General features: G+C 34.1%; 6 protein-coding genes across 14 annotated transcripts; 3 read left to right on the plus strand and 3 right to left on the minus strand.

Annotated features, from left to right (window-relative positions):
• The first annotated feature begins 5,225 nt into the window (after positions 1-5,225).
• Positions 5,226-12,970, plus strand: CLC-D (chloride channel D). Of its 4 annotated transcripts, none has more exons than XM_078299031.1 (23): positions 5,226-5,737; positions 6,060-6,132; positions 6,235-6,456; positions 6,546-6,592; positions 6,667-6,765; positions 7,360-7,434; positions 7,819-7,907; positions 8,332-8,472; positions 8,729-8,799; positions 9,120-9,199; positions 9,307-9,456; positions 9,758-9,817; positions 9,906-9,980; positions 10,329-10,480; positions 10,582-10,717; positions 10,786-10,917; positions 11,016-11,093; positions 11,405-11,460; positions 11,540-11,620; positions 11,704-11,860; positions 12,337-12,438; positions 12,520-12,561; positions 12,683-12,970. In XM_078299031.1, exons 1-23 carry the CDS (start codon positions 5,537-5,539, stop codon positions 12,695-12,697), a joined length of 2,334 nt encoding a protein of 777 aa, XP_078155157.1. In that variant the 5' UTR covers positions 5,226-5,536; the 3' UTR covers positions 12,698-12,970. The 4 variants fall into 4 exon arrangements, 2 of the variants coding, with proteins under 2 accessions (XP_078155157.1, XP_078155156.1); XM_078299030.1 differs by having other exon boundaries at positions 5,237-5,737; positions 12,520-12,566; XR_013510771.1 differs by lacking the exon at positions 11,704-11,860 and having other exon boundaries at positions 5,237-5,737; positions 12,520-12,566.
• Positions 12,971-14,579: 1,609 nt separating this feature from the next.
• Positions 14,580-15,818, plus strand: LOC144551819 (serine/threonine-protein phosphatase 7 long form homolog). Its single transcript, XM_078299927.1, has one exon. The coding sequence runs from the start codon at positions 14,580-14,582 to the stop codon at positions 15,816-15,818; it is 1,239 nt and encodes a 412-aa protein (XP_078156053.1).
• Positions 15,819-20,001: 4,183 nt separating this feature from the next.
• On the minus strand, positions 20,002-21,748 carry HAM4 (GRAS family transcription factor). The gene has a single exon (XM_078299035.1). The coding sequence runs from the start codon at positions 21,601-21,603 to the stop codon at positions 20,188-20,190; it is 1,416 nt and encodes a 471-aa protein (XP_078155161.1). The 5' UTR covers positions 21,604-21,748; the 3' UTR covers positions 20,002-20,187.
• Positions 21,749-24,313: 2,565 nt separating this feature from the next.
• LOC144551174 (deSI-like protein At4g17486) lies at positions 24,314-27,706 on the minus strand. 5 transcript variants are annotated; one of them, XR_013510774.1, is made up of 6 exons: positions 27,269-27,563; positions 26,180-26,397; positions 25,611-25,898; positions 25,280-25,477; positions 24,940-25,098; positions 24,314-24,808 (listed from the first exon to the last, which is right to left on the minus strand). XR_013510774.1 is itself a non-coding variant. In XM_078299039.1 (6 exons), coding segments are annotated over exons 1-5 (765 nt in total). In that variant the 5' UTR covers positions 27,271-27,706; the 3' UTR covers positions 24,314-24,808; position 25,036. The 5 variants fall into 5 exon arrangements, 3 of the variants coding, with proteins under 3 accessions (XP_078155165.1, XP_078155164.1, XP_078155163.1); XM_078299039.1 differs by having other exon boundaries at positions 25,036-25,098; positions 26,180-26,394; positions 27,269-27,706; XM_078299038.1 differs by having other exon boundaries at positions 25,036-25,098; positions 27,269-27,706.
• A 10,658-nt stretch (positions 27,707-38,364) lies between these two features.
• APP1 (aminopeptidase P1) lies at positions 38,365-43,937 on the plus strand. 2 transcript variants are annotated; one of them, XM_078299032.1, is made up of 16 exons: positions 38,365-38,629; positions 39,766-39,829; positions 40,069-40,208; positions 40,527-40,811; positions 41,061-41,183; positions 41,527-41,787; positions 41,874-41,960; positions 42,076-42,143; positions 42,232-42,295; positions 42,422-42,556; positions 42,640-42,720; positions 42,834-42,888; positions 42,974-43,078; positions 43,166-43,237; positions 43,315-43,439; positions 43,613-43,937. In XM_078299032.1, exons 1-16 carry the CDS (start codon positions 38,537-38,539, stop codon positions 43,778-43,780), a joined length of 1,926 nt encoding a protein of 641 aa, XP_078155158.1. In that variant the 5' UTR covers positions 38,365-38,536; the 3' UTR covers positions 43,781-43,937. The 2 variants fall into 2 exon arrangements, with proteins under 2 accessions (XP_078155158.1, XP_078155160.1); XM_078299034.1 differs by having other exon boundaries at positions 41,530-41,787.
• Positions 43,938-46,168: 2,231 nt separating this feature from the next.
• On the minus strand, positions 46,169-48,762 carry BEH2 (BES1/BZR1 homolog 2). Its single transcript, XM_078299021.1, has 2 exons — positions 48,297-48,762; positions 46,169-47,075 (listed from the first exon to the last, which is right to left on the minus strand). Exons 1-2 carry the CDS (start codon positions 48,555-48,557, stop codon positions 46,386-46,388), a joined length of 951 nt encoding a protein of 316 aa, XP_078155147.1. The 5' UTR covers positions 48,558-48,762; the 3' UTR covers positions 46,169-46,385.
• Positions 48,763-71,687: the final 22,925 nt, after the last annotated feature.

Consider the following 71,687-nt stretch of genomic DNA (forward strand, 5'->3'; position numbering starts at 1 on the left):
ACAAAAAAATCTACTACAAAACACAAAAATAACAAGAATCATGTTAATACATAAACCATATATTTCGTACCCATTAAAACTTTTTAAACGACAAAATAGAAAAATGACTATATAATACAACTAATAACATATCAACTCAGTGATTATTTCTTGAGCTTCTCCACGTGGTAAACATTTCATGAGCTAATGTGTCCCTCCAATTGGTCCATTCATCTGTTGATTAATATGTGTAATTCGCTCACCATCTAGCTCCTCTAGCAGTAGGTTGGCCTCTTGCATTCTGACATTGAATCAAAACAGTGCACTGCCCCATACTGTAATGCATTCTAAAATAGTTGTTCATCATGGTTAGAGTCCATAATAAAATCTGGTATTTGGTAGGCATAAATCACAGGTATTAATGGACTCATACAAACAAAGAATGTACAAATTCATGCAGCATATTAATTATAAAAAAATCAAAAAACAAAACAGCATGTTACAAAAAGAAAGAAAGGGCAATCTAGTCAAAGTAGCTAATTTTTATACTCAAGCTTAACAAAATTCATATGTGGAAATTCTATAAAAGTCGGAGATATTCGTAAATGTGACCCAGTAACTATGCCTCGTAAATTAGATTTAGTCTCTGTATCAATTTGTGAGAAAACATACTGAGAAAAGAAAAGAGACACACATTAAAAATGATTGACATTTATAAAAAGATTTATCGTTCATCAAGGAACATATCAATGAACACTGATCAGTCCATTTCTTAAAAAAATACCAGTATAGAGTAAGTTGGATTAGATAGCCTGAAAACTCTAACCTGGCCTTGCGGAGGAAGTCAAAGAACAGCTCAAGTTTTATTAGGATGAGAAGTCAGCCCTTATTGGAAATCTAAAATTTATTTCATTCAAATGCTCTTTGGTTAACAAGTCTATGAGTGCGTGGGTGTAGGGAAATAACAAATTGATGGACTGGTACTAATCAGACCTGGCACGCTGACATGAGGACACAACATACAAGACTGGTACAGCTGAACCTGGTACGCTGACATGATGGCAAAGCATACTGGTCAGACTTGGTACGCTGACACGAGGGCATAGCATACCTAACTGGTGCACTGGCATGAGGGCTTGACATATGGATCAGACCTGATATGCTGGTATTAAGGAATGGGATACCGGACTGGTACAGATGAGCACGGGCATGCGCTGAGCTAGATCAAATTTTATCAAAATGCACCAGTAGCACAAGGTCATAGTACCAGTCGGCATATGATAGCTACCATGTCACACTACCAGTAGAACTTATGATGCTGTTACCTAAGACAAGTGTTGTACTAGTAGAACTTATGGTCACGGTGGTGATGCAAGCGTAGTCCATCTCGAACTAAGCACTATACAGAGCACAGGTGGCAATGACCCAATTTTAGGGTAATTGCTATTATTCACTATTGTTATAAGTATATTTATTGGTGACCAATAAAAAAATGGTTACAACAAGGATTTCGAACTATTGCTATTATTCACCATTATTATCCATTTAAACATTAAATTCAAAATTTTAGATTTCGAACTGTAAAGCTTGCTTTGACAATTTGATTTGTAATAAATAGAGTAATAGACGACAAAATGAAGCGACACTCAGAAATTATATGTCTCTAACGATACTACTCCACTACCTAATCTGTTAACCCTTCCAACACAGAAAAATGCAATTTAGATAGAAAAAAACTTTAGATAAAAAAAAACTATAGGCATATCAGTATTGAGTAAATTTTGTATCGGTACACAAGCAACTCTTTGATAAGCCGAAATTGTATCTATTGAAACCTAGGATTAGGTATGTAAATTAAGCCAAGTTTTGATTAAATTAGGTCTAATTAGGTTAGAAATGTCCAAAAGTTCAAGTTACTGCCCTAGTTATGTTTATTTTATAGGTAATCAAGTGTTTGGAGCTTAACGAAGCAAAACGGGTGAGTCAACACGAAGATTGGAGCAACTGTCAACATTCATTGCGTCCTGCAACCAAACAAGTCAGAGCCTCTTCATTTCCTGCACTTTCATTGCGGCCCGCAACCAAATCCATTGCGGCCCGAAATGACTTTTACAGATTTTCTGCACTTTCATTGCGGCCCGCAACTAAATCCATTGCGGCCCGAAATGAGTTTACAGTTTTTTGCGCGACAAATTCTTAACTGCCTCCACTCATTGTGGCCCGTAATAGATGTTATTGCGGCCCGCAATAAGGCGGTTCAGAGCCCGAATTTGCTATTTTTAGGGATTTATTTCTAGGTTTCGCTAGGGGTATAAAAGGGGACCTGTAGAACATATTAAGGACGGTTTTTAGAGAGATAATTTCTGGTTTTGAACAAGGAAAAGCAAGGAAGAGAGAAGAAGGGAGAAGAGAACATCATTGATCAACCGGTTTTATTATTTTCTTTCCTTTGGAACTCTTTTACTCTTTTGATTTCATTTGTGCTTTAGCCATGACTGGCTAAAGGCTTTTCTAGGGTTAATTAAGGTTGTACTTGAAACTTTTGTTATGATTTAGTTGGTTTTATTTAATATATTCTTGTTCTTTGTTATGATCTATTCTTTATTTTAATTGATTGTGAAGACTTAATCGAAATCACATGAAATCTTAGGATTTGGTATTTGCAATTGAGAAATTGAATATTAGGTCCAGACCATAAGGAATAGGGTATTTGATAGGCTAAGTACCGAGAGGTGATGCTTGTCTTATACGGGCTTTACCTAATAGTTTAGAAAATTGTGCCAAGTACCGAGAGGTGAAATATAGTTTTCTAGATCAATTGGGACAGTAAGAACTTAATGACTTTAGATTAGAGTAGCCAAGTACCGAGATGTGACGTTTATTCTAATTTAAAGATGGTATTAATATAGAGATATCACTTTGTACCTATAACATCCAACTGTGCCTCCATAAATATAAGAACAAAATTTACAAACCAATTAGTCATAACACTAGTGGATAGGAACCCTAAGAGCATCTACATCCCTGAAACTCTTGGAGTTTCTAATCTGATGTGGCAGTTTCTAAACCAGTTTCAGGGATGCAGATGAGTTTCTTATTTAGCAACTTTGCTCCAAAGTTTCTTAATAAGAAACTGTTTATAAACTCTGACGTGGCCAAATAATTGGTTGAAATTCTTTTCTCTTGTAATTTATTTGTTGATGTGGCAATTAAGAAACTCTAATCTTAGTTTCAGGGATGTGGGAGTTTAGAAACTTTCAGAGACAAAATTTCTAAATATTAGTTAACAGTTATTTAGAAACTCCAAGAGTTTCACGGATGTAGATGCTCTAAGAAACCCTAATTTCTCATACTTGTTAAAAATCAGATTTTGCTTTAAAGACTTTAGTTTAATCGCAATCAAACCAACATTTGAACAAACAAAAACATTTTTACTTTCTTTTACTAAATTAAATTGTTAGGTTAGACTTTGATATTCCAACTTGTCCCTGTGGAGACGATCCCTAAGTACTACTCGACAAGATTGTACACTTGCAACCGAATTGAGCATAAATTAGAATTTATTGCTTATATTGCAAACAACACATCACTCTTACAGAGGGCACTTGTGTGATTGATGCATCACCAAGTTACTGGGTCCCAATATACAGATGGCAAATATTGTATAGGATGATTAATCTGTTAACCCTTCCAACACAGAAAAATGCAATTTAGATAGAAAAAAACTTTAGATATAAAAAAAATACTTTTTTGGCTGGCCTAATGAAGAAGGAATTAGAAACAACCAGTGAGAGAAGAGGAGAGAGGTGTTTGAGTCTTTGAGTTTTTCACTCCAAAAAATAGTGGGAATTCGGAATGTTAGTATAACAATCGTAGATAGACAGGGAAATCGGCGATGGAGGTTGAAGAGAAGTCTCTCGTGAAAATTATTAGAAAGAAGAAGACGAGCGTTAACCGAATAAAATAAGAAGTGCGCGCGCGCGGTTCGTCTGATTATGTCTATGGGGAATGAAAAAATTCCGTCTTTTTCTTGGCTTTCGCCATAGCCAGATCTGTGGTAATCGGAATAGCCAGGAATCACTGATTACCGGATCTATTCCCGTTCTAGTATTGCCAAACGCGAAAATCGTATTCCAGAACATCTAGATAGCAGTAAATCATCTCTAAAAAGCCTAAACCAAACGCCTATGTAATTTAGTAACACTATCATTCACTTTAATGATTTTATTATTAATTTTATTTAAATGATTTTATTTTAATGACGATGAAAGGAGTAAAGATAGCGTCCGAACACTTTTCATAAATTAATCCTCTACAGTGTTCGACTGTTTTCTACGTAACCGTTTATACATAAAATTTTGAACCTTCAGCATATCGATCTATATACTAATGGTAATACATTATACATTATACATTATACATTATACATATACATATATCGGATAACTGTGATTAATTAGCTTAAACTATGCTAATTATACATTATACATATATCGGATAACTGTAATTGTCAACTGATACTGTAATTTAATCATCTAATTAGAATCCGCATATCTCAAAAAATATTTGATGTTTTATTGGATACATGTGACCATTTGTGTTTTTCGAAAGATAATTTGTCTTACTTTTTTTTTTTTTTTTTTAAGTAAAGTTAGAGCTCTCTTAACTAAGTATTTAATATTTATAAAGAAATATTTCATCCGAATTTTGAATCTGCAACCTCCCACATAAAAATTATTTGACCTTAAATAAAAGCGGATTAAAATATCGCACGTCTTTCATGCTTTACTGTACCTCACATTTTTTATTTATGTTTTCAAAGTTACTGATTCAAATCGCGATCTCCATAATAAAATGTATTTGGAGACCATGCATTTTTATTTATTGTACTATTTTTAGATAAGTACAAAAATATTGTTTCTAAACCATGCATTCAAAGTCGGTCATTTTGTACCCATATTAAAAAATATATATATAAAATTAGTCTCCAATTATATTTTAATGAAAAAATTATGTTAAGCGGTTTGAATCAATTATTTGAACTTTGAAATAGAAATAAAGAATATGAGGCATAATGAGACATGAAAGACTCGGAGGTATTTGAACTCTCCTCTTTGAAATTCGTGCCAGATCAAAATGAACGACCCAGATCTCATTCTACACAGTGGTATTGCACTGGATCTGAAATTCTGAATTCACCTAGTTTGGCGAATATTCTGTAATGTGATGGACAGTTTTGCAAAATTGCCGGAGCATTGGCGCGGACCAGCACCTTCGGCTAGCTCGTCGTGTCGGACTCAAGAGGCTAGAGAGATTCCTTTCTGAGATCTCTGGGCCATCTCAAGTCGGAAACACCCCATTTGACCTCAACAACACAACAACACAACTCTCCAGTCTCCACCGTTCGTCCTTTCGTCTCTGCACTTCTCTCTCACTCCTAGACACTCTTGTCCCTCTTCTCTTTCTCTAGAGGATCGAATCGTGGATCTTGCCAGTCGCTAAGAAGCCTCCGACAAAGGAGGCACTAGGATCTCTGTATTTGGGTCCCACTGGAGAGATGCTCTCCAATCATCTCTCGGATGGGATCGGGATGACTCGGGTCCCGTGGTCCCAACTGCCAAACGCTGAGGAGCCTGAAGGTTTGTCCACCGTTGATGATGAACTAATGGTGGCTGCGAGGAATCTTGCTGGTCTTATTGCACCAGTTGAAAGCTTGGATTATGAGGTCATTGAGAATTATGCCTACAGAGAACAACAGGTTTTGGGTCATTCTTTTACTCAATTCACAATTGAATTTGACTGGCTATGAACCAAATATACCCTTCACAGCTTCATTGGATTTGTCCAATTGGATGTAATTACTTGTTTAGTGGTGAAATGGAACTTTTGAGTAACTTACCAGGGGAAAACTTGTGCGGATTGACATATTTTAGAATTTTCTAATGGGTTTTCTTATATTTTGCCTTTGGAAACTAAATGAAGCTATAATGCGTGAAGAGAGATGATATGCTGGTAAAAAATTGAGTTGTTTGCACCGTCCTTCCAATTGAAATGATGTCTTTCTTTTGTCAATCTGGCAGGCACAAAAAGGGAAGATATGGGTTACATACACTGTCATGGTCAAGTGGTTGTTTGCACTACTTATTGGTATTGGTATGTTATTTTAGCTTCTATATTTGCCATATTGTGATATCCTTGTCTATCAGAGCTTGATTGATAAATTTTTATTTGCCTATTGATTCATTTTCTCATCAGGGACTGGATTTGCTGCTGTTTTTATCAATCTAGCTGTTGAGAATTTTTCTGGCTGGAAGTACACTGCAACTTTCTCTATAATACAACATTCATACTTTGCGGGTTATTTGGTGTATGTACTTATTAATCTGGCATTAGTCTTTTCTTCGGTATTCATCGTGACGCATTTTGCACCTGCAGCTGCAGGATCTGGTATTCCAGAAATTAAAGGATACTTGAATGGTAAAAAAAAATTGTCCTATTTTTTTTTCTCTGGTATTTAGTGGCTGCTTAAAAAATTTCACCTTTAACAAAGTCAAAATCTCTTGTAGGAGTTGATACCCACGGGATTCTCCTTTTTAGAACATTGGTTGGAAAGGTGCTTCTTCTGTCCTCTTGTTTGATTGATATCTGGAGAATGTTTATGGTTTTAACTAGTATGTTTGGATACAGATATTTGGAAGCATCGGGTCGGTTGGAGGTGGACTGGCTCTAGGGAAAGAAGGACCTCTTGTTCACACTGGTGCTTGCATCGCTTCTTTAATCGGACAAGTATGCCCTTCGTCGCCAGTGGCATATCTCTTCATATTTTTTTTTCTGTTTGAAGCAATGTTGAGTATGCATCTCATGTGGGCTTTTGTGCCCTTTGGGATTATCAATACCCCCTTTTTTGTCTAATACTCGGTCTCTTGTTTTCGTTATCTGACCAAAATGTTCCAATAACCGTCCTACTCAGAAGCAACCTGATATATTCTAACAGTATTTGATATACCCTTGTGTAGTTGCCTTGTGGCCTTTTGAAATTGTTGTCTGGAAAATATCGGATTTGAAATGATTTACAAATTGTGCATGGTGGTTGATCTTCAGTATGGGTGCTGTTGTGTTTTTGGTTGCTTTTATGATACTGTGTGGTTGTTTGTGATGTTTATATGAAGTTTAGTTGTAAGTTTCTTTAAAAGCTAGACTTACCCTAATGGTGCTGGGTTGTGGTACCGACTTATTTCTAGTTTCTAATGGATGGAACTGGTTGCATGCAAGCAAAAAAAAAAAAAAACTGTTCAATGAATTTTGGAATGGTAGTACCCTAGAAAAATTAGTGCAAGGTTGCTTCACATTTTTAAATGAATTGTCTTATATCTATTGCAGGGAGGATCAGCAAAATACCACCTAAATTCCAAGTGGCTTCACATGTTTGAAAGTGATAGAGACCGTCGTGACCTTGTGAGATGCATCTCTTTTTATTTTGCTTCATTTTTGAATAATGATAATTGACACTTCACTTTCCATTGATCAAGTGAATCTGATGTTATATATTTATTTAGTCACCGTTGTTAAGTCTTGGTTTTTGTCTAGCAAGTAACATGAGACTGCAGCTAACTTGAGCTATGCCACAAGGATCAAACGACTTAGATTTAGCAATCAAGTTGGGGTTTCTCTATATTGCTAAATTTTGAAGTCTCGAAGACAATCATTAGTGACATTCAAGTACTGGATATGGACATATATGTCATTATTTGTAGCCCTGAGCTCTTGGCGTGTTATAAATTATGAAAAAAATAACTTTACTAATAATCCTGAAACTCTACGCACTAATGTTTCAAAAAGGTCACGTGTGGATGTGCAGCTGGAGTTGCAGCTGCATTTAGAGCCCCAGTTGGTGGAGTGCTTTTTGCCTTGGAGGAAGTTACCTCGTGGTAAGCAAATTGTTATCTATTTCATTTTTTCAGACTAATGCTATTGGTGGGAAAACGGTTGGTGTATGCATAAAAAGCATACAAGACTACTGTGTTGGGCTAAAACTCAATGTATAACTCTTGATCAGGTATTACTACCATCACAAAATTCCTGAAAGAATCATAAATTTGTCAGATCAATAGTATATCAGGCTGGTATTGAATCAGACTTTAAGATACCAAAATCTGGTGACTAAGATGCTTAGAAAGCCAATTTTGCCCATGCAGATAAAATGTAAATGCTGACTCAACACATGAAATAAGCTTAACTGTAGGAATATAACTTTGCTTTTTAGTATGATTTGAACTGGTTAGCAGTTTGGTAAATAATTCAACATTCTGCAACCTGATTTTGTTAGTTGATATGATTTGAATTTGTCTATAGGTGGCGAAGCCATCTCATGTGGAGAGTTTTCTTTACATCTGCTGTCGTTGCAGTTGTGGTACAATCTGCAATGAGCTGGTGCAAAAGTGGTAAATGTGGTCATTTTGGCTCTGGTGGTTTCATTATCTGGGACATATCTGAGTGAGTGCACCCTTTTATCGTGTTTTTATTTCTTGTTTATGTAATTTTGTAGTTTAACAGGTATCTTGAAGTGAGTATATTATGTCTTTCAATGAGCAACTTGAATATCATATTGACGTCTGGATGTTCATTTATTTTGGATTTTTTAATTCTTGGATATCATGTCTTCCTTGGTGGTTTCTTTAACCACCTTTGTTGTGAAGACTATGGTTAAGTTATTGAACTTTTTGATTTGATTTTTTTTATTATTTTGAAGTGGTCAAGAAGACTATTCTTTTCAGGAGCTATTTCCGATGGCTGTTATTGGGGTTATTGGTGGTGTTCTTGGTGAGTTTGACATAGCCTTTTCATTTAATTATTTTTTATACATTGCTTTACGTTCATATGAGCATTAAGATTCAACTTATTTATCAAGCACAAACTGCAAATTTTGGTTAAAGATAGCCAAATATGGTTTTCATGTGATCTTCATCTTTTAGAAATTGAGAAGGCAACACTTTCTGCGGTTTATTGAAAAGTTGTACAAGCCAAGGGAATTAAGTTTAAGCACCTTTTGCATTACATAATACTTCACTTATAGTACATAACTTTGTTCGTGTATTGGTATCTGTTCTCTGCTATTAAGCTATGTAATATTTACTTGTCAGGGGCCTTATTCAATCAATTAACTTTTTACATAACCAAATGGCGCCGCTCGTCCTTACATAAGAGAGGAAGCAGGGTCAAGGTAAATTAGTTCTCTCCTCTGCATCTGGCAGCCCAATTTAAAAGCCTATTAAGTTTTAAATGTTTTACTTCTGGTATACCTAAATCAATCTTGTTCCGTTCTTACAGATTTTCGAAGCATGCCTCATATCGGTGATAACTTCGACTATTTCCTTTGGCTTACCACTTCTAAGGAAATGCAGTCCCTGCCCGGACTCTGAAACGAATCCTGGAATTGATTGCCCCCGACCTCCTGGCATGGATGGAAATTTCGTAAATGTGGGTTTGCTTATAATAATTTTATAATGGCCGAGTTCATAAGAAGTCAAATTTGGCCTTTCAGGACATAAATATACCCTAATTGACCTAGACAGCCCCCTCCCAATGTAAGCACAGACCAATGAAAAAGTAAAAGAAGAAAAACTGAGAAGTACTGAAATAGTGATACCTTAGCCGGAATTTTGAGTGGACAGAGTCAAAACTGTTTTTTTTCGTTTTAATGTATATTGGATTTTTGGGAACATTTTCTTTGGCTTTTGCTGTGTTGTATAAAAAATAGAACTCTTTTTGTTAAATGCAGTTTTTCTGTTCTAATGATAAGGAATACAATGACTTGGCGACAATTTTCTTCAATACACAGGTTGGACCACACACTAAGTATTCTACTTTTCTGGACAGTTTACATGTTTAAGCTTTGTAAACCTAATTTTCTTTTTGGTATGCTGCAGGATGATGCGATTCGCAATCTATTCAGTGCGAAAACATTCCATGAATACAGTGCTCAGAGCCTTCTAACTTTTCTGGTATAGTTTTGCTCGTTTATTATAAATTAAGCCGGTATTGATATATCTATTGAAGTAATTGGTGGTCGCCGAACTTTGCATGCTGTCAGTACCTATTCATTTGAGCCATTGAACTTGTGATTTGTCACAATTAGGTTGCCATAGCAGAGTGCTGATGCCATTGTCCTCTTTAGAAAAAGTCAAAAGGTCATTTATCCAATCTAAGATGAAGGGCAATACCAGTAATCTGGTACATTAATTTGCTAGTACAATAGTTTGGTTCTAGTTCATAAAGTCTGCGATTCATTTTAAATGTGGAACTTTGATCTTAAAAGAACAAATCAAGATTTGCTATTGTTGCTATGTCAGGTTATGTTTTACTCTCTCGCTGTTGTGACATTTGGAACTGCTGTTCCAGCTGGACAGTTTGTTCCTGGAATAATGATTGGATCAACTTATGGGCGACTTGTTGGGATGCTTGTTGTCAAGTTCTACAAAAAACTGAATGTTGACGAGGGAACGTGAGTCATTTGTTTATTTAAATAATTATTGCTCTTTTTTCTTAATTTTGATATTGTCTGAACTGTTCCACTTCCATCTGATCAGGCTTTTTCTTTTCCAGGTATGCTCTTCTTGGTGCGGCTTCTTTTCTTGGTGGTTCTATGAGAATGACTGTTTCTTTATGTGTCATTATGGTTGAAATCACCAACAATTTGAAGCTCTTACCACTGATCATGCTTGTTCTTCTTGTTTCTAAGGTACACCTTGTATCTGAATTGCTTTTAGGTGATCTTACCAAATAAATCTCACTGTCGCATATATACAGGCTGTAGGTGACTTTTTCAATGAAGGATTATATGAGGTCCAAGCTCGACTGAGAGGCATACCTTTGCTTGAATCTAGGCCAAAGCAGTTCATGCGTAACATGACGGCAAAAGAGGCATGCAAGAACCAACAGGTACTTATTGCGGAAAGTCAGAATTTTTGATGATATGAATATTGGTATATATTTTTAACATGATTTTTCACTGATTACCCTATTTGTGGTTTGTGAAGGTTGTGTGCTTCCCTCGTGTTGTTAGAGTTGGAGAACTTGTGTCTATGTTGAGAAGCAACCAGCATAATGGTTTTCCTGTAAGTGAAACATAGTATGTAATATTTCTACACCAAGAATCATGTGCTTGAAAATGGTTAAATTGACACCGATTATATGGCTGTGAAATAAAACATCTGTTTAGCATTGATTTGTATTTGATTTTCTGTGCCTGAAGTACTTTCAACACTAAGAAGGCGTCAATCCTTCTTATTAGTTTCAACAAAAGCCTGACCTGAATTTAAAGAAGCCTTTTTCACTTTTAACCAGAGTCTTTAAATATTACTTTGCAATCTACTTCTGCATAATTTAATTTTTCTCCTCTTATTTTGTTGGTGTCATGTTAAATCAGGTTGTAGATCATGGACAAAATGGAGAGACAGCTGTTATTGGTCTCATACTTCGTAGGTATGACCTGTTTGTTGTCCCTCCCAGTCTCCAACCGTCCCTTTTATTTCAGGAACTTACTTTTGTTTTGTTTTGACAGTCACCTCATTGTACTCCTTCAGTCAAAGGTGGATTTTCAGAGCAGTCCATTTCCATGTGGCCCAAGAGGTGTTTTAAACAGGTAAGTACTCTTCCGTAATTCAATTTGATGACTCCAAAGGCTTATGCAATTAATCCAGGTTTTTTTTGCCTATCTTTTTCCAGTCACAAATTAAGTGATTTTGTTAAACCGGCATCAAGTAAAGGGAAGTCCATAGATGATATTCAAATCTCCGAGGATGAAATACAGTTGTATTTGGATCTTGCTCCCTTTCTAAATCCTTGCCCCTATGTAGTGCCAGAAGACATGTCTCTGGCAAAGGTAGTACAAATTAGTTTTGGCAAATGTTGACTCAACCCACCAAGTCTGATTTGACCTGGCCAATTAAAGGCTAACTCAAAGGGTTAATGAGTTGGGTCGGCTAAAGATTTTATGAACAATTAGAAGGTCTACCAATTTTGGTGCTTATTTTTTTTTATTGGTTAAAATGGTTCCTGTTGACCCAATATTTTTCATCAAGAGCTGATGAACAGAACAAAATTCAATATGTCAATATTTTTCATCAAGAAGTCCATGAAGAGATCATTATTCAATTTTTCCTGTACAATAACTCTGAGGATGCTGATCCATCAGCTCAATGCCATCCTGTCTGATATGTCAATAGGTCGGACCTGAGTGAATATTTGGCACTGGTGGGCAGGTTGCTGAACTGCTGATCTGATCACAACCTAGCCATTGCACCCAGTAATAGAAACAAACACTTCATATGACAGTAATGAGTTGTTATTTTGTGGCAGGTATATAATCTGTTCAGGCAATTAGGCCTGCGGCATATATTTGTTGTTCCTCGTCCTTCACAAGTTCTTGGGATGATAACTAGGAAGGATCTATTGCTCGAGGTACCAGATGCATTGATTACTGATGACTATTGGATGCCATTGTTGATTTATATATTAATACAATTATATTTTATGTTTCAGGAAAATGATAGTTCTGCTACTATGGAACTCCAATCTTCTAGTGTAAGGTCTCTATGCTTCTCATGTACATATTATTTGACTATCTAAAACATTCAAATCCTTGACTTGTATGTGTAGACCTCATATCTATTCTTATTTGGTTTTGTTTTTTCTTATTTGTCAGAGGTCAACAGTATAATGAAGGGATGATCAGGAGCCGCATACATCCAGATAGTCCTATACTTGATAGTCTTCTGATACAAAAGTAAATAGCAGTTGTTTTTTGCAAAGATATAAAGGTGCTGCAAATTGTCTGGAAAAAAAAATGTAGTATTTTTTTATACAGGTCCTAGCAAATATCACCTGTATTTTTTCCCATATTTGATTCAACATCATTGAATTTGCAAAGTAGTCTGTAAATGTTTTAGTATTTATTTTTGGGGGAAATGATTAAATTGCCTTCTTTTGAGCATATCTGCTTCTATGGACGCACTCAAGGAACTGTACAATAATCTGCGAGGGTAAAAGTGTTTAATAGTGTCGGTATCATTGCAGACCGAATTTTTTATTAATAGAAATAAAATAAAATAAATATTTAAAAAGAGCATTACTTTAATTTTTTTGCGAAAAGTAGGTAGATCGGGTCCTGTTAACCCGTCCCACCGGGCGGGATTACACAACCTGTCCCGGTTAATCATCGTTAAACCTTAATCACGGAAAAAAAAAAAAAAAATCCTGGACGGATTTAAGCGTCCCGTCCCGCTCCGTAAAAAAAAAAAAAAAAAATCCCTGGACGGGTCCTCTTAACCCGTCCCCCACTTCTTTTTTACTTTCCCTTCTTTCTTTTCTTTCTTCCGCCGCTTCTGGACCTTCTTCGCTCCGCTCCGTAGGCAGCACGGCGCATGGGACGGACTAACGCAACCCGTCCGGATCTTTTATAAAAATTCCTTCTGCACCACCTCTGTCATCTTAAACCGTCTCTGTCATCGATTATTTCAGGTTTGTTTTAAATATAATTAAATTAAATTAGTATAGAAATGTGTTAATTTCTAATTTGATTTGTTATCAAACTATTGATTATAGTAAACTTAATTAATTTGTTAATTGCATTTTAAAAGAATTCATTAGGAGTGTTCAAACGGTTCGGTTTTGGATCGAACCGAATTAGTTCGGTTATTTCGGTTTATTGGATCGGTTCGGTTATTTCAGTTTATTAGATCAATTCGGTTGGTTTTTCAAAATCGAATTATAACTTCGGTTCGGTTCGGTTTGAAAAAAATTTAAAACCGAAATAACTGGTTTATTTCTAAATATCTTAGTTTATTTCTTAATAGTCCGGTTTATAGTCAACTGTTTTAATTAAAAAATTAATATATTTCGGTTTGAACCGAACAAACCGAGCAAACCGAAATAAAACTTTGGTTCGGTTCGGTTGCAATGCTAATTTGGGTCGGTTCGGTTCTATTTTTAAAACTGAATGATAACTTTGGTTTGCCAAGTTCGGTTCGGTTTCACGAATATCATGCATGCAGAATGTCATTAATTTTTATTAGTGGTTAGTAATTTTAGTAATTTATTTAATAATATTCTTAATTTTTATTAGTGGTTTGCCAAGTTCGGTTCGGTTCGGTTCTATTCTTAATTTAGTAATTTATTTAATAATATTAGTGGTTAGTAAATTTAGATTGTTATTAATTTTTTTTAAAATATCATGCATGCAGAATGTCAAGCAGTCGTGATTCGGGTGGCCCTTCACATGTTGCAGCTGCACATGATGATTTTGGTTTTGAATCAGCATGGTCAGCAAATAATTTTAGTAATTTATTATGGATGCCGCATGACCAACATAAGATCTCACGAATCCATGATGATGTAAGTTACTCCATGAATCATATAATTTTATTTTTTTGTAAAATGATATAACTATTTGAATTACAATATTTTACTTTAATTAAATTTTATAACATTGACAGGATTACAGAAATGTAGGAGTGGACCCTCGAGGTATCTGGACTGGGATTAAGTACAACGACCTTTGCAAACCATTCTTGCTTAGACTCGGTTTGTATCAGGTTTCTCAAATGGCTCACATAAAAATTGACCCAGCACTCTTCGCTGGTCTCGTGGAGCGATGGAGACCAGAGACCCACAGTTTTCATCTTCCCGTGGGAGAGATGACAATTACGCTACAGGATGTTTCTTGTCTCTGGGCGCTGCCGATCGTAGGGTTACCGGTGACAGGTCCTTCAGACCGTACTTGGTCTATCTTAGTGGATCAACTTCTTGGAAATGGGACCGCAAGTGCGGTGCTTAAAAAGAAAAAGAGATCGGGGTCAAACGAAACGCAAGAGGTTCGAACAACTTCTGGGTATGCTATAAGTTTGAAGGAGTTGCGTATTCGATTTGCTGCAATGCCAAATACGGAACCCGGTGAGCCGACAGATGAGCAGATACGCCATTACACAAGGGCGTATGTACTCGATTTGTTCGGGTCTATGTTTTTTGCTGATTCGTCTGGAGATTCGGTTCCGGCAATGTATTTACAATTTCTAGAAAATCTTGATTCCCCGGAACAGTACAACTGGGGTGGGGCTGTTCTAGCTTATCTCTACAGAAGCCTTTGTGTTACGGTTCAGCGGAAAACAAAGCTCATGTCAGGGCCAACTGTGCTTCTACAACATTGGTGTTGGTCTCGTTTACCGACCGGTTGTCCTCGTCCCTTAAATGATTGGAGTCCAAATTGGGGCAGTCCAAATGAAGAAGAGTGTCCAGCATTCGGAGATAAGTGGTGTTGTCTCCATGATTATCGCCAAGGTCACAATCGGAGTGGAGTTAGTTACTTCCGCAACGAACTGCAGAAGCTCGAAGATTACATGATAAATCGGGAGCCCTACAACGCATTGTTAAATCAGATACCATGTAAGCTGCCATCACGGGTTAATGACGAAAGGGGTGTATGGCTAGCTTGTGTGCCACTTGTGCACTTTTGGATAATTGAGCACTATTATCCAGATCGTGTGATGAGGCAATTTGGGTATGCACAGCCGCTCCCGCCACCACTGCCGCTTCCCGAGGATGAGGTACGCCGGTTACATAAATTTGTTCACAGTGCCAATGTGGGACTAGTAAATTGGTCTAATGTGCACCAGAATTACGTACTCGCCACCATCCTCGTACCAACCACCGTATCTATCGGTGAATACTTTCTTGATCCCCATGTGCCGATCAGAAACAACGCACATGAACTTATTACCAATTACCTCCAGACGCAACCACCTCATGAACCATCCCCATGTCTGGAAACTCTCTTCCCCGACTAATGCAAAAGCCAGAGGAAGCAACTGGTTCTCAGCATCGTAACCGCACGCTATCAGCAATCTCCCTTGATACCTACCAGAAAGGAAGCATGCATCAATACTAATGATTGGCCTGAGATGAGGCACTGCATCAATGCACGGACCGTAAGCCCACGTAGCTGCCTTAAACAACCTTTCTGTTGGATCTCCTGTGGGTTTGTGCGCAACTCCGAATTTTGTTCCTGGATTGTCTTTTTTAATTGCTTCCAACAATGGAGTGAGAAGGTCGTAAGATTTTTCCCAACTACCGAATAGTTGTGCGATTGCCAGCTCTCGACCACGCCACAACTTGTTTTATTTGGGAATGATTCCCTTGTATTTTTTACGGATTAGCATTTTAACGCTTTTAATGGTTAAGGCAACATTTTCCCTAATATCTTCTCGTATAACATCGGCGACCGTTTTTGCAGTTAATTGTGCATGATCGGTACGAGAAGCATCGGCATGGCATGTATGTGGTCCTGAAACTGTTCTAATTTCTCACTTAGATGAAAATAATCCAGACTTAGCATACAAACGCCACGCACATCTGGTGTCCTTGCAATTGACTACCATGCTAGTTCTATTGCTCCCCGTAATTTTTACTTCAATATTCTTTTTGATGTGATAACTATTTATTTTCAATTGTAGGGCCTCTTTTGAAGAAAACTCATTACCTACAACAAGTGTATCATGAACATGTTTCGGCCTACTGAAGAAGTTGACATCTGCGGGTTGAAATGCTGAGGTGTCATTGAAGCTTGCCACAGGGTGACTTACACCGCGGTCACTTATGGGAAAATGTTCAGCCTGAACGCGTGGTGTTTGGTGTGATTGTGTTGAGGTATCATCCCGGACATCCCCTTCTGAATCAGCTTCATTATCCCAGTCGGCGTCATCCTCACATGAGTCAGCGTCAACTTCATCATCACTTTGCGGCACATCATCAAAATCAGTATTAGGATCAGCTGCCTCCGGTGGATCGATCCATGGGCTATTCTGATTATTGTATTCTGTCTGAACAGACGGTGACAACTCGTTCATATTGGGATAAGGATGCAGATAAAGGTCTCGCCTCGGTGTTTGTTGTGTCGGATAGGGTTCAAAGAAACTGGGACCCCCATAGTTACCACTATATTGGGTCTGTTGAGGGTCTTGCCTCGGTGTTTGTTGTGTGTGATAGGGTTTGAAGAAACTGGGACCCGCATAGTTATCACTATATTGGGTCCTTCGAGGTTCTGGATTTGGTTCTGGTACCATACTATTAACGAATAACTGCGGTTGTATTTCACCGATGATTGGAACCAACTCAATGTATAAATCAAGAAAAGTATACTGGGTTTGGGCACGCATACTTTGGATATAAATACCTCTCCAACTCTGATCGCACACGATTTCAATTTTCTCATAATAACGTCGGGTTGTTGTACCAACATTAACCCGTGCATGTACTTTTAGGTTATACTCATTCTCGGAATATCCAAGTTGGCGATAAATTTCACCTTTCACATCATACCAACCATGTTCATCAGTCACACTCAATGAGAATTGAGGACTAATACTATACTCTACTCCTTTACGACCCTGTCGTATTTCACCACCAAAATAAATCCTCCGCATCAACATGATTAATTATTTTTATAAATTAACCTGCACAATAATGAATAAATCACATATTATTATTATTATAATAATAAAAACTAATATTAATTAAATTATTCTACAAGAGTTACTAAATGACATAGCATAAAATAACAAAATCATTTAATTGAACAAATATAAAGTTCAATAATTACGTAAAAACAAATTAAATTTGATAACATTTTAGTGATACCTTACAAAATTTACCTGTTAAAATATATTCGTAACTAATATTAATTAAATAAAAATTACATATTATTAACTTACACAATAATGAATAAATTACATATTATTATTATTACATTAATAAAAAATAATATTAATTAAATTATTTTATAAAAATTACTGAATGATATAGCATAAAATATAATTAAGGAGTTACCTATTTAAAATTTGATTTCGCTATCAACAGCAATTACTTCTCTCTGTCTGAGTGTGATGAGCTTCTGTCTCTGTCTGAACGCCTTCTGCTGTCTAAGTGACCGATAATTGAAAATGATCAAGCATTTTGCGTGGGTATTAAAGTGTAGCTGGACGGTGTAAAACAACCTGTCCTTTTTCTTTTTTTTTCCGCCGGGACGGGTTTAACAAAACCGTCCAGATATATATATATATATATATTTTTTTTTTAGTTCGGGACGGGTTCTGTAAACCCTTCCGGATTTTTTTTTTTTTTTATGATGTAACCGGGACGGGTTATCAAAACCCGTTCTACCTACTTTTCGCAAAAAAATAAAAGTTATGCTCTTTTTAAATATTTTTTTATTTTATTTCTGTTTATAAAAAATTCGGTCATTGCAGATACTCCAGTCGGTAATTATGATTCTCTCGGAAATAACAATTTTTGTCATCTCACTCTATATAGATATAGTGACAGATTCTTGTACGTATGTAGCCACTGTTTGTTATAGAAATTATATGATGATGTTAGGCCAAGCTGTAACCGTGCATGTTATCTATTGATTGATTTTGTAAAAGGAGCCGAGATGAACATCAGGTAGGATAATTCGGTGCCAGACTATTGTTATTTATGTAACTGTTAGTTGGAAAATCCTTGTATATATTATATAGAGAAATGTTATGGTCTCCCGAGTCATCATATCCGAACGTGTCCTTCAAGTAATTTAACATGATAAACTTTCTAATATTGTCTAATTTTCATTTTCAGCGTTATTATTCAAACATTTAAGGCTATGTTTATAACATTTTAAAATGTTATTCGCAAGCATGTAAATCTGTCTAAATGCATTTCTAGATGGTTTTAACTATCAACTACTTTTGTCTTCAAGTCAAAAAAAAAAAAAAAAATTTCACCTACTCTTTTTTATTTTTTCTCTGATCATTCTAATTTATTTTTCCGACGATCCGTGATGAATTTTATGAATTTAAAAATACGAATATTTTCTATTCGAGTTTATCTTTCAAATAAGATCTATGAAAAAATACTTTTGAGTAATTTTAAAATTATTTATTTTTTTTCTTTTAAGTAAAACTTATGAGCACTTTAAATTTTCAAGTTTTTAAATCTCAGTCTATAACTATTAAAATTTTCAAGACTTTGTACATGAAGTTTATATGCTTTATACATGAGCTTTGTAAATGCAGTGTTATTGTTAAGGTTTAAATTCTTTGTATTTGAGGTTTATACGTTTTATTATAGAGATTTAAAGTGTTATTAATGAGGTTTATATGCTTGTACATGAGGTTTATACGAAAGATTTGAAGGTTGTAAACATAGGTTTAAATTATTTTGAAGCAAAATAAAAAAAATAAAAAAATCACAGCGATTTAAAGTGGTAAAAAAAATTACGATACAAATATAACTCGAAAATTATTCTTCATGGATCTCATTTGAAAGGTAAAATCGGATAAAAAACGTTCGTATTTTTAGATTCGCAAAATTTATCACGGATCGTCGGAAAAATTGATGAGAATGATCAGAGAAAAAATAAAATAAAAAATTGGGTGAAAGAAATTTTTCCATTTTTTGCTTGAAAACAAAAGTAGTTAGAAGTTAAAACTATACAGATTTAAAATTTTAATACTTGCATACAGAGATTTAAATGCTTACGAGTAACAATATAAAATGTTATAAACAGAGCTTTAAATGTTTGGATATTAGCGTTGGAAATGAAAGTTAGACAACATTGGAAGTTTTTTTTGTTAAACTACTTGGGGGACACTTGGAGATTTTGTTTGGATACAATTATCAGACCTTTGAAGAGCTTGATAAATAATAAATTAATAATAGAATCATTGATAGCTCCATTATATTACTTCTTTTTTCTCTCTATGAAGAATATAAACAGATTTAGAAAGTATTTTAAAAGATAGACATTAAAAAATTTACTATTTAAGGGAGTAAAAAGAAGTAATTGCTTAACAAAGGGTAATTTTGTCCATCAGATAAAAAAATTTGAATTGCATTGTATCAGTAACAAATTTTATAGTGTTAATATCAGCTCCCTTATAGGAGCCTCACCTTGATTGATTTCTCTGTAAGTTATCAGAATATGAGAAAAACTTATTTGGGATTAACATATAAAGCATTAGTCTGCTTTGATGATAAAGAGTTCTATCCTCGCTAATATATAAAACGAACAAAAATGAAAATAAATCCCCAAAAGTAAAAAAAGAAAAAGAAGGACGCCAATACAAAAACTAGCAAGCACACTATAGACAATTGCACTGGTGATATTAACACAGCGCAAACTCAGCTCCGCCATGCTGACGTAACAACCAGATCCTTCCCATGCCAACTCAGCACCAAGGATGCATCTCTTCTTGCCACGTGGTATCCATCTACAGAAGCGCCACGAACGAGCCATTCTGCTTGTGCCATGACATTCTGACTGAATCCAACTGGTGTCAACCTTGCCCGAGTGAGCATTTCCTGAAAAGGTTCCAACTGGCCACTCCAAGACCCAACCACATCAGAAATCTTTGGTCGAAAAATACCCCATTCAATCCTTCTTACTGCCTCATCGCCCATACCGGTAGATGCAGCTGCAGCCTCAGTCGACTCGATTAAAGTTCCATAGAACTCAAGTCCCGACGCAACACTCTGCGATAGTGATGTATGGGTGAAGCAGTCAGTATCAACAGACACAACAACTCGAGGCACGGCACATTGAAGAAAGTGCTGAAGCAGCTTATAAGGTTCAGTGGCACTGCTTTTAAGGCATATCTTAGTTGGTGAAAGGACTACTGCAACGGGCTCTCCTGGTACAAGGTGAATCCGTCCAAGTGCATGAAAGCCAATACCAGCAACACATACAATGTCAACTGAAAAGTGGAGCCCAAGGCTTTGGCCAAAATCACAGAGGTTCTCTGCAGCCAGCGTAGTCTCAGGAGTTCTATTTTGCACGACAGCTGTGAGACGGATTGCGGGGGGTAGCATCCGTGCTAAGCAGCTCCTCGCAGCAACTGCCTGCGAGAAGGATGACCACTGTCCACCCAAGCCGAGGTCGAAGTCAATGACATGGATAGAAGGAGGTGGTTGTCCGTTGGTGTCAAGCGCCTCGAGGATGCTTTGGTTTGCCGTGAAGCTAGTGAACCGAGGGATAGGTGAGAGGTCAGAAAAGAGCCTCTGAGCATTGATACGGCAGACCACCTCAACTGCTGAAAGTGGCGTCTGATCAGTTGATCGGTTATGTAAGGCGAGGGCTGACAAAAGAGCCTCTTTGAAGTAAAAAGCAGCACGGTGTATCGGCACGCCAGAAGGTGTAGGGAGATACTGGTTAAGCCGTGTCAGTAACTGGTGTCCTGACTGAACGTCTCCAGTCTGGATAAGATGCGATGCTTGGACTAGTACTTCCAGATGGTTGTATTCGTGTGGGAATGATGTGATCTGAGGCTGGAAAGGATCCAACAAATCCTCCGGGAAGTTGAGCTGGTAAGTTTTCAGCGGAGGCGAAAGGTTGTCTTTTTCATACAGGAGCCAAGAAAGGGTGTCTGATTCGTCGAGAGGATTTGAAGGTGGGATGATGTTGCACTGGTCACCGGTGGCGGCTGATAGTGCAGAGGCTGGGCTGGATGTGGCACGAGGGTCAAGGACAGACGTCGGCTCGTAACTGAGAGGGGTTGGGAAGGGAGTATTGTTATTGTTAGTTGTTTTGGTTGACTTCATGTGCTTCTAATTAAGTTGATTTCTTCTTTCTACACACTATCTCTGTCGTCTGATTCAATTTGCTTGTGATAGTATGCGTAGCGAAAAGAGAAGAGGGAAGGGTAGAGGTGCGGTTGTAGCTGTCCTGGTAATTATATAGTGGTAAGACAAGCGATGGATGCATAGCATCATATCATATGATCCTATGGCCATATGTAAAGCAAGATGATACCATGGAAGGCATGAGTCAAAAGGTCCTTTTTTAGCAAATTTGGCTTCAAGAAGAAGCCTTCATTCCAGACCTTTTACAAAGGTTTTGGATAGTGGAGTTGGATACAAATAAATAAATAATGTCTGATTCTCTATCTCGTGTGGTTTTACATAAATTGTGTTTTTCGTGTCGACTTCACCCATTTTAGATGGATGATATATATTCTCAGTCTGAATTTGGCAGACCAGTATGTGCCTATACCAAATACCATTCAATCGTATGATATACTTGAATTTGCCATACCAGTATGTGCCTATTCTCAGTCTGAATTTGCCAGACCAGTCTGAATTTCCGTTTTATTTCTTTTTTGTTCAGTCGAGTGTGTTTCAGCATTCTATGGCTGTGAACTATAAGTGTCTTATTTTCTTTTTCACTTGTATTAGAAGGAATTTACTTAAAATTTGTACTGATCCCTTAATTATGTTTATTGTCGTTCATCTATGGAAATTAATTAATAATATGTTCTTTGTACACAACTTTTAGTAATTGTGTGGTAGTATAATGGTATAAATTAAGTATATATATGAGTTCTTCCCAACAATATTAGCAGAATGTACCCGAAGTTATCCAAATATGCTAATGCAAGTAGAAAGTTAAATTAACCCTTAGCTAAGATTCGTCACGAAATTAAGAGCGGATGAAAATCCTTCAAAGCTAAACCGCATATGCAGCGGATCTGAACCATCATTGCAGTACTATTCTTACTAGCTAGCCTGACCCCACAAGGTTTCTTCCTAGTAGTCTCTGAGTCACCTTTATTTTTTCAACACAATGTATATATATTATGCAATATCACTAACGAGTTAGGCTAATATGACACTAGTGTTATATCAAACTAAATAACACCACATCTTAAACCCTTAGATCTGCTTTAAGATTCGTACAAAATGAAGTGCTTGAACAGTAAAAGCGGATAGTACGAATCTTAAAGCAAATCTAAGGGTTTAAGATGTGGTGTTATTTAGTTTGATATAACACTAGTGTCATATTAGCCTAACTCATCACTAAGTTAGTTTGCTTTGCATAATTATATATGGTCCCTTTCTATGAGCTCTCGGCAATTCGAATCTGATCAGGCTTCACTTTAGTGAACCAGAAGCTTGTCTTCCTGCTCTAACAACCGTGTATGCGTGTAATAACCGTGTCTGAAAACCCAATGGTTTTTATCTGTGCATAAAGATATACTTAGAATATAAGCAATGACTGATTGAGGTGGAAAGAAAATAGGATGAGAATATTTATGGGCACATGTCATTGCTCTATGATTATTATTGGCGATCGCTGTTGCAAAAGATGGTTGTTTTTTTGTTGTGTGGAAGCTTTTTAAATTGTTGATGAGCTATAAAATTAATTGAAGAATCAATCCTTGGGCTTTTGCTGACAGATATCCTAATCACTTTTCTTAGTCATCCTGCTTTACTTCAGGTAGATCTATTGAGGTACTTGGCTTCAACATGAAGCTCTTTAGAGAACTTTTGCTATTGTTGGTTCTGCAATGCAAAAATTGCTGGTAATATTAATCTAATCATGTGTTTGTTATTCATCAAGTAAATAGCACAGAAGAATGCATGCTTAGCTTCTAATTCACAGGCCTAAGTACTATTATTTTGCATATATTACTAAAATGAATTGAATTAGTAATCTGCTACAGTTGAGAAGATCTACTTATTCCAAGGGTTTTGACTTTCAAGCAGACGACGCATTTGACAACAACTTGTTATCTTAATTTAATTAAAACGCTTCAATCTGTGTCGAATAAGGATGGAATTTGTTGCTTAAGAGACTGTATAAAGTTGATAACCATAGAAAAGCAACGTTCTCAAAATAAAAAGGATATGTTTGCTTAAGTACACAAGTTATAGTTTCTTAATTTTTCTTTTCTGACTGAAAGCATATTTATTTGCTCTAATTATGAAGTTTTCAACATCAGGGTTTTGGGCATTTAATGCTGACGTATAAAAGACCAGCACGGAAATATGATACCGTGAATTAGCAGGGATTGAACGGACAGAAATTTATATATAAAAGAAGTTTTTAGAGGAGAGCAGGGGAATATATTCCCTTAAAGCTACAGCCGTCAGTGTGTTGTACAAGCTGAAAGGAATCGCTCAAGTGCATGCTTTCTTTCACCTCTATGATTGATTAGTATAATGCATCCATCATGCATGGATAAATGGTGTACCTCTACAGTGGCCGACAAGATCGACTTATGTGGACCATGTATTAGTGATCCATGGAGTGCCACGTGGCGAGGTCGACCAAACACCAATAAGAATCTATGCTTTTATCAACTCAAAATATATTTCTTTGGTTGTCATTTTTTATAATATACTTGTTTCAATTAGACCAAGGCTTGGATTTTTTTTTTTATGATTGTAATTTAGCAACAGATTAATGTAACTGATATGTATAAACTTAAAATTTTAATTTTCTTAATACATGTACCAAACAAAAGCAGAGTTAACAGAAAATCATCATAAATTTAAGAAAACCATAAAAAAGAAATCTTGTTCAATCCAAGTTACGAAAACCAGCCCATAGCCGACATGGCCCAAAAACATCAGAATACGATCAAGTTAGCAGAAAAAAATGAATTACAATTGATAACATCACCACAATAATGAATACTTCTCAAATTACTAATCAGACACTAGAAATCTTAAACTAAGCACTGCGAATTCATACTATTTGTACATGAACCTAACATTTCTTTGCAACTGGGTGTTACAAGAGAACTAAAAAGTACATTTGGCCCACAACCCTTTACAAATTTTGTCTACAATTATGAACCAACCAGTCAAATCCAGCTCTGGAGTGTCTCTAAAAATAACAGTGAATTTCAGAAAGGCTGCCAAAAATAATTCTAACGTTGGACATTACCGCCTGAGCTCTTGAGTTTTTGTATTCAGATTGCCTTCATTTTAATATTTCAATCAGTCAAATCCAGCCCTAATTCTGTTAAAAAAAAGGTCAAAGAAGTTGATACAAGAAGTCAAGGAGATCTCAGTATCCCTAAAAATAACATGGCCGAAGTTAGAAGTACAGTGCCAAAAGTGGCTCATAAAAATAAAAAAGTTCACCCGCACCTCTAATTTATGAAATACCAGACCACTAGCTCACAGCTATCACCAACCATAGAACACAAAAGTAGGGAAAAGAGATGAAAGGTCAAAATTTTATACATCAGCTGTCCTTTAAGCAAGCAGAGCTCGATCTTGTCAAATCCCATGAAGGGGCTGCCGGACCTAGTAAGAAATACAAATAAGAAAATTAACCTTCTGTCCATCTCCATGCACTAATTTAAATTAAGCATTATGATGCAAATACATGCTCGTGTGGCCGAGTTAAGAACAAATGAAGTATAGCAATAAATTAATACTCTGTATCAGATTTGATCATTTAAGAGCAATTGATTGATTAATAAACCTTTGGAAGGGGAGCGCATGAAGAGAGAAGGAGAGGAGGACAGCTGGCGTGGACACAGGGAAATGGAGGAGAAGCAGCTGAGAGCACCTGTCAACCTTCGTTTTTCATTGTCTTCTTCTTCGTCAGTTTGGCAGATGGGGTCCTGATGCACTGCAGCTATCTTTAGCGACTCAGGAAGTACACAGTTGCAAACTTGACCTGCATATTGCAAATCACAAGTGCATCTTAGTATAAAAAAAATATTACTCAGGTTCGGTTTCTGGAAGCTGATTTCAGATTTGAAATTAGGACCATACCATATTATGGAACAATAAACTGAAAAATGACGTACCTATTCTTGCAAGCCGATTTACCCACTTTGGAATTGGTTTTCCAGTCAGCTTAAAACAGATATCTTCACAAAAGTGGTTGCAATTCTTGATGATTAAATGATAACTATCACCATTGTAGTTCGTTGATTGATGCTCCATAAATTCTCTAACCTGAAGAGGGTCCAGGCTGGTATTTCCCACAAATATTGATTTTCTAAATCTGAACCCAGGGCATTGACGGGGTTCAACTTCAAATACACCACTTATGGGATAGTCATGTGCTCCAAATGCATATTCTACTCCATGTACTGATTAGAAAAAGAGAATTCATGTTTAAAAATGTTTCGAGACAATATAGTGAAATACAACTTCCACAGACTTTAGTAAAATTAAGGAAACAAAAAATAGTAATGAAAAGTTCACCAGCAGACTCAGTGGCTCTGTGCCATACAGGACATATTGTCACTACCACGTTAGTGTCATTCCATGACCCGTGTGGGATGCATGTTGCCATAATCTGGTGGTAACTCCTTCAATGAGGCATGCAATGCATGTGACCTATACGCGACAATGAGGAAATAAGTAATACCTTCAACCCCGGAATGAAAAATCCCAAGGCCTGCCCAATAAATGTAGCCATTCATCGGTGTTAGATCGTACACATTTAGATAGACTGGTGAAGTTCCTGACATTTGGACATCTGACCGCACCTTGGAAAACATACAAAAACGAGATGCCGATTTCGTCCGTAGATTGAGGGGCATTAAGAAACTGCTTTCCTTCTTTGACTTCAAAGTCATTTTCCTACTACCACGAAATTAAAGAAAAAAGTAAAACTAACAATCTAAAATTATGAAAGAAACAATAAATAAACAGAGTCTATGAAATTGTGAAGTTCTGATATACATTTGAGCTACTGCACAAGTAAAGCAACAAAGCACTATAAATATACTTAAGTTCAACTGGAAAACCCCAAAATAGATATAACGTGATTCACTGCACGGGGGCAATTAATTACACCTCTATTGGTCGATCCTGGTCGGGCATTGTTAATGGAAATTGAAAACCAATATGGGATACCTAATTATCAAATTAACTCATGCCAATCAATCCTGCTATTGACCTTACTCTATTTCAAGTTAAAGTAATAACCAGCAACTACCCTTTGACTATAAGTTCAACTGTTCAAATAATTGGAGTTACCTTTCCTTTCTAGTCGACAACCAAGTTTAAAGAAACAAAAGAAAAAAAGAGACCTTCACAGTATTTTAAACCCCGTTATTAGGTTTCTCAAAAAAGGTGAATAAGTAAAACCTACAACAAGGTAGCGTAGCAGCTCAATTATAATATCTGAGAGGCTTTCAAGATTATGCAAAAAATTACAAAACCTTCCGATCTGATGATATCGTACTTAAAAAGAAGCTCAGTACAATTCTTAAGTTTAATTAAAAAAGACGAAATTTTGGATCCAGTACGCCGCTGGGAGGATTTAAACGCATGTAACAACCGAAAAAAAAAAATACAAGCTAAAAATGCGCGTAGTTCCTCACTCAATCACTAAAAGAACCCAACTTTATAGCCCAAATTAAGCTAAATTTAGCAGATCCAGGACAAACAGACTCTCCAAGCTCAAAAAAAAAAAAACTTTTACAAAGAAAAGGGTGAAATTAAGGCTTACATTACGATAAAGTGCTCCAAACTAATTCAGCAACGAAGAAAGCCTCCTCCGAACAAGTGGGAAAACACCATTGCTGGATGAGGTATAGGTAATAAGCTATTCCAAGGAAGAAAACAGTAGAGAGAAAGAGAGATTTGAAAAGCTGAAAAGCAAGTGGGTACGAGATTTGAAGCAAGAAAACAAAATCTTCAAGAAACCCCACGGGAAGGGGAAAGGGTTTCAAATCACCTCTCCGGAGACTCTCTCTCTCTCTTTCTTCTCTCTCGTGAGAAAGAGATAGAGTGATTGGTTCTTTGCGTTGTCTTTTCTTTAATTCTTTTCTTAAATCCTTTCTTTTCCCTGTCTGTAGGCCAGCCACTGTATTTCTGGAATTCGTATCATCTGATTATTTGATCCTCTGCACAAATAAGAATGGAAAATATGTCCTTACCTCACTTGCATCGTTGAGCCAAAGAATGAAGTAAACTTTAGCAGTCTGATCTCAATCAGACGGGCAGAATGGACTGGAGGACCAGTACAGCTTCGGTATTCATTGAAGATGATCCATTCGGCTATAACTTTGTTTGTAATAATTAAGCTTCAACAGTTCAACTTCAATCCTGTCCGTTTGATTCCTTTTTTAAACATATTGGAAGTTACAACGGGTTCATGTTATCAACTACACTCATCTGAAAGGGTCAATCCAGGAGGTGTATTGATCATTTGATTGTTTAATTATATTAGGAAGAAAAGTTCAAAGAGAAATTAAGAAAATCAATGAAATTTATGATTATTCGATGATTCAATTTATGCCAGTCTGACAAAACTGTATAGAAAATAAATAACAATTAAAAAGATTATTATAATTTTATATTTTGTTATTTTGGTTTAAATTTAACTTCAGACAAATCCATCCGATATTTTTTTGTTCTTTCTTGTGGTCCTCCTCCTCGTCTATCTTTTGTTTTTTGTTTTTTTTACATCGTCTTTTTTTCCTCGTGAGCTTGTTTTTCACGCGACTCTGAATTTACTTCTTGCTTTACAGAATTAGAAAACAACAACAACTCAGCGAAAATAAATAGTTAAATAAGGACGACAAAATCTTATAGAAAATTAAAAGCTGTCTGAATCTTATATAATAGTAAAGCTAGGCAAACGAACGAACTTCTCGAATGATTTGCATGTGGAGGTGAGAGATTGGTTGTTGTACATTACATACACTTTTTAATGAGATGAAATAAATTATTTAAAGAATTGGGTTAGTAGGAAACTGGGGACAGTACAGGTGGATTGCTGTGAATGGGTACAGACTGTCCAGGGAATCAGAATGTAAATAAATTTAGGTGGAATTCAAGTATTCCTCAAAAAAATTGAAATTAAGTATTCTTTTTCTTCTAAAATTCATAAAATCATATTCACCCTACTAAAATTTAAAAATTCACAACTTTATCTAAATGATTGTTTTAGTACTAATACTAACTTTAATTTATAAAGTATTCATTTTATTCTTTATTAAAGAAAAAGTGTCACTTGTGTATAAGTCCTAATTGACCCGTTTATGAGGACAAACGGTTTCATTTCTCTACTACGAAGGGGCAGACTTAAGAACAAAAAATGGATAATTGATCCCCATATTTTTTTGAAAAAAAAATTGTATATATGTATGTTTTTCTATATAATTTAGAGTAAAATGTTATGATACTTCAAAATTGATCCTCATTCTTTATAGGTTTTATGTGATTGATTCTCATAGTTCGAAAGTCTAGCCCTAATCCTATTACTATGCATATACAATGACATTTAAGTATATACTTGTTTGTGCATAGGGGTGCAAACGAACTGGATATTATCCGTATGTATCCAGATCCATATCCAAATATGTATCCGAAAATTAAATAAAGATATCTGATATTCAAATATCCATGTGCATACAGATACACATATGGTTTTAAATTTTCATTATTCGCATATAAATAGTAGATATGTACCATATAGTTTAATATGTATTATGAAAAAAAAATTATGTGTATATTTGTTAATATCCGATCAATATCCTAAAAATTCAAACTGATACGAATGTGGTTTTATCTAGGGCTGTAAACGAGCTGGGCCTTGGCTCAGCTTGTTAATTCTGGCCCGAGCCTGGACCTAGGGGTCCCGAGCCAAAAGTCTTGGCTCAGCTTGTGACAAGCCAGCCCGAGCTAGCTCGCGAGCTGACGAGGTGGCTCGCTGGGCTTTATTGGGCTGCTATTATACAAATTCAAAAATAAAAAAATAAAAAAGCCCATTCAAAAAATTTAAGAAATCGTCCAGCAGGCACATCTTCAAGCAACTAAAGCCCATATCCTTTTTTCCCAAACCGAAAATACATCAATTTTGCATAATTGCGCCTTTGAAAATGAGACTGGACTTAAAATTATACGGGACTAAACCCTAAATCCACTGTAGCTTAACGAGCCGAGCTGGCCCGGTCTGAGCTGACCCCTGGCTCAGCTCGTTTATTTTGGCCCAAGCCTGAGCCGAGCTGGCTCGTTAACAGCTCGGTCCACTAGCGAGCGAGTTAGAGACGAGCCACGAGCTGCGAGCTTTTTTAACAGCCCTAGTTTTATCACTATCCAATCTGTTTGCAACCCTATGTGTGCGTAAATTAGAAGATTGTTCATTCTTATTCTTGCTACATATTTCTTTTTCAATAAAGAGTAAAATAAGAACTTCATAAATTAAAACGAGTTTAATAGAAAAGGTAATAAATTGGATAATTTTGAAAAGATAAACATAATTAATAATATGAACTTTAGAAGGAAAATTTTATAATTTCTAAGTTTTCCAGGAATATACATAAAATATTCCCCAATAAATGAAAGCCGGCCTAGTAAAAATTCTTCATTAAGTCAAAATCGTGGTGAACACGATTCCGTGATAAACTAATAATCATTGAGAAATGTCTCCTGATTAGTGTGTGCTCTTCCCTTCCTATCTCTTTCTTGAAATGGTCATATTTTGAGTTTTAACATTCATTTTTGGTGGGCCCCGTAGAATGTACCTTGTGTACAGTCAATCAAGCTGGATAACATTCATTTTGAAGATATTGAGGTGTTTTCTTTTCATGGTTTTTTTGTAGTGTATCCTTGGCTCTTAATAAAAAACCACTTGGAATGAATTTTTCCAAGATGTGAATGACTTTGGTGGTGAAAGTGTATTAGATATGGTATGAATCATAAGTCATAATTGAGAGCAGAACTAGAGTGTTCTTAAGTTCACTAATTCTCTTGATGAACTCGAGTATAAAACCCATCAAATCGGCTTTAAATGAGAAATTCGAACAGTTGAAACCCGCCTACTTTACGAGTGATGCGTCTACATGTGAAAATTTATTTTTTTAATTAATTTAGTATAAAGTCAAGTGGTAAAAAAACGTTCAAAAAATGAATGCATTAAAATTAATTTATTAACATTCTAATTTTGACCGATTGACTTTATACAAAATTAATTCGAATATTTAAAAATTTTACATGTAGACACATCACTCGTAAGGTAGGCAAGTTTCAACGATTCAGATTCATCATTTGAAGCCGATTTTACGGGTTTAGACTTGAATTCACCAAGCCTGAGTTTACTAAGAGACTTGGTGAACTTAAGAACACCCTAGTTCTACTCCATAATTGAAGCAATTAAAAAAAAATTACATGTCAGTGTAATATATTATAGAACAAAGGCAGAAAAATAAAATATTATAAAATTAATTATAATAAATTTTATAATATTAAGTTCGAGAAATTCAATAAAATAGTATTATGTGTGGGCTTAAGGATGGAACTAGTGTTATCTCCATTCTTATATTATGTACATAGTTGTTCTGATCCGCCAACGGTTGAGATTGAAAGATAAATTTTTAAATTGAATATCAGGTCTTCAATCACATAATATGTCTTCTTTTGGTTAAATACATTTGTTTTATGTGTAGAAGTCTAAATTTAGTTAAAAACAAACTCGCAACAAGAACTGCTACATAGTTTGTCACTATTAAAATTGAAGAATCCTTAGCGATTCGTTTCCTTATTTCTCTTTACAACTATCTCAAATTCCTGCAATTAAATTATTTCCTTATTTTTCTGCTTCCTCCATTTCATTTCTCCAATTCCTCTATAATTTCGACAATGAAAATGAAAACTATCATAAATTTTTGAATTTTATTTAGGGCTACTGTATCTTTGTTAATAGATGAATAGCAGATCTTGTACTGACGGAAACAATCATATCTTTTTGATCGGAATACATATGCAGAGAAAATCTTTATTTAAATTATTTAATCATATATTTTCTAATTTTGTTTATTTACATATTAATTATCCTCTAAATCATTTAATAACATGTCTTGCTTATGGAGAAAATTAGATATTAAATCGCAATGATACTTCGAGAATTTTTTTCATATTATATTTGATCTGTTTGTTTTCATTTGTTGTTTTTTATAATTTGGATATCTATTTTTTCTCATTTGTCTTTTATTTTCATTTAGATATATTTTTTCTTAATTTTGTGTGAACGTCAAACAAAAAGGTCTCTTTGTATTCTATTCAATTTTATAATATGTTCCCGTTGCAACGCACAGACACGATACTAGTAAAATGTATAACATGTGGTTGTGGAGTTTGAACTCCAAGTCTCCATAATCATCATGTGAAATTCTATTAGCACATAAATAACATTTTATGAGGAACACTAATACAAACGAATTCAGAATTTATGTCATAGTGGAACATGAATTGAGTTCAAATTCATTAACTAATTAGTCTCCTGCATGATAAAAATAACAAAAGTATTCTTTTACATAATAAAAAACAACAAAATAGTGTTCTTCTACATATTTAACAGAAGGACAAAATTAATTTTCATGAGACAAATTAATATAAACCTATAAAATCAAATTATTTTTCAAAATCTAAGGAGGATAGTTGCCTCTCTCCCCCGGCCGCCGCAGTATACATTGGATCCGGTTATGGATGCTTGATTATATGAGAACTCGAAATAAATTATAATTAAAATTTTAATATACATCAACAACAACAACAATCAAGCCTTTAGTCTCAAACAAGTTAAAGTAGGCTAGAAATGAAACTCAATCACAATTATAAAATAAAGATAAGTAGTGGTAAAGTAGTAATAAAAATAAAAGTGATAGTGATAGTAATAATACTAATATTAACTATATTCTACCTAAATTATCAATCATATGGGTAAAAGTTCTAAGCTTACATCATTGACTCCAAATTTCTAGTTCTATGACTTAAGACCATACTACCTCTAAATAATCTCTAACTACTACTTAGTACGTGAATCGCTAGCTTCCTCGCGCTTCTGTCTGAAACTCACTCCTTCAAGTCCCTTTAATATACATGATTAAATTTTAAATTTTAATATACATGATTAAAAGAAATTAAATTACCAAGGTGATGAAGCATCTCTAATTAATTCGGCCTTTGTTCAGGACTACTGTATTTTTGTGAATAGATAAATAGCAGATCTTGTGTTGACAGAAACAATCATATATTTTCAATCTGGAGAGAAAATAAATAATATCTAGAACTTACGTTTAGAGAAATGATATGTAGATAAATTTTCATTGTGAAAATAGTTTTCATCAAGAATATATATGAAGAGAAAATTCTTATTTGAATCATTTAATCATATCTTTTTCAGTTTTATTTTTTTACAGATCATTTCTCTTTTAAATTGTTTAATGACATGTCTTGCTTGTGAAAAAAATTATATATTAAATCGCAATGATACTTCAAGATTTTTTTTCATGTTGTATTTGACCCCTTTTTTTCATTTGTTGTTGTTTCTTATATTGTTATTTATTATTTGGATTTTCATTTTTTTTTGTCTTTTATTCTCATTTAAATATTTATTTTTATTTTGTGTGAATGTTAAATAAAAAAGTCTATTGATATTTTATTCTATTTTATAATGTTCTGTTGCAACGCACAGTCACGATATTAGTGATATATTATGATTGTTGGTTATGATCGGACTAAATTCGGACTAAATGTATACTAATGTTTTAGAATGTGTTGTTTTTTCAGATTAATGATAGTTAATAATTGGCCCAAATTTTTTAACATAAAAGATAAAATTAAGTCTTTCAACTTTAAGTATCTGTAAAAAGTCTATACTCAGAAATTTCTAATTGCCTCAAACTTTTTTAATTTAAATAAAATCAATTTTTTAGTGGATGTCACCACCATTCTCTTTGTTGAATATTGAATATTATTAAAATGTTGATATCTTGTGGTTCTTAATTTTTTTAGTGAAGTAGAGTTTAAGGTTTTTTTTTTCATAGATCTAAAATAATGTTTTAGATTTTTTTATGCTCTGTTTTGTTTATATTTTTAAGAGATAGCAGCCGGCCATTTTTATTAATACCCCAGAAAATAAACAAAATTTTAAAAATAACCTTCAATACAGTTTTTTTTTAAAATAACCCAACTACCTCGGCCTGGGGCGGCCCAAAAATCAAACGGACCGCCCGCCACAGAGGCGGGCCAAACCACAAGCGGACCACCCTGTGAGGAGCGGGCCATACCCTGAATAATAGAACAGTAATGACTACTAAATAATAATTAAAAGAAACTAAAAAAAAAAATTGTTGCTACAGTAAAATCGCCTAAAAAATTGCTGCTCCCAAACAGTAAAATCTCGCAACAGGCTCTGACTGAAGGTTTACAGATAATGGAGACAGGAGAGAAAAAAAACGTTTAAATACACCTCTAGTGGACCGCCCGGCTGTGGGGCGGTTCGGTTAGGGCATGGCCCGCCCGCCTAAGGGGCGGTCTGGTTAGGGAATGGCCCGCCCGCCTATGGGGCGGTCTGCTCTTCATTTTTGGGCCGCCCCAAGCCCAGGCGGTTGGATTATTTAAAAAAAAAAGCTGTATTGAAGGTTATTTTTAAAATTTTGTTTATTTTCTGGGGTATTAATAAAAATGGCCGGATAGCAATCATTAGGTAAGTCTTATAATTTTAAAAGTTTTAATCATGTGTATTGAAATTTAATTAATTTATTTTTCAAAAGTTTTTATATAGTTCAGTTTCTCTCATAAATTATTAAAGAAAGCTAATAACAGTACCTGCACTGTATCCGTAGGGGGACCACCGAAAATTAAATGTGAAAAAATAATTTTTTTGTGGGATCGCCAAAACTCCACAATTTTGAATTTTTTTTCCTAGAGTATTAATATCTATGCACGGAAGTATTTATATCTATGAGGTGAACAATTATTTATTGTGCGGGTACTATAGCACGAAGATAACAGTACCCGCGGGGGATCACCAAAAATTAAATACAGAAAGATAACTTTCTGCATGGACTGCAAAATCTCTACAATTTTAAAAAAGAATTCATATTATTAATATCTACGTAATTTTTTCTTTCCATAATAAAGTTTTATAGGAAATGTAGGATGAAATAATGGAGGATTTTGAATATTGCTCTCTTTATACCCTTTTCAACGGCAATGAAGTTGAGGAAAAATCAATTAATTTAATGTTTCTTAATAAAATTGAGAGAAATTTAGTTTTTCTTCTTCAAAATTTTAGCCTAACACCGTTACACGTCGTTATGCTATGGAACGGATCAAACACATTTTTTCCAAAACCGAACAAACCAACGGGCCTTAATATTTTGGACTTGTTTGTCAAATTATTATTGGTAAAACTAGTATTATTAATGATAAAAATAGAATAGCGGGTAAATAGTTATATTCTAATTATGCTTAGAATAATGTTATTGTATGCTATTTAAATATTTAATATGCTACTTGATAAAATATTAATTAAAATAGAACGGCGAATTTATTTGTAATTGAACTCGAGCCTTGTGCCTACGGGCTTCCTCTCGAAAACGAAAAACGAGCATACTACCTAGCTATTGCACGTGTGAATTAATTTAAGAAAGCGTGACAAAATTTGAATTTGTATCTTCTGCATTAACTCAAGGGGGAATCTTTTGAGTTAATGCATCCGGCTTTAAAATTTGTGCAGATTAGATCCGCACTAATATTAAAGAGTTGCTGTGTTAAAATCAAACAGACGGATTAGTTTCATTTAAAATCTGACAACCAAGAGGCATTAACTCAAAAAATTCTCTTTTGAGTTAATGCAGAGGATACGTGTTCACAAAATTTATTTCTCTTTCTTTTTGGGTTGAAGTCTTTAACAGGTTCATACGCTGGATATAATTTAATTTTACCTTCGATCTTATCTTTCAAAACTTTTTATGTATATCGATCGGATAGAGACCGTTGTTCTTTTTTATTCTATCTTTCTAATTCCTATGGCTGATGGATGAGATGGCTCAGACTCGGAGGGGAATTTTGAAGACCAAACTGCAATATATTAAGATATATCATATTCAAAATTGGAAAATCACTACACTATAAAAATTAGTTACATTGAAATATTCAGTCATTTCATACTTAAAATTAAACTGCAGTATTATTTTGATAATTGGGTTTGTGTATCGAGTTTCATGCAATTTTACAGTTATCTAATATCTCATCAACTGCTATTAAATATGAGGAGGGTTCAAATGCCTCCATATTTTTGTGCCTCCATCATGCCTCCATCTCTCTCCATCATTTTCAAAGTTCAAAGAGTCGATACGAACCGCTCAACTTAACATCCATACTAAAATATGTTTGGAGACCAAATTTTATATTTTTATGAATTTTTTACTATTTTTTTAGATAGGTACAAAATCAGTAAATCTGAACCATCTAAAAACAGTATTTTTGTACCTATCTAAAAAAATAGTAAAAAAATTCCTAAAAATATAAAATTTGGTCTCCAAACATATTTTAGTATGGAGGTTAAGTTGAGCGGTTCGGATCGACTGTTTGAACTTTGAAAATGATGGAGTGAGATGGAGGCATGATGGAGGCACAAAAACATGGAGGCATTTGAACCCTCCTCATTAAATATATACCGTTGCAAGTTTTAAGTCGCTCTGCGAAAGGTAATGTGCATTAAATTTTATCATTTTCATACGCATCATACAAGCATAATATAAATCACAATGTAAAATGTCAGATTTCAAAATTATAAATTATTTCAAGAGAGCCTACAATATCTTGCAAAGTGCATATCAATTTGTGCTATGAATCTAATGTGTTTTTATAATACAAACAATTAATCTCAACAGTTCAAGAGAATCAGCCTTTGGTCTAGTAATAAAGACGCACGGCTTCTATGTGGAAAATCATGAGTTTCAAACCGACAAAATAGAGAATCTTCTGTAATATAAAATTTTGAAGAAATCTAATAGTGATTCTCTATCTATCTAAAACATAGTAAAAAATAGTGATTCTCTACCTATCTAAAACATAGTAAAAAAAATCTTTTAAAAAAAGTTAAATTTTGGTCTTCAATTATATTTTCATACGAAGATCGTGTTGAGCGGTTCAAATTTGACTGTTTGGATTTTAAAAACGAAATTATGAATATGTAGCATATATCAATCTACATTTTGCAAAATATTGTAGCCTCTCTCAATTATTATTTTTTATTATTAATTATTAAGTTAATATATTGGTAATAAATTATCATATGTTTGAATTTTGAAAAAAAAATATAAATATATAGCAGGGATCGATTTACGGTTCGCAAAATATCGTAACCTGACTCATTTATTTTTTATTTTACTAAAATTATAGAGTTAATATATCGTTAAGAAATCCTCATTTGACTAATTTCAATCAGTGTTGTAAATAACGATATGCGGTTGTCGGACGGACAGGATACCGCCAAATAATTAATTGAGAATAATTGATCATAATCGAAAATAATCGACTAATAAGTTAAAAAAATTTATAACAGTTGATCACCGCCAACAACTAATCGGACTTTTTTGTAACACTGATTTCAACAATGAGAACACCAATATGAAAAAAAAAATAATAATTCAGGCGCAACCACGGTTCAACAGTGCTTTCTCAGCCCACTTCATTGCTGTTTACTATGCAATTTCTTGGGCCCAAATGCCCAATCACCCATCGGTCCGGACGATATAGTACATGCATTCATCCAGACAGTATGATGTCAAGATCCGAAAATCTCTGCTCTGTTGCCCCAGCCCCCAGGGCTTTCAAATAATAATAATAATAATAAAATCTCTGCTCTGCTGGCACTGAGTCCGGATCATCTGAAGCAACTCATTTTTTTAGTTTGAATCCATACCTTCAGACTGATTGAGAATTTTTTTTTATAAAAATAATAATTAAAATATCATAAAACAAATTAATTGTTTTCTTTTCTAAAAAAAACAATAAGGACATATATTTAGTTCGGTACACCGGATACCGGAAATTTAGTTATGTACACATTTTGTCACAACATCACTAGTGGTTGCATAACATATTCGAAAAAAAAATATGACCGAACCAAATATATTGATGGACCGGAAATTAGATATGGTACACCTCTTTTTTCTTTTAGTTTCTTTTTTTGTTTATTAGGTTTAATATATATTTTTTTAAAAGAGAGGTACCAAATCAAATTTTTGGTCCATAGAGATATCAGAAATTTGATTCAAGGTGAAATAGGCATAAATGATGTAATTGTTTGCGTGATGTGTAATATTGTGACAGGTGTGTATCAGATTAAATTTGTGATAACTCTGTATCGAAAATTTAATCATAATTTAGTTTCTTTTTTTGTTTATTAGGTTTAATATATATTTTTTTAAAAGAGAGGTACCAAATCAAATTTTTGGTCCATAGAGATATCAGAAATTTGATTCAAGGTGAAATAGGCATAAATGATGTAATTGTTTGCGTGATGTGTAATATTGTGACAGGTGTGTATCAGATTAAATTTTTGATAACTCTGTATCGAAAATTTAATCATAATGTTACTATTTTCGGAGAAAAAACTATCAATCTATTTTTGACAAATTAAATATTTTTTTTATATAAATAAAAATATCTCAATCCGATTGGAAGTGAAAATGCATGGACTACTTTAATTATTGTGCTAAAACAGATCGGACAGTCCAGATCTAAACTCAAGTTTGAGGTAGTGATATGAAATCTGCCTGGCACTGGGCACTGGCATAAGATTCCATACATCTTGGGAGTTGAGACTTGGAATGAAAGTCTGAAACCGGTTGCGTTATAAACGATCTCTCTCATTCTTTCACTGAGTCAGATCACGCTATTCAAGGCAAGTTTATCTATTTTTGTTGCCTCACCGCTCCAATCACAGTAGAGAAAACGAAAGAGAAGGAAACCAGCCATGGCCGACCCGCTAGACGCTCTCCGATCGCTAATGGCTGCGCACTCACCTCCGCTCCACGCTCTCGTCGTCCCTTCCGAGGACAACCACCAGGTTCTCTTCTCTCTCTACGGTTTTAGGAACCCGAATACATGGGGCAATTAGCGTCACGATTCACCTAGCCGATCCGACATTAATTTTGTGCGTGCGTTCGTGCGTGAGTGTTTGATGATATGTAATATGAAAGCGATGATTAGTTCTGAAGTTGTGGCTTTTTTTCCTTTTTTCCGCTGAAATGCAGAAGGCTAAAGTCCTACATTAGTTATGCTATTGAAGATTTTGAATTACATACATCGTATACTTCAAAAACTTAAAAAAGAAAAGGAATCAATGACATCTAATCTTTTATTGCAAGTGCCTCGCCGCACTGGCAATTGGGCATTGGCTATGTTGGAGATTTTTTTGCTGTCTACGTATGTGCTTTGGTTTCATGTCGTAATCTTTTTTTTTAATTTAAAAAAATGAAAGTGGTTCGAAAGGCTTGATAATGGATATTGTAGGATAAGAATTAGCTATTTTCTTTTTTTTTTTTAAAAAGAAAAAAAGATAACTGATCAGATTGTTTGATATTTTGAGCAGGTCCCTTGGGTGTCAATTTCATATTTAAATAGTCTTCCAAACTGGGAATCTTAGCATTTTGAAAATTTTAAAATTAATAATCAGAACTATGGAGTCCCATTCTTTAAGTAAGCAAACTTGATCACATTATTTTTTTCTTCGAAAGTACCAAATCTAATATAATTAATGAATATGCTTACAAATTTATTTATAAGTTCAACTTAAACATACTTTATTTTCTCAAAATTTTATAAAAATGATATCCTAACTTTTCCTCGCCAGAGAGAGGATTGTTCTCCACATTCTGGTTACTGTTGAACAAACTTATATGTTAGGTATTCCTAGTCAATAATTTCATTAAAAAAAAATTCCTGGTTAATAATAACAGTGCAATAGTGATTAAGTATAAATTATTTTTGTTTGGGTTTTTTTGGTATATCCTTTCTGTTTCTTTCTCAAATAGTTTGAACATAGGATAAAATTTCTGGTACATGCACATGGGCAATTTTGAGGGTATGAAAAATGGTAGAAGTATAGTAAAACCTTTGTGTATGCATGTGTTGCTGCATCTAATGGACGTCCATATTTAATGATTTACTTGTTTTGATAGATAAATTTATGCTTCTTTGCAGAGTGAATATGTCTCTGAGAGGGATAAAAGGAGGCAGTTCGTGTCAGGATTTACAGGAAGTGCCGGTGAGAATATACTGGCCCTCTTTACTTTTCCTACCTTGTATGCATGCTTCCATATATAAAGCTTTTGTTGTAAAGAAATGCCAAATTTTACTCGAATGGACCCCCAAGTTTTGTTGAAGGAGAAATTTGCTCAATTGATGAGCTGATCCAACTTGACTCAGACCAAACTGCAGAACTTTTAACTGCATTATTGTGTTGTTAAGTTTGTTGAGTATCCTAACAAAAGGTTTTGTCAATAGGTTTGGCTCTTGTAACAATGAACGAGGCACTGCTATGGACAGATGGGCGTTACTTCCTACAAGCTACTCAACAACTGAGCGACCGATGGAATCTGATGCGCATCGGGGAAGATCCAACTGTTGAGACTTGGATAGCTGACGTAAGCAATTATCCTCATTTTGTGTTCTTATGTTTGCTTGCATATGAGATGTTTCGAAAAAATCTGTCAGAACAATAGAAGAGAGAAAAAAACTTGGTTTCAGTCATGCCTATCTAGTTGAAGAAACACAGACAATATAAATAAAACTGTGTAATAGTTATCAACGCCAGACCACACTGATTCATACGACTACTTGATTGCATATCCTCCCCATCCTGTACGGCATTTAGTTACTTCTGTATTATTGAACTTAGACAACAACACAAGCACCATTTTGTAATATAATCTTATTCTGTATAATATGTCATCCTTTTGCAGAATCTACCAAGTGAAGCAGTTGTTGGGATTGATCCGTGGTGTGTGTCTGTAGAAACTGCTCAGAGATATGAAAAGGCTTTTTCAGGGAAGAAACAACAATTGTTCCAGCTCTCCTCTAACTTAATAGATGAGGTTTGGAAGGACCGACCTGTGGCTGAAGCCTCGCCTGTGATGGTGCAGCCGTTGGAATTTGCGGGATGCAGTGTTCAAGATAAGTTGAAAGATCTGAGAGAAAAGCTGCTGAAGGAGAATGCCTATGGGATAATCTTCTCTTCTCTTGATGAGGTTTTGGACACTTTTATCTTTTTAAATTGTCGTCTTAAGTTGATACCTCAATTGAAATTTTGAATTTGGTCAAGTTAGAAATAATTGGGAAGCTATGTTCCTCTCATTTATCTATAGTACATCAAAGCATTCCAAGAGAGTGGTCTGCGTCAACAGCATGCCGTTTTGTTATGAATCTTCTAGGACTTCCAATGGGAGCGTGATGAACTGATGATCATGTGATACTTTTGTGATTTTCTTTCTGATTAGGTTGCTTGGCTTTATAACATACGGGGAAATGATGTTGCATACTGTCCAGTGGTTCATTCTTATGCCATAGTTACCATGGACTCTGCTTTCTTCTATGTGGATAAGCGAAAGATCTCTTCTGAGGTCAGTACTTCTTTCAATTAAATTTAAGTTCAGTCTGTTGTACAGGACTTGATTTTTGACTATGGAGATAAATTATTCAGTTTACCTTTATAGAAGTCAGATATTGAATAACAGGTACCATTTGGCATGAAATGGCCATGATACTTATGGTCCATTGCTTTGGTGCTTGTAAAATATACTTGAGATAAGATACAAACAATAAATTTGCCTAACTATACGATATAACCCCTAGTAATGTACAAACCTACAAATTAAACAAATTGCAAAAAAAATCATTTGTGAAAAGTCATTCTAATCCTTTTAAAAACAAACTAATCTCCTTACATTTATCTTGTGTTCAAAGCAGGTTCAGACTTACTTCAGTGAAAATGGGATTGAAATTGGAGACTACAACATGGTCGATTCTGATGTAAGTCTGCTTGCATCTGGTCAGCTAAATGCTAAAAACAAAGCCAAGGTAGATACAGAAAAATCATCTGATGAGATGAAGAGTGTAAAAATATGGATTGATCCAAGTTCGTGCTGTCTGGCACTGTCTGCGAAGCTATCTGCTGATCAGGTGTTCTCGTATCAATCACCTTTAGCTCTTGCCAAGGCCCTTAAGGTAATTTGTCCTTATTGTTTTTCTTCTTCTATTTTATGTGATGTCCTCAGTCTTCTTATACTTTTTTATAATTGAATGTGGTGAAGAACCCGGCAGAGCTGGATGGCTTAAGAAAAGCACACATCAGGGATGGTGCTGCTGTTGTGCATTATCTGGTTTGGTTGGACAATAAGGTTAGCTAAACTTTCTTCCCTTTTCAATGGAAATATTTTTGATTGGTAATTCAATTGTAAAAGAATGCTGAGTCATTTCTTTCTATTTTGCTTGTTCTGTTGGTTTTGGTTGCAGATGCAGGAACTATACGGAGCTTCTGGTTACTTCAACGAGCCACAAGGAGAGCAAGAGATAAAATCTCCGTTAGTTGCAGTTTTATTATTAACTTGTCACCTAGGTGTTTATCTGTGTGCCAGTTTATGTTACCTCACATTTGTTAATATTATGCAGAGACGAGAAACTCACTGAGGTATCCGTTAGTGATAAGTTAGAGGGTTTTCGTGCAAAGCAGGAGGTAAACATTTAAAAGCCATCTAACCTTAAAAAAAAACATAACCTCTTGAATATTATGTTACTAATTCTGACCATCAAGATATTTTTCCCAATTTTTTTTTTCTAATTTGTTATCATGTTATTGCAGCACTTCAAAGGGCTGAGTTTTCCTACCATCTCATCTGTTGGCTCAAATGCGGCAATAATTCACTATGGACCAGAGCCAAACACATGTGCTGAACTTGATCCTGATAAGATCTATCTATTTGATTCTGGGGCACAGGTTTAAGTTATTCCTCTATATTTTCCGATTTAACCAATTTTACACCCTTGTTATCGCCCTTAAAAGATACTGTGCTATTACAGTATTTGGATGGAACGACAGATATAACAAGGACTGTGCATTTTGGGAAGCCTTCTCAACACGAGAAGTCTTGCTATACTGCTGTAAGTGGGTTATAAGGAATATTTGGATCTAATAGGAATTTGTCCTCTTCTTCTTCTTCTTTTCTTTGTCAGCTTGTTGAAATGTAGTAACTCTTTATTGCCTTACAAAATAGGTTCTCAAAGGCCACATTGCATTGGATAGCGCTACATTTCCTAATGGGACTACAGGTAAATTACAGTTACACAAGTTGAATGTGCATATTCTATCCTAAATTTACGATCAATAGATGAACATGCTTTTGATCTTAAATAGGCAATGCTCTTGACGTTCTTGCCCGTACCCCACTATGGAAGAGTGGCCTTGATTATCGACATGGCACAGGCCATGGAATAGGAGCATATTTGAATGTCCACGAAGGTATGACTTTTTTCTCCTTGTCTTTTTCTGTCACATAATTCATATGGTATGATATAACTTCTTTCTTTATTCTCTTTTGTTTTTCAGGTCCTCATCAAATCAGTTTTAGACCTCATGCTCGCAACGTCCCACTTCAATCATCAATGACCGTGACAGATGGTTTGTACTTAATAATTTATTTATTTAATTGTAATTATTGCTTACCTCTTAATGATCTATCTTGTCTTTCCTTCTAGAACCGGGTTATTACGAAGATGGGAACTTTGGAATAAGGTTGGAGAATGTTCTTGTAGTAAAAGATGCTGATACTAAGTTCAATTTTGGCGGCAAGGGTTATTTAGTCTTTGAGCATATTACTTGGGTAAGTCGAGAATACATAAACACAGAATACCATTCTTTTTCCCTCTTTTCTTTTGTTCATTTTACTATTCACATCCTTGTAATTTGATTAAACAATTCAAGAGATACTATTTGATCATGAATCCATGTGTTTGACACTTTATATGTAGATAATAATTTTTATACCATATGCAGGCACCGTATCAGACAAAGCTGATGGATTTGAACTTGTTGAGCCCAGAAGAAATTCAGTGGGTCAACTCATACCACTCTGATTGCAGGAGGATTTTGGCTCCATATATGAATGAAAAGGAAATGGAATGGCTTAACAAAGCGACTGAGCCAATTAGTACCAGTGCTTGACTGTATTAATGTAACTTATTTCGAATTGTATGAATTATTTCTATATTGCCCATTGCTTACAATATACTCTCTATTTGATAAGCATGGCAACATAGAATGGTATATTTATTGTGTGCACGCTGATGCATGCGCTGCCATGCCAAATTCTCATTCGTTTTAACTGGCAACGTTTGTGTGGGTGGTGTGTGTGGGTGTGTGTGTGTGTGGGGGGGGGGGGGGGGGGGACGAGTTCATATGGAAAAATCAATAGTAAGATATCCATATCTGATTAGAAATCCATTGGACTAGGATATGAATCTGCATTTTCGTTTTCTCGATTCTTGATGAAATTGGATTCTTGAAATTTTTTTGCATATACACAGACTAATTGCTAGGTGGAAGGGATTTAAAAAAGTCCAAATTTTTATTTTTGGATTTTTGAAAATGCTACAAATAAAAAATTTCGGCCAAAATGAACACCCCAAAAAATTGCAGGACTTTTCGAATTGTATTATTGAATAAGTAAACAAATAAGAGAATTATATTATAAACGGACGAGATTCATTTTGTATTTAATATCGGATGAGATATTTTTACACCCAAAAGATTTTTGAACTTTTGTATTGCGCAGTAGAGATGCTGTCATTGGGGAATGGAACAGTAGGAATCTTGCCAGCAGTAAGCATGTACAGAAAACAATATTTGAAATAAGGTGTATGGCTCTTAGAGGTAAAACTAGTAGTTTTCCTTTAAAATTATCAACTTAACCAGCTAATAAGATAGAGGATTACCAAATCATTTGACTAATCTATTGTACATCATTACCCATCACCAATCATGCATCTTAAACCTTTTATCCGACTTCTTTTACATTATTTTTCCTTTTGTTTTCCATTTGACTCGTTACGGATGGAGCACATTGTGTCAAGGTAATTGATAGATAAGACCCGGCTAACTAACCGGGGCATTTATTGAGAGAAGAATTATATAATACAAACCCATCACCAACTTTTCATATCTATATGATACATCCATGAGTATAAAACAATAGACAAACAACTGAACAAGACACCCGTGGTAATAAAATTAATCTGCTTGTCCGTTGGTTCTGCTACATTAAAACTTGTTCCAGAGCATAGCGCCATAGCGTGTAACAAAAAAAAAAAAGGGAAAGAGAGACAAAGAAAGCGTAAAGAAGTAACCTCCTTTATAACTCGATTTGAAAGTGAGAATCGGTAAGAAAAATTTCTAAAGTTATACTGTGATTTCACTATCACAGTGTACAAAAGTCAGCTCCTGTGCATCCTGATTTGGAGTGAGAATCGGTGATAAAAATAGTTCAAATTATTCATTGATTTCAACTTTGCTCTCTTCCCCTTATTTTTGCTCCCATTCCGATTTTATCATTTTGAAACAGGTAACTGAGTGCGATCAGGACCAGTCTTCCCTCCCTCTTACGAAGCATAGTCTAAGATAAGTTAGTTATTCCAGTCAGACCTACAAGTTGGTAGGAGCCTTTCATAATTAGGGACCATGATCCAAAAACCCCAAGGGATTGGTTCCATTCCATGTACATGATTTGGTAGAATGAAGCATCAAATCATTGAGCTATTTCCAGCATCGCCGAGACAAGCAACCTCCCCTCACATGTACCGGGACCCAAGTTTAGTTCTCCAGTACCCCTCCATCCAACAAGGTTTCGTTAATGTTTTAAAGTGGGGCCTATATGGCCGTATAGGCAGTTATCTCACGTGGGCAGGAATGGAACTCCAAAAACATTTATGGAGGCCGAAAGAATGTGTCGGTATGGTTCCAAATGTAAAATGGTTAGTTCGTTAGTATGTTTTTTTTTTTTTTTTTGACATGACTGCTGGGTTTTTTTGCCATGCTTGGTGACACAAGCGAATTTTTATATTGAATTATGGTACCAGCTTGTCAATTTTGGGTTGCTAGTGAGTGATATATGATTGAATAAAGATATTTTGTCTCATATTTTAACGTGAACTAGTGGCAGCCGCAATTTTTTTTTATATTTGAAAAAAAATATATAATCAAAACTAGAATTTAAAAGGAAAAATTAAAAGAAAGACCAGATTTTGAAAGTTGCAATTTAACTGTCCCGGTGGGTAGTACTGATATTAACTGGTCTACTGGAATGGGTGGTAGTTCAAAATTTGCATGGATCAAATCAAATGGAAGGTTACATTTCTGATTTACAAGGCATGCATTTCTGTATTTAACGCTCACCCAATGAATTCACACTTTTTTTTTCTTTTCTTTTTTATATCGCAACGTTCTTTTGTCTTTACAATTGAATGCGGAGACAGTACAATAACAATTTGAATAGGGAACTGATACATCGCTACTCAATACCTGAAGCAATGATGCAACTAATTTAAAACTGAAGAATGAAATAAATTATCTAACCTGAAGCAATGAATAAAGAAAATTCCAATCTGTGTTCATCCATCATTACTAGACCTAGGTAAAAAAATTGATTAACAAGAGAAAATACAGAATGAAACAAGAAACAGACTTATATCAAATTAACCCTTCAAATTGTCACAAACTTTTCTATCGGTTAACCTTCAATAAATCTTCATTCTGTTTTTACCGTTTACATAACCTAAAGCTTCAGCTCGAGATCCTCAACAGCTACCTCATGAATTCTCTCCCCCTCCCATGGGGTTACCTTTCCTTTCTCAAACTCAAAATCTTGACCAACAGCTGTACCAGTAACCATCTCTGTACCGGTACTAACCACACCGGGGTTGACCAGGTTGAAGGTAGGTGAAGCAGGTGCTGTATGTTGGAAGCTAATCCACCGACCTGAATCAACTGTCGAGACGTCAGACTCATCACATTCTGGTATCGTGTCAGGGTGCCGGTGTTGCCGGGCCCGTGTTGGGCTTGCAGGAGCTGAGACAGCAAAAAAAGGGTGTCTAAAGGGATCTGGCTCCCACTCCGGCTTGCGCACTTTAGTGGGCCGAGAAGAAGTTGGGGAGGAGAGAGGCGGTGTCACGGGTGCACTATTGGAGATACGGAGAGCTGGGAGGTTAGGAAGATTCCGGAGGAATGGAAGAAGGTACGATGGGTTGACGGCAGGGTTGTTATAATTAGGGCTAGGGTTAGGATTTTCATTGCGGGTCGGACTGGGAAAGGAAGAGGAAGAAGGGCTTGCATGGTAGGAAGCAACCGGGCTGACAAAGGCCGATGAAGGAGCACTAAGAAGTTGAGATGAAGAACATGGGCTCAAGTTTGTTGAGGCTAAACCCGCAAGTGCAGCCTCCGATGGTTGTGTAGGTGGCTTGCATCCCTGTAGTTAAATGAAATTAAAATTGGAAACAAATGCTCAAATACACTGATTTTTGGGTACATTTCTATAAGCTTATTATATATGCACAGAACCAAACAGTATGTCGGACTAGTGCATTAAAATTAATGAGCAAATATACATTGTTAGCCTTGAGTTCTTTACACCAGTACTAATAAACTTTTTATTATGTCAAGTGACCTAGTATTTGTAGGTTTGGTTACTTCAATGCTGTTGCTTTAATTTTTCTCCTCTTTATCTTCAATTTTTCTGTTTAAAGTCTAACATCATGAAAGGGGATAAACCACTTGCCAAATGCTTATAGATCAGTGGGATACATGTTGAAACAGGAAAAGCGAAAAAATAGGCACAAAAAGTTCGCCGGCAAAGACTTAATTTCAACATACAACTAGTGAAAAGATACTCATCATGGCCGATTGAAATAAAGGAAAGGTAATGAACGAAAGACCACCTCAAAAGAGAAAGCAGTCAAAAGGAAAAGTGAAAAAATCATGGTCTTTTTGTTTCCTTCTACTATTTTATCACAGAGAACGTTATCCAGCTTAATCCAGGGGAAATTAAATGTCCAATAAAGGTCTTCTAGGAATTGAGAAATGTGGATAGCAGATCTAGAAACATTGCAATTAGTTCTTTCCTAAAATTCGAATTATGCAATCCTTAAATAGCCCGTGATTGATTTATTAGAGAATAATTAAACCCTCAGATCAATTAATTTACACCAAACACCCTTAACTTCCACCACAGCCAGTAAATTAGCTCCAATCAATAACCAAAACACCCAGATCGACTAAATAAAATATTCCCAATTTGAGAAAGATCACAATAAAAACACATCCTACTCCAAATTACTATAAAAAAGTGTATCAAACTGAAGCATAAATAAGCCTAGGCTCAGATGAATTCCAAGATACTAAACTGGCCTGATTAGTTAATTCCCAGCAACAAAAAATAGAGAGAATTAATTGCACTTGTTAATAGAGAAGCAAACAAATCAATTCCTAAATCGCGACTCTCGCCGGAGCTCCACCACCCAATCTCCAAAGATCTAAAAGACCAGTAACGAATTACAAATAAAAGTCCCTCCGAAAGTCCACCCCCAAAAGCAGGGAAAAAGGAAACAAACTAAAATAGAAACAGATGAGGAGGCAAAAAACCAAAAGAGAGATGAGATCTGACTGAATTACAAGGTTTGAGGTGAAGTACCTTGCGGTAGGTGGTGCCGTCGTCCTCCACGACCCACCCGGCCTCGCGGCAGAGCGCTTTAAGGACCTCGTTGTTGTCGCAGTGCTTGGGCAACTTGTAGTTCCCCAGCGCTCTCAGTCCAGAGAATATCTTCGCCGCGATGGCTCGCCGCCTCCTCTCCCTCCTCTTGTTGTTCTCCCTCTCCTTCCACGTAGGCATCCTTCCTCCACCAACCCCAACTGCTCCGCCGCCGCCTCCTCCTCCTCCGCTCCCTGACGTCATCCCTTTTAATTTCTCCCAATCTGTGGGTTGGAGAGCCCTTCTCTTTGCTGCCTTCGCGGTTAGGGAGCCCTTCCTAGTTCCTTCTCTTTCCCCTTTTTCTCTCTTTTGTTGTTTGGGTGGGAGATGGTGTGGACTAAAATACAATAGTGTGTGATTGCTTTTTGGACAGAGGAGGCTAGGAGAGCTCACGAGGAGAGTACTATACTTTATTGCGACGAGATTGGATAGATTCTCTTTTGTGACAGACCGTATGGCCCCCGGTCCTCAATCCCATCCATCTAGACATGTTCTTGCACTTAATTGCTGTCTGACGGGGAGAGTGATATTTTGTACCATCATTAAGGATTAATAAGCTAAAGTGGAGTTCATATTCAGCTCTGAGGTAACATGACACTTCTGTTTAGATCTGGACCGATTGATCAGAATTCAGACTAATTTAGTCTGAGTGAAATGCCCAGGAGTTTTTAATATTTGTTCAGATTTTGATTGGATAATTTAAATCTAAAGAGAAATATTTTGTTACCTTGGGTAATATGAATTCGCACAAGAGCGGAACAAGGCTCAAATACAAATTAATCAGACCTTTTTATAACTTTTAATTTTTTTGAGTTGATAGAAAATAAAAGTCAGAGAAAATTAACAATGTAGATAACTTAAAACATAAATTTGATAAGAAAACGTAATTTTTTTACTTTTATAGTATAAAAAAAGTCACATCAATAGAAAAATTTAAATCATCGATAGGGACATTTTGGAAACTCTAAATAATTGACTAGAATCGTGCTTCTATTCTAGCAAATTGCTCCATTTTTATATATACATATATATAATGGGAGTGCGACTAATATGCTTCCGGTAGCACTTCGGCCGAAGTGCTATCGGTCTAAATTTCAAATTTCAATATCTAAAAAGTCGATCTGAACCGTTAGATGTGATTTCTATATTTAAATGTGCTTGGAGACCAAATTTTATATTTTTTTGAATTTCTTTACTATTTATTAAGCCACTGTGAAAATTGTTGATCCAACGGTGGCTTAACAAAATAGTAAAATCAAAAGCCATCGTTGGATCATCAATTTTCAAATTGGCTTAATAAATAGTAAAAAAATTCAGGAAAATGTAAAATTTGGTCTCCAAGCATATTTCAATATAGAGATCACATCTAACGGTTCATATCGACTTTTTGAATTTTGAAATTTGAAATTTGGACCGATAGCACTTCGGCCAAAGTGTTACCAAAAGCATATTAGTCACACTCTATATAATGGAGTTGTTTTGTCTGCATAAATTATATGTTAGTATGTCTATACGAGGTAAAAGTATGTAAACTAAGTTCATATTATATAATTATAGGCCTATTGTGAAATCATATTAAGTGGTACCTGATTATTATTTTGTCCCTATGATTTAATGTGATACAAATTAGTATTTATAAATATTCATATTAACAAAAACAAATAGCAAAATCCGAATGCATACCACAATTGAAAGTGCGTGAGCTATCAAAAAGGCAGTAAAAGTTTAACAATATTATAGGTTAAACTATACAGTATGATAAAAAAAAAATACGTAGTTTTAATTTAAAACTAAATAAAGGGCTTTCAATGAATTCATCAATAAAGAAGAGATATAATATGATATTTTTAACAAATGAGTTGTTTCATTTTTTATTAGAAATTAAATGATTGGTAAAAGATTATTTTTGAAAAATAGTGTAATTTAACACTGAATAGAAGCATCAGAAGAAATATTACAAAATATATTTACCAAATGAAATATACTCGTATACCACATTTCAATAATTACTTCCACACCAATATAGCTTCTAATGATTAATTTAATACGGCCTACGTAATTAATTACAGACCGAGTCTTGCAAAAATTCCCATGTGCTCAATCTCTCTCCTTCCTGAACTCGTCTTTTGAGGAGGGTTTGGGGTGGGGGCTGAAAGGTAAATTGACCCAAATACCCTCGATTTTATTCTGTACCATTGGGTGGTAACGTCGAGATTATTGAACCAGAGAAAAAGGATTTAAAAGACTAATCACGCAGCATATACACGAGTTTAAGCAGGGGACAAACAGCAGAGGTTAGCAGAGAGTCTTTGGTCCTTGGTTTGACCGGGGTATCAAGTATGAACTCGTGAGTTCTCTGATTCGTTTCACAAAGAAATCAGTCCAGAAAACAGAATTAGCATCTGGAACTTCTCCAGTATAACTAAATGGAGATATCCTGTTTTAGCTGATGCGTTATAGGGAGATCTCCAGTTTTTGGGAAATTGGAGAAGAGACGGGTCAGTGGATGGCGGTACTGGTGTTGGTGTGGAATCTCTCAGAGGAATTTCACTCGCCGTATTATAATTTCTTTTACCGTGTACGGAGTGTCTAAGGTTTAGTCATAATCTTAATTGTCACTTGTCAGGATGTCAGTATTTTAACCACTAACCGTTGCCTCTGCTGCTCGGCTCCTATCCAATATTGCGCGCCAATTTCACTTGTATATCGGATCGTCAGAAATGAGAAAACTGATCGGCCTGAAGAAAACTCGTTTTTAGTTCGTCCCAGTCTAATTTAACTTTTTTTTTTTTTGAAAACTTGGAAGTGGCTTCCAAGGTTATATAAAATTAAAAGTTGTTACAGCTTACAGTCCTCTACGTAGCTTACAAAAGCTCCTCTTACACATCAGAAATCTTAAGAAAACAAACAAAGATGTGTTATTATGAGCGAATTCAAGCTTATCTCATCTCGATTAGTATCAATTTAACTAGCTCTTTGATTTAGTTGTAAGAAAAAGATGTGTTAATTTATAATTTTTACACTCTTTTGTTGTATGCATCGTGAGAGAATAAAATTCTCTGTTATCATAACTGATGAGAAGAGACCAAACTAGGATGCGGCAGTATCTAATCTTCGTTCTGATAAACGGTTAAAACCTTCAACAAAAAAGCTTAGTACAATCCGACTTTCAAACTATAAGAATTAATCAAATAAAATTTTCGTGCTCAAAATGAGAATCAATTTCACAGTACCAACAATGTTTTACTCTAAATTATATAAAAAAATTATATACGAGTATTAAAAAAAAATGAGAATCAATTGATCTCTATTCAATCAATGTGCATCTGCCTCTTTAGTATAGTAATAAAATATTATCATGTATGGGAACTAATATTGATTCAATGTAATGTTTTCCGGTGATTAATATATTATTTTTTTGTGTGAGAAATATATTTAACAATTTGAATTATTTTATGAATATTAAATAATTAGACGACTTAATTTCAATTTTTGTTCAAAATATTATTAATTATGTATATTTCAAAAATAACATAACAAAAACTATCTAACTACTTAGCGAAATAAACAATTCACAAAACACATTAAATTCGTCTTCCAAACAAACTCCTAAAATTCTGGTTCACGCATTTAAAAAAAACTTATTCATCCGGATACACATTATTTATCCGAATACGTCAGTTTTGCAATTCGAATCTCCATAAAGAACTCAAATTTTTAAGTTTGGATCTAAATTGTCCGATCAAATCCGCATGGACATTAAATATTTTGTAAATTCTAATCTAAACTAAATTAGTCCGGATTCTTATCGATGATGTGAATCCAAACTCATAATTTGAGTTACTTCAGGAGATCCGGATCTAGTTTTCAGTGCGTAGTATATGAAATATCGCTTAGAAAATTCAAACTTACATTTATATACAAACAAGTGTGTAGGTTATTGGTTTTTCGTTGGTACCAGATTGGTAGTACCAGTAAAACTTTATAATACTTTAGTTTGATTTTCATTCTAATATAAATCGTTGGCATGAGCACTTCTATCAAAAAAAAATTTATATACAAAGTTTGCAAACCTACGACTTCCTTAAGACCTTAACTATCCCTCAATTCAAACTTGCATATCCGATTTTTTTTCTCACCCAAATATCTCCCTCTAAAAAAAATAATGACAAAAGGCCACTTCCTCGTTATTTATTTTTTTATTTCTGTTAAAAAGATTCAATTAGTTAAATTTCTGAAACTATACTTAAATTAACATTGACAAAGAACAGCATATTAAATTGTTTTTGTAAGCAACATAATAATGCCATATTGAAACTCCTCGTTCCTTTGGCGCAACTAATGACAAGAGGCAGAGGCGAAATTCGAGGGAAATTCCGGTGAAACAAAAGAAAAAGAAAAGACTATCGTTTTGAGAGTCATTTGAAGTTCTGAGCGTTCGATTCTTTCCCTCTGTCGTCTGATGATGGCAGAGCGAGATAATGAATTGTCGGTACACACTATAGATATTATTTTTTTGTTTGTATAATGTTTTTGTTGTGTTGTTGTTGCTGCTGCTTTTTCTTATGATTTTTGAGTGGTGATTGTCATATTTCGGTTGATTCAATTTCCAATTCGGTTTGATTCAATGCTTTTATTAGAACTTCTAAGTGATGATAGTCATAGTCCGGTTAATTCAGTTCTCGATTTATTACAAGTATTTTTGATTCAGTATCTCTATAATGAAGTCTGTTAACATAAATAGAACAATTGTGCGCACAGAGAAAACAATCACTAAATTTCTATTATTACAATCAAACAATGACAACCAAATTGTATTCATAGAATGCACATACCTCCTGTGTGTTTTTAATTTACTTACAACTACATGCTATCAAAGATACTTGTTGATTTATTGTCTAATCTTATTAGGGCTGCAAACGAACCGAATCGAATCGAATTGGGTCTAGTTCGAATTCGAATTCGAAATTATTTCGAATCGAACTGAGTTCGAAATTGAAATAGATTTCAAACCTAAAAGACCAGTTCGAATTTGGTTCGGTATAATTCGAACTAGTTCGATTTGATTCGAAATATGTTCGAAATTGAGAGCAATTCGAACCGGTTTAGCCGATTTTTCCAAAGCTTTCTTTCCTTTTTCATAGATCTCAATTTTGATCTCGTCGGCCGACCTTTTCGCCATTGTTGTTCTCTCTTTTCTTTAGACGAAACGACGAAGAAGATGAAGAGAAATAGCGTACGGATTGCTTTGATATTAATGCATACAGGAATTGTAGAAAAAGCGAGTTGCATCCCCTCCAGTACGTGAGGTACAATTTAAAAAAGTAGACAGTCCAGATTAATCTTAACAGGACCAAACTCAATCAGATATTCAGATGCCTATTAATGCTTAGGGAGTATGCTTTGGGGTTCCCATCAAGGTTGAGATGGACTTCTTTTAATCTGGGCTGCAAACGAAGCAAAGATCTCCCCACGCCTAATACAAACTGTTGTCAGAACTGGCTGCAAATGAATCGAACCAAAAATAATTCGCGAAGTCGTCGAATATTCGAATTCGAAATTAAATTAATTTCGAATCGAACTAGTTTGAATTAATTTCGAACCGAACTACTTTCGAATCGAATTTTTTTCGAACTTTTTCGAAGCGAACTCGAATCAAATCACAAATCTCGAATTTTTTGTGCACCCCTAAATCTTATATAACAGTTAATTTGTAACTCTTTACATCAACTCTTTGATGAGATTCAATCCGGAATGTTTAATCAAAACAAGGTCCGAAAAATTTGACTCAACTTTGACCACTTGAGATACCGTTTCCTTTGCAACACGGCAGGAAAAAATATTGATCGTACTTAATTTTTCTTTCACGTGGAAACACCTGTTTTCTCTTCCCTTTTGCTCTTATCGCGTAAATTTTGGCAATAAAAAAGGAATCACGGAAAAAATCGACCGGGACAACAAAAAAGTAGATGTACTACAAACACACTGGGAATAAATTTAGTAGATGTACTACAAACACACTGGGAATAAATTTGCGGTGATCCGAATTAGATGAACAGTATCTTAAGATCTTTGCTTTTTTAAATCTAATCGTTCGACTTTTTTGTGCACGCATCTCGAAATTACTAGTTTGTCTGTGTATGCATCTCAAAACAAATCGACAGTTAAATTTGAAAAAACAGAGATTTCAAGATACTGTTCATCTATTTCGGATCGCAACAGATTTATTCCCAAACACACTGGGGTGGGGTTGATTTAGCGATGAATAACAATAACATTTAAGCTTAATGATGGATCTAAGTAAAAAAAATATGATAATTATGGCTTGAGTTCAATTTTATGCTAAACAAAATCTAATATCATGTTTCTAATTAGAAGGATAAATTTAATATATATACTTGTATATATTGAATACTAGATATATATATATATATATATAGAGTTAGGCTTGGGTGCTATGGATAGCATAGTGGCCTCTATGCTACGGCTCAATATTCGAGTTTTCAAAATCCAAACGGTCGATCCGAACCGTTCATCTTATTCTCCATATTAATATCTGTTTGGAGACCAAATTTTATAATTTTCTGAATTTTTTACTATTTATTAAGCCACTTTCAAAATCGCTAATCCAACGGTTTTACTGTTTTGTGCAGCCACCGTTGGATCAACAATTTTGTAAAATACTTAATAAATAGTAAAAAAATTCAGAAAAATATAAAATTTGGTCTCCAAGCAGATATTAATATGGAGAATAAGATGAACGGTTCGGATCGACCGTTTGGATTTTGAAAACTCAAATATTGAGCCGTAGCATAGAGGTCACTATGCTATCCATAGCACCCCAGCCTAACTCATATATATATATATATATATAGAGAGTACGGCTAACGCGCTTCCTCTAGCATATGGGCCGAAATGCTTCCGGTGGAAATTTAAAATTTCAAAATCCGATCTGAACCGTTCATCTTCTTCTCCATATTAATATCTGCTTGGAGACCAAATTTTACATTTTTCTGAAATTTTTTACTATTTATTAAGCCATTTTGAAAATCGCTGATCCAACGGTAGCTTCTGATTTTTACTGTTTGGTAAGCCACCGTTGGATCAGCGATTTTCAAAATGGCTTAATAAATAGTAAACAATTTCAGAAAAATGTAAAATTTGGTCTCCAAGCAGATATTAATATGGAGAAGAAGATGAACGGTTCAGATCGACTTTTGGGATTTTGAAATTTCAAATTTCCACCTCTAGCATTTCGGCCCATATGCTAGAGGAAGCACGTTAGCCGTACTCTATATATATATATATATATATATATATATATATATATGATATTGGTACAAGTGAAGATTTTTTTACAACAAAGATAAATGTTATAATAATAGACTAAAGTTGGACATTCCAAGAATTAATATATAGTGTTTATATTATCTTATTTTGACATATCAATTTCATTGTGCATAATAAAAATAATAAGATATTTTACAGAGGTTTATATGCCTTTAAATACGAGAAACAAAATTTTGTAATTGTTTTTGTGGTTTAGTCGAAAATTCATTCTTAAATATTTTCATTATTATTCGATATTTTCGTAGGCACAAATTCGGATAAATTGATTCGTAAAAATTTCGTACGACGTACAGATCTACGGTCAAGACAAGGATACTTGGTCATCCCCATAATTTTAATTTTTTTTAATTATGTATGAAATTTTAGTTGAATTTTCATTTTTTTTTTTGTTTTTATAAAATTTAGTTTCCAAAATCGTTGTAAGAGGAGGTTGAAACTAGAATCATGCGATAATGGTTATAATTCTATTTTGTACTTTTGTAAACAACTTGAGTTTAAATTTTACTAATCACATATTATGCATGCACTTTACATATTAGATTCTCAGAAATTTTTTTTATAAACCATAATGAATGAATAAATTCTTCCGGAACCAGCATGATTACTTTGTTTTTTTGAAAAACCAGAAGGACCGAGTGCTCTATTCGGTCTCCAGTTTTCCCTTTTCTCCAGACCGAATCGAGCACTCGGTCTCAACCTTTTTTTCACGTTTTCCTTGCAGGCGCCACAGAAGATCCTGAAAAAGCCAGACCGAGTAGACCATTCGGTCTTGAGATTTATTAAACTGACCCCCTCTCTGTGTTGCGTTCCCCATTCCCCCCTTCACCATTTTTCCTCCCCCCCTGTCTCTCTTCTCTCTCCGTGGCTGCCTCAAAAAAAAAAATTTACTCTCTAATTATTAGTTTAATTTTAATTCTAATTATATAGGTTTGTGTATTTTTGAAAGGAGAACAAGAAGAGCTTCAGATCTACAAGTTTCGTTAGGTATGTAGTTTAATTCTATTATTTTTGATTAATAATCCGAAATTATAAATAAATAGTTAGAATAAATGGTTTAGTAGCATAAATGATATATGTAATAATGGTAGTATAAATAAATAGTTTTTGTGTAATTTTTTCTTTTTGTAGTATAAATGATTTATGTGTATTTTTTTAGTAGTATAAATGGCTTATGGACTAATTGTAGTATAAATAAATGTTTATGTAGGAATTGTAGTATAAAAAATGATTTATATAGTAATTTATTTGCATGTAGTTTATGTAATAATTGTAGTTTAACTAAATAGTTTATGTTGTAATTTATTTGTATGTAGTTTGCATGTAGTATAAATAATTGTATTAATTTATATTTATTTGCATGTAGTATAAATAATTGTATTAAATAGTTTATGTTGTAATTTATTTGTATATAGTAATTTATTTGCATGTAGTTTATGTAATAATTGTAGTTTAACTAAATAGTTTATGTTGTAATTTATTTGTATGTAGTTTGCATGTAGTTTATGTTGTAATTTAATTGTAGTATAAATTATTTTTGTAGTAATTGTATTAATTTATATTTATTTTTCTAGCGTAATTTAAGTTTATATATTGTAACTATTAATTGTAGAATTATTTAGTGTACAAGCATTTAGTAATTGTTGCAATCATTTATTTTTAGTGTAATTTAGATTTTTCCAATGTAATTGTAGAATAATGAAAAATAATAGAATGAATGTTAATATTTAATTCAATATTTGCATGTCAATATTGAATTGGAATTGCATGTTAATATTTTTTTTGTATGAATTTATTTATATTGTAGTGGAAAATGGAAGGTGAACAATCTTTATTGCAGTTGCCCCAAAAGCAACATAAATTATATGCGGCGACTACGAAGGTGTCCAGCATCTACACTTATAACTGGTCGGAGATATGGCCAGGATTCAATGCATGGACCGAAAGCCCATGCCACACGGGTGAAAATACGGATGCCCATTTCTGTAGATGGTTCATGCTCAATTACGTATTTTGTGCCTGGGGTAGACATCTGGATTGCACTGAGCAAAGAAGGTAGCAGTTCGTAGGCTTTTTCCCAAGAGCCAAATAAATCAGCAATAGCCAACTCCCTCCCTCTCCAAATCTTGTTGTATGAAGGCTGAACCATTTTGTATCGATTTCTAACTGCAAATCGACATGCTTTAATTGACATCTCCAGGTCCTCCTTCAAACCAGGTTTGATTACATCTGCAATCATCCTGGCAGTCAGCTGACGACTATCTACTTTACAAGCAATACTGTAACAATTGTGCTCGTATGGGTTTGTTGCAATTGTCCAATTTCCCGTCTCAGTAGTTTTTGCGTATACCCTCCATGGACAACCCTCTGCTCTACATATAACTATATAGCCAGTACGATTGGTATGGGTTTGTTGTAATTCTAAGTTATGATTTAGGGCAAATTCACCCAACTGAGATTTAAGATCGGCTTTGGAGTCAAACATCTGTCCCACTGAAAATTGACCGTCAATTCTGGGTGGATAACCAAAAAATGCTTCATCCTTGTACGGCATCGGCACATCGTCATTAAATGCCGGAAAAGGATGCTGCAATCCTCGATTAATAAAGGGAATAAAATTTACCCACTCCTTCATTACATCTTGCATTCTAATTTGATCCTCCATTTCAGCCATATCATCTTCCCCGACAGCTGAGCCACCAAGGTCAGAGTTTGTGTCTGAGCTAGAGTTTGTGTCTGAGCTAGTATTATTATTCATCTCATTAAAACGAGTTACCAAATCATCCACTATCGGTATTTCGGCTGGGTTATCACAATATATGGGTGAATCAGACACCGTTGGGTCTCTGCTACTTCCAGGTACACTACCCGGATATGGGTCATAATTGGTCTGATTAACAAATGGTACTGACTCAACCACTAAATCAAGAAGTTCAAAATTCAGTACCGGAGTGGCATGTTCAAGCACCATGTGCCATATCGTTCCGTTGTCTATGCTAAACAACTGGTATTTTTCTGCTGAGCCAGGGGGTGCGGTATTCAAACGTGCCCTGATTGTCAATTCGAACTGGCTAGGAAGCAAATGAATGCCAAGATATATATTTTTTCTTAACTCATCAAGACTCGTTAAGTTAGTAATAGCAAATGTGCAGGTCGGTGCGTCTGAAATTTCGCGTTCATGATAAACATTTATTATTACTTGAGACATTACCTGAAAAAAACAAATTTCACAATCAATCATCGATATCATTTTTAATTTTACAACATATTTAAGTGGGATTTATAATTTTATAATTTAGATTTATTTTAAGTCGAATTTAATTTAATTTAAGTTTTGTGTCAGGTTAAAATAATAATTTGACTATTCAAAAAGCAGTATATCACCACAAAAATTGCTAAGAACTGTAAAAACTATCTAATTAATTATTTATCAGTATATCACCACACAAAAAAAATTATCATTCAAAAGCAGCAAGCGCTTGTGAAACAATATACCTTAGTCTTTATATTATTTTTTCAAACTGAGAATTTATAAAAGTTATGAAGTTGCATGTAACTTTTATTTTCTTATCATGTCAGAATGTTAAAAAATATAGTTCATTTTATATAAAATCACGAAATGGTAAACCCTCAAGATCAATAAAAAAAAAAAACTTTTCAACTTCATTACTTTGTATAAAAAAAACTAAATAATTATAACTTTTTTGAAGTTACATTTTTCTTTTAAAATCTTAATTTTCTAATGCAAGAAAATTTGACCATATACAGTGGAGCATAAGAAATGGTAAACATTTTGACTCCTTCTATAAAATATAATTACGTGTATGTTTTGTCTTAAAAAGTATTTAGCTAATGTCAATCAATATTTATATATCGATTTATTTATTTTATATGATTTTTCTAATGAAAATAAAAATACAGTTAATATCTTCAAATAAAAGATGCTCTTATGAACGTAATTAAAAAAAAAACTTACTATAATCTTTAGATGAAAGCTACCAACACAATGCAGAGGCCGATATGTAAAAACACAATATTGTGATGGAGCTTGATTTTCAGCTATAAATGGTGAAAATGGAAGAGTGAATTGGAGAAGCAAAACTTGAGAAAGGAGTGAATTGGATACGCTTGGGAGAATTGATTTTCAGCTAACATAATGCTCTATGTCTTATATAGACGGATTATGTCGGTGCGTGCACAGAAACAAAAGGTGAAAGTGCTATCATATACTGCACCATTTCTAACTTCTAATGATGTGAATTGTCGGTGGAAATGGACTTTATTGGAAAAAAAAAATCAAGACCGAATGCTGTATTCGGTCTGGAGGCATATACCGCACCATCCGCTACACAGGAAATTGGAAAAAGTTGAAAAAATAGTTGAGACCGAGTGCTCGATTCGGTCTGGAGAAAAGGGTAAATTGGAGACCGAATGGAGCACTCGGTCCTTCTGGTTTTTCAAAAAAACAAAGTAATCATGCTGGTTCCGGAAGAATTGATTTATTCATTATGGTTTATAAAAAAATTTCAGATTCTCAACCTAAATTTTCTAATTTTATCTCCGATTTAACACGTATGATAATCAAACACACGTCAGATAAACAAATGAAGGAATTAGTTTATTTTTCTTGGTGAGATAAACTGCCACATATATAGCCGCACGCTTGACTACTTGAAAAACCATTTTTGATTCATGGATGAAGGCCATTAATTCATATAATTTGCCTTGTAGAAACTCCCAGCAATGGAAGCGGGGTGTATCGGACCCAAATCGATCTGATATTTTTTCGGAACTATTGATTCATATCATAATTCGAGCATCACATTTCAATATTTGTACAAATTGAGGTTCTGTTCGGCTGCACAGTGGGAATGAGAATAAGAACGGGAATAGAAAAAGTTTGAACTGAAATTTATTGTTCACGTGGGAAAAAAAAAATTCAGTCTGAGTGAATTTTTTTTTTTCCCACGTGAACAGTATTTTCGGGATTACATCCGAACAAGCCCTGAATGTACATGAATTATGAAGTAAATCAAACAGTTTTTAATATATATGAGACCGATTTAAGTCCAATCTCCATCAAGCATGTTTAGAGTGGAAAAACGTGCTATGTTGTACTGTATTGTGACTAATACACTGTGACTTTGGTCTCGTATCATGATCAAGTTAATTTTTCACGTGGCGTGCTGTGATTAAAATGATCACGGCACACGAATGATCACGGCATGCGAATGATCACGCCACGTGAGTCATGCCGTGCTTAAACGTGCCGTGATCAAACGTGACTCGCGCAACCATTTAATCATAATTTAAATCAGTTTATTTAAGATTCATCATTTGATCAAGATCTAACAGTCATAATTACACGTGATTTGCGTGACTACGTGCCGTGTCGTGTCATGTCGTGACTAAATCTTTCATGTATTGTGTCGTACCGTGTCAAATTTGGCAAAGATGATCATAACACGCGAATGATCACGATACGAGACATGCGAATCACAACACGTAACCGACACATGCCGTGCCGTAACAATGTTGTTTCATAATAGAATCGGCTCCACGGTGACATTTTTTCCACTCTGAACGTGTCCCACAACCCATCAACACGTGCAGTGTATTGAACTTGTTTTAGCTAACCTCTGTCTCCAGTGCGATCTAGATCTTTTGTCCCAGAGTTATTTTATATGAGTGAGTCTATGGTACTATGCATATTACGATTTGTTACTGTGCTACGGCTCTATATTTGAGTTTTCAAATTCTAATGGTCGATCCGAACCGTTCATCTTGTTCTCCATATTAATATGTGTTTGGAGACCAAATTTTACATTTTTTGAAATTTTTTTACTATTTTTTTAGATTTATTGAAAATCACTGTTTTTGGATGGTCCAGAATTTTCAGATCAAGTGATTTTCTAAATATCTAAAAAAATAGTAAAATTTGGTCTCCAAACACATATTAATATGGAGAACAAGATGAATGGTTCGGATCGACTGTTAGGATTTGAAAACTCGAATATAGAGCCGTAGCACGGTAACAACCCGTAATATGCATAGTACCGTAGACTCACTCTATTTTATATCTTCTTGTCAATGATGATTAGATCAATTCCCATGAGCATTTCATTTTATTTCTAAAAAGTAGCATAATTTTAATTTTAAATATTTATTTTTAAAACTTTTTTTTAATTGTTTTGGTTGGCTCTCGTCTTTGCTGTTAAAAATAATTAAAACGTAATTGCACGAGTGTAGACGTTTCGAAATTAAAATTAACTTAATTTTTATTTGGTGATTAACCACTTTTTTATTTATTTTTATTTTACAAATGTAAATTTTTTAGCCTCGCGAAATCATAAGAGTTATCAGAGAGAACACAAAGATTGAATGTCAAGTTGTCAAACTATTTAATATTTATAAGAAATATTATATTTGAATGTTGAGTTTACGGTATCCTGTACGAAAAATGTTATCTTTGTTAGTTGATTCTCAAAAAACAAAACATAAACTGTTGCAATAGTAACTATATTCATTATAAAATGAGTTCAGGGTTGAAATTTTTAATTGAGGGGTTTACTTGCAATATTCTATAGTTACAATATCTTACAACATATTTTTTTTAAGTCTAAATAGTCGATCTATACCGATCAACACGATCTCTACATTAAAATGTGCTCGGAGATCGAATTTTTTATTTTTTTTACTATTTATTAAGATAGGTACAAAATTCACTTGTCTAAAAACAACAGTATTGTAATATACTTAATAAATAGTAATAAATAAATAAATAATGCAAAATTTAATTTCCCAACACATTTTAATATAGAGATCATGTTAAACTTTTCGAAATTTAAAAAGCTCAGTGGGATATAATTTTTTTCTCCATAAACTTTTGCCCAAATTTGTTGTTTTTTTTTTTTTAAATAACAGTTATTATGGCATTGGATAAGCATCACTACTGTCTACTATTATGGCCAGCGAAGACCAAGCCGTCTCGGCTTTGGAAGAATGACAACTTCCCGGTTGGGACATGCCATAGTGTATCACTATATCCCCGGCTGGTCCTTGATAACATAATTTTAGATCATAGTTTCTCTTTGCTGGCTCTGTTTGGTGCATATTTTGATTGGGCAAGATGTTTAGCATGTCAAACTGCATCGACATAATAGCGATGTTGCGGTAGTTTGTCAATCTATTCATCTTGTCAACCAAAAAGCATTCAAGAATTAATAGACGAGGCAAAAAGAGGCTTAGAACCTAAAATTTTTGTCACAGGAGCATCGGTGAAGATAAAGAGACATGCTGTGCATAGACCGCATGTACCAACCTGTGATGTTGGCATTTTTCCAGAGCCGAAACGGGTTGATCTTTACTGGTAAATTGAAGCAGCGAACCTAAAATTGTGGTCAAAATTAATGGGTAGCACATAGAAGAAATTGAGACTCAAGAGAAAAATTGAAGAAGGCACTGAATCCAAACTAGACCAGGAACTGAATCGATCGGATCAGGATAGTCACCCATCAGCTGAGAAGGTACTGAATCAAACCAGACTGAAAATTAAATCAACCAGTCTAGGACAATCACCTTTGAACAAGAAGAAAAAGACAGAAAAAAGAAAGAGAAAAACAACACAAAACAACACACAACATCATCATCACAAAAACTAAACACTTATTACCTAATTTATAGTAACCCTAGGCGGCCCCAGCAGCAGAGAGGCAACGGTACTGCAAGCGACAGGGAAGCGGTGGTGCAAGCGAAAAATGAAACGGCAGCGGCAGAGAGGCGGAGGAGCACTTGGTCGCTTCAAGCAGCAGAGAAGCAGCGTTAAGCAGCCAGAAAGCGGAGCCTAGGTGAAACTCTACGAAAAACCCTAGGCAACTGTTTCGTCGGTCGACGACTCTCAAAGCGGCCCTCTTTTTCTGGACGAATAAAAATTTTCTATCCCGTTGCAAATGTTTTATAAATTGGAACTTCATGCATGCTATGGGTTAATCATTTTGCAAATATAATATGTATTGTTTTGTTCTTAACTAGAATTTCAGATAATAAATCTTAAATTTCTTAAAACAATTATTAGTTATGTACAAGTTGTCGTCTCTGCTATTTTTATTGATAATTAATGGAAGTTATGCATGATTTAGAGCTTTTGTATTTAATTTATGCAACACACAAGTTAATTATATGAAGCGTTGTTTTGACTCTATTATTTGTGTTGCGTGAATTAAAAATTACTTTATCAAAATCTACACCCATTTTAGACAAGGTTGGTAACAATTTATGAATCCAACAATACACACTCATATTAACTCCGAACACTCAAAGAATGAGCATATTTTGAATTTGATATTACAAGTTTAATTTTATAAATGATAATAGAGGCGTCAGTTTAAATTTTTTGCCATCAATTCGAATTAGTGATCAGTGCGAATTAGCTTTGATATGATTTAAAAAAAAAAGATACAATTGTAGTCAATAAAACATTCTAAAATAGTTGCATACAATATTATAATTGTCAACACTTATATATGATCATCCTCCAAATTAAACATTGTATGCAACTATTCTAAAATGTTTTAATATTTTATTTTGGGCTAACTCTTGTGTGTGTGTGTGTGTGTACTTGATGGTTGTTTATGCGTTGTAACTTGTAAAGTTAATTTTATAAAATTGAATCCTTAGATTCGATCTCTCCAAATTTATAAAATTAAGGATTCTTATGTATGTGTGCATACAAAATTTATAAGAAGAATTCTTCGCCACCAAAATTATATTCGTATATTAAATATATTTTATTAGTTTTATAATTTGAGAACATGCCATCAAATTGTTAAATTATCTCACAGAAAAGTATTTTTTATTATAGAGATGAGCTACGGTGAACTATGGAGTAAAACACATTTGTACTCCACGCTGTATTTTCATTTTAAAAGTCCAAGCGTTTGTACTCCACGCTTAGAGACCAAATTTTACATTTTATGATTTTTTTTTACTATTTATTAAGCAATTTTGAAAATTGCTATTTTACTGTGAACAGTAAAAATTTCTGGACTATCGGATCAGCAATTTTCAAAATTGCTTAATAAATAGTAAAAAAATTTCCAAAAAATATAGAATTTGATCTCCAAGCACATTTCAATATGGAGATCATGTTGAGCAGTTCGGATTGGTTGTTTGGATTTTCAAAATAAAAATATAGTGCCATGGAGCACCAACTCATTTTACTCCATGGCTCACCGTAGTCCATCTCTTTATTATATATCAAGAATTATAAGTTTAATTATAGAATAATTTAATAAGATAAATAAGAAACTTTATATCGTCTTTAATATATTTTATAGTTTTGATCATTTCATTGTCATGTATTATTTAGTTTTCAGTAATTTATACATACATTCTTGTATTTAATTAATAATAAATATAAAAATATTATAGTAAGGCTACGGTACTATGCCGATTTTTTTAAAAATACCCATTAAAAAAATTAATTTAATAAAAATATCCGCGATTTGGGTATTTTTAAAATTTCAGTTTAGATTTGGTTATTTTTATTAAATTAATTTTTTTAATGGGTATTTTTAAAAAAATCGGGTACTATACTACTATGCATAGCACACAATGCTCCGTACTATGATCTCTATATAAAAATGTACTTGGAAGCCAAAACTAGCATTTTTTTAAAAAATTCTTACTAATTGTTTAATGGATAGAAAATCACTTCATCTAAAGATTATAGACCATTTGAAAGTTGCATTATTCTACCTATTTAAGAAAATAGTAAAATAAATAAATAAATGTAAAGTTTAATCTCTCTTAAGTAAAATTTTCACATGAGATAATGTTTAACGGTTCAAATTAAATATCTGAATCTTAAAATTGAAGATATTGATTCACAATATATATTGATGTACGCTATACATAGTATCATAATCTCACTCAATATATTATTATTGTTGTTGTTGTTGTTATTATTATTATTAAGATAAGATGAGTCCATAGACCATAGTACTATGCATAGCATGGATTGCTCCGTACTATGAATAATAATTTTATTTTTAAAATTTAAATAACCGATCTAAACTGTTTAATATAATCTTTATAAGCAAAATATATTTGTAGATAAAATTTTATATTGTTTATTTTTTTAATTTTTTTAGATAGATAGAAATCACTACTTTTGAATAGTCTAGAATTTAAAATTTTATATTGTTTATTTTTTTAATTTTTTTAGATAGATAGAAATCACTACTTTTGAATAGTCTAGAATTTAAAATTTTATATTGTTTATTTTTTTAATTTTTTTAGATAGATAGAAATCACTACTTTTGAATAGTCTAGAATCTTTGTGTTCTGTTAAAAATAGTTCAATTTCACTGAACCTATTTCTAATTTTTATTTTTAGGTTTCATTTCGAAATCTAAAAAATTGTTTCTATCAATCAATAAAACAAATAAGGACTTAGATCTTTATTTTTCCTCAAAAAAAAAGAGAATTTAACGGCCGAGATGAATTTGGATGGCTAGTGTGACTTAGAGAATATGAATTTTTATTTGCATGATCAAAGAAAATTACTCAGGTTTCTAAACAAAAAAAAAATGATAATTTTATAATAAAAATGAATTATTATTTAATTCGTTAGTTTCTTGAATTGACGTCTCTTTATACGACCTGCGACGCTCTCTAAGTTGAAATGCAATCATATTAATTATAAAATAAAGTAGTAAACAAAGGGTAAAAATCCTGTCAATATTCCTTAAAGATTTCATCAAATTTTGCTGTTTGCTTGTTGATTTTTTCGGACTGAAATATGTAAGCATTGAATTAGACAGTAATATTCAACGGGTCATATAATTTCGGTTCAGATAACTGTGAATTTTGAAAATTTTGAATAATGAATTTGGAATTTTATGGCAAAATGTGTTATAAAAATTGTTAACAAATATTTAACCCGAACTAAACAGATTTTTATTTCGGGATCAAATAAGTGTTTATCTTCAATACATAATTAAAGTTACGTAAACAATATTTAATAGTCAAGTCTACAGAGATTGTTATCTGTTTTGTTTAAAATTTTCTCCATTGAGATTTTAAAACTTTAATATATTTACTTATTATGTAATTTTAACATTACTTTATACGTAGATGTTTGATCAGGAGCGAATTCAATAAGAGAGAATAAAGATCAATCGATAATTTATGTGTTTATATATAATTCTCTATATAATTTAGAGTAAATTGTTATGGACACTATAAAATTGATTCTCATACTCACATTAAAAATTTATGTTATTGACTTTTATATTTGAAAAATCTGACTCCGCATTTGATGACATATATATTTGTTTTATGAAACAAATCACAAGCACAACCTAAAGACCTATTAATAAAATTAAGAAAAAATATACAAATTAGCATATTTCAGCAGCCGTTAATGTACCAACCAGCTAGCCAATGAAAAATGTTGAATTTTTATATTTTTATGATGAATATGGAAATAAATAATATTTTTTACCATTGAAAAACTTCAATAAAAATAATGTCTGCAAATTTTAATTAGGTGAGAACAAAAATTTTATGTTGGTCATTTTTTTTTCCTTTCTAGACCACTTTTGCCATCATAGAATGCCGAGGACTGAGGCAAGTTGAAAAGCATGTTGAATCATTTATAACAATATTATATAGGAATCAAAATCCTGATTTGTTCTGAAATTTGCCTGGCTTTTGACATTTTGGATCAAGTTATTTAAACCCTTTTATTTTTATACCGTCCGAAGTGGGAAAATTTGTCAAACCATAATGTATGAACGCACTTCCATGTTTCCACGATAGAAAGAAAAGCAATGGATCATAGGAGATATTGATTGATGCTTGAGCTACCGTACCCCCACGTGGTGTGTGGGACCACATCCCTGTTCAACACACGTGTCGAGGTGTCATTGGGTGGCATGGTGAGCACGCGGGAGGTTTCCTTGATCCGGGACTCTTCCCTACTAATCCATGAGATATCTTGCAAAACAATATTCCAATGAGGGATTAATTTATTTATATTGAGCGGCGCAGCTGTTCCCCTGCAATTGTTTATTTGTAATTTAAATTTTGTTTGTTAGTCTGTCACTTTTTTTTTTTTTTTTTTTGGGGCCAATTAGGAAGATTTCGTATTTGCGTTTGTAAGTTATGCCTGTATGACCTGGTAAAATCTAAAATTAATAGAATAAATGATATTGACTCGATAACTGTGGCAGCTAACGAATGAACATTTATTAAAAATCAATTACTGAGATTGAGGTTAATTTGAGATTTTAGTCAATTATTGAGAAATTTGAAATAATAATGATTTATTTTATCGGCTATCTAACGATAACCAATCAATTCTAAAAATGTATCAAATTTGATATCCATACTATCTTAACTAATGATAATATATTTACAATTTTATTGTTTAAGTTTTCGTAATAGTTTTGTAATCTTCAAATCAATTTCGTTGTCAATACATCTTTTTATATTTATCTTTGTAAGGTATTTTTAAAAAAAAAATAGTGTTGACTTTTTATTAATACCTTAAAATAAATTATTGGATCTACTCTCAAATTTCAAACTTTTTAAAATTTGTCCTGATCGCCCCACAGTGAGGCGATTCACTTCAAGACCCAACTGCCCCACAATGGGCGGTCAGAACGTCCTTCAATAGAGTGGTCAGCTATGAATGCTCTATAAAGAGTGGTTTTCTCTCTCTTGCCCACTCACAATTCATTTACAACCGTTAAGAAGAAAGAGGAAGAGGAAAAAAAAACATTTTTTAAGCGATTTCATAAACGAAAAAGATGAACAATGACAACTGAAGTAGAATTTATGAGTCTTTTTTTTTTAGTAAAACATAGATCTCATACGATATTAAATATTTTTTCAGAACTCACATAATTACTTAATTCAATAAATATCATCTCACTTTGCTGTGCACAATTTCCCCAATGTTTATTCTTATTTTCTATTGATCCTTCAACACACTGCATTCAATAATTTAAAATTACAAAAAGATCCCTGAACGCTGACAAAATACACACTTCAGGCAGCTACTTGCAATTACGGACTAAATAAAAATACAGGGTTGTGTAACAAAATTAATACTCTTAAACTATATCTTAATTTTAGTCAATCAGGGTAAGCATGTGGTGGGGCCTTAACGAAAAAAAGAAAAAGAAAAGCAAAAACGTAATGCAGCGTAAGCTTCTGATTTAATAAAATGAACATATGAACATGTACTATTTTTTTTCTTTGTTGTCAACTTTTCAATGTTTTTAGCTCCAAAAATATTTTATTGCAACTCTGTGCAATAATAAGTATACATTTTTAATTTTCACATGGACATCTCGATTGAGAGGGACAAGAAAAAGCGTGTGCACAAGGCAGTACAGTTGGCAGGAAACAATTAAGAATCTTGGATCCAGCTTCTCTTGGTGGCGTTTAAATAATTAGGCTCATAGATATATTAACAGGTTGAGAAAAAAAAATAGGGACTTTTAATATTTGTGTCAAAATTGATTGGACGATGCAGATCCATACTCAAAATTTTAACCTGTGCCAAGGACAAGCGATTGAGATCATGTATAGTAGCCACATCGAACAAAATTTCAATGCAAATAAGACGTTTAAGCTTTGCTTTGGATGAGACTTTGTTCAAAGTTATCTGGACAAAACCCAATAGAGACCAAGATTAATTTGATTCAACTGGAAGTTATTCAACACGATAGTAGGACCGAATTTTTATCCTCTGCATTAACTCAAAATAGAATCCATTGAGTTAATGTATCTCAACTATCCGATCTGGTTTAAAATTCGTATGGATTAGACCTACACTAATATTAAAGAACCTCCTATGTTATAGACAAGAGTCAGATTTGCTCCGTTTAAAATCAGACGGTTGAAATTCATTAACTCAAAAGATCCTTTTGAGTTCATGCAGAGGATACGTATTTCGAAGGACCGGAGTTAATCGCAGCAATGGATTTACAATATCTCTCCAGATTCAGTACAATTTTTATTCGGTTCATGCTTGAATCATTAATCATCAATCCATTATGACTTATATATACGAGATCTGCCTTCATGTAAACAGTAAACTTACAATTTCCTTCCCATATCACCAAAATACATTTAGGCTTTGTTTGACGTGTTACTGTTCACGTGAGAAAAAAAAATTCACTTAAATTGAATTTTTTTTTTTTCCAATGTAAACAGTAAAATCCAGCTCAAAATTTTCAATTCCTATATTCATTTCTATTCCCTGCCAAGTTACCGAACAGGTCTTAGCCAGACTTTGACCTGATAACCCCATAAACGGTAAACCCAATTTCAATTAGCTCATCTGTTATAGGTTATAATTGGGCCGAATTTACCATTTCTACAAATCTCATCTGTCTGTACCCGGCCCATTGGGCCCATTGACAGATCAAAAGATGCAGAAGGAAGCCAGGAACTCCATGGTTTGCGTTCAACTACATTTAATAAATGATAAATTTTGCTGGACTAACTAAACTTTATTTTTTGTAATTGATTATTTAACTTTGATTTATTTCTTTATAGTTACTGAACTTTTAAATTATCCCAATTAAATTATTCTATAATTTTTTTCATTAAAAAATAATAAAAAGTAACTTTTCAACTAGTATTTTGTACATAATTAACATATTTTGTTAAAATTTTGGATGAAATAAACATATTCCGTTATATTTTGAACGGAATGAGAAATTCCGTTAATATTTAATATTTTGAATGTAAAAGCTATAGAATAATTTGATTGAAACAAATTAAAAATTCAGTGACTATGGACAAACAAATCAAACTTAAGCGACCAATTCGTGACAAAAAACAAAGTTTAGTGACCTCAGCGAAATTTATCCTTGAATAAAGATCCCATTCGTGCTACGGGTGCTTCCTAATAATTATTCATGTGGAAAAATTTGAAAAGGTTGAGATTTTTTCATTTTTAATTTTGAAGGAAAAATATATTATTTTCTTCACGGTTTTATTATTCGTGATCGTATGTACGTAGGAGAAAAGGGTGGCAGCGGATTCGGACTCATATCCGGCTTGGAGGCCTCTGGATGAGATGGTCGTGAAGGAACATAATACAATTTTATCTTCTTTTTTAGTAGAAATTTAATTGACATTTCGTTTAGGGTTAATAAAGTTAACTGTTATATTTTCCAATAAATAAAGGAAAGTTATAAATCGATATCTGTTAACAGTAACTCAATTAACTGTTCAGGAAAAAGTATTCATAGATAATTTTAGCAAGACCGTGAGAAAAAAAAATGTGAACTTGTACAAAGTTGGGCCGTCTTTTTTTTTTCGATCTTATCTTTTGTATATATATTTTGCGAAACAGTCACAAGAAATCTACAGGTTTGGAGGTCTCAATTTGATGTAATTTTGTGCTAATCCTCCGAGCGAAGCAGCTTTAATTCTCTGTATCGGAGAAATTTTGTACTATCACGATTATGTACATCAAATATATATAATATTTTTTTTTGTTTTTGCTTGGAAACTAATAACAGGTTTACTATTTGAGAATAACAATTTGCCGATTTATCGATCCAAAATTGTAAACAATGGTGTTGTTCTTTGAACCTTTCTTTTGAAGTACTTTTCTCTTCTTCTTTTATGAAAAAAAATAATATAATCAGAGAATTACTTGTAGAAAGTACCAGGTAAAGCACATCATCAGTTTTGCTGTCAACAAATTACACAATATTTCCAATGCACATCAGGATCTCCATCATTTAATGCAGATTATACCTTTCTATATCCATGTTTATCAGGATCTACCCATTATTCTCTATTAAATGCACAATTGGATAAAAAGGTAAACAATTGAATTCTTCATGATGAAATACTAGCCGTTGGTTGCATAGTGGTTTGCTAAAACCCGTAACGGGTTACCCGAACCCGGTCCGCCCGTACCCGCTACCCGAGGCCGGGTATAAACAGGTAAAC

This window comes from Carex rostrata, chromosome 3 (assembly GCF_964058835.1).
Source record: "Carex rostrata chromosome 3, lpCarRost1.2, whole genome shotgun sequence".
NCBI classification, from domain to species: Eukaryota; Viridiplantae; Streptophyta; class Magnoliopsida; order Poales; family Cyperaceae; genus Carex; species Carex rostrata.

Coding starts and splice junctions, on each gene's coding strand:
- APP1 (XM_078299032.1), top strand. CDS start 38,537: ATGGCCGACCCGCTAGACGCTCTCCGATCGCTAATGGCTGCGCACTCA. Junction 38,630..39,765: donor CTTCCGAGGACAACCACCAG/GTTCTCTTCTCT, acceptor GCTTCTTTGCAG/AGTGAATATGTCTCTGAGAG. Junction 43,079..43,165: donor ATATTTGAATGTCCACGAAG/GTATGACTTTTT, acceptor TTTGTTTTTCAG/GTCCTCATCAAATCAGTTTT.
- LOC144551819 (XM_078299927.1), top strand. CDS start 14,580: ATGGCTCACATAAAAATTGACCCAGCACTCTTCGCTGGTCTCGTGGAG.
- BEH2 (XM_078299021.1), bottom strand. CDS start 48,557: ATGACGTCAGGGAGCGGAGGAGGAGGAGGCGGCGGCGGAGCAGTTGGG. Junction 47,076..48,296: donor ACGGCACCACCTACCGCAAG/GTACTTCACCTC, acceptor ATTTAACTACAG/GGATGCAAGCCACCTACACA.
- HAM4 (XM_078299035.1), bottom strand. CDS start 21,603: ATGAAGTCAACCAAAACAACTAACAATAACAATACTCCCTTCCCAACC.
- CLC-D (XM_078299030.1), top strand. CDS start 5,537: ATGCTCTCCAATCATCTCTCGGATGGGATCGGGATGACTCGGGTCCCG. Junction 12,439..12,519: donor GGAAGGATCTATTGCTCGAG/GTACCAGATGCA, acceptor TTTATGTTTCAG/GAAAATGATAGTTCTGCTAC. Junction 12,567..12,682: donor CTCCAATCTTCTAGTGTAAG/GTCTCTATGCTT, acceptor CTTATTTGTCAG/AGGTCAACAGTATAATGAAG.
- LOC144551174 (XM_078299039.1), bottom strand. Junction 25,899..26,179: donor TTTTCATTCCGGGGTTGAAG/GTATTACTTATT, acceptor TTTTCTAATCAG/TACATGGAGTAGAATATGCA. Junction 25,478..25,610: donor AAATCGGCTTGCAAGAATAG/GTACGTCATTTT, acceptor TGCAATATGCAG/GTCAAGTTTGCAACTGTGTA.